Source organism: Cyphomyrmex costatus, unplaced genomic scaffold (genome assembly GCF_001594065.2).
Source record: "Cyphomyrmex costatus isolate MS0001 unplaced genomic scaffold, Ccosl1.0 scaffold119, whole genome shotgun sequence".
Taxonomy (NCBI): domain Eukaryota; kingdom Metazoa; phylum Arthropoda; class Insecta; order Hymenoptera; family Formicidae; genus Cyphomyrmex; species Cyphomyrmex costatus.
The window spans coordinates 224,215-296,303 of NW_017275163.1; the positions used below are offsets into that span (position 1 = coordinate 224,215).

Consider the following 72,089-nt stretch of genomic DNA (forward strand, 5'->3'; position numbering starts at 1 on the left):
TTCTCTTCTGAAATAAATACAAGCCTTCATATTAAGTTCTTTTACTCGAATGTCAATGTTATTTATATCCGTTAATTAATATTCACAGAAATTATGAGATTGCGATAGATTCATAAAAATAAGTTTTTCACTGAAGATGTCTGATTTAACAGCCACATAGTCCAGTGATCATATTAAATGAGAAAAACAAATGTTGAGAAATGATGGGCAAAAAAAGAATAGAATTTCCTGAAATCATATTGCCTGCGATTTGAGCATCCGGTGCTTTTCAAGCAGAAAGAATAACCGTCGGCATCGATGTCGAGCACGTGGCGGTAATCTTCGAGGATAACCCGCGTGTCAATGTTACAATCGATCCGAAACGTAAACGTCCTTCTCCGCTCATCGAAAACCGCTTGTCACTCTCCTACTGTCATGAAATACGCGTTATGGAGAACAACTAGGCACATCACGAGCGGATTTTATTGACGTCCTCCTGAATTCTTCTCCGGCTTTTCCGTCGGCTTTATAATGCAAAACGTCGGATTCTCGGCGCACTCATATCGCGGTCTTCCTCGTCGTAGCTTCCGACAGCCGCTATACCGAAGCAGCCTCATAATGTTCACATGACGGGAACTAGAGGAAAACGCCGCAGGTGTTTATGCACATCGCAGTGCCTGCCTTTCCGGATAACGTGAATTAATAAAAGATGCGTCAATCCGAGGACGCTTAACATTGCGAGAAATACAATATTTTTAGCAGCCTATTGGCATGTACTATATAGTACCTATGATTGCATATATCGTAGTAATGGATACTATTTCACTGTCAGGGTTAGATCTGTTATATTTATATATATATATATATAAGGAAATAAAAATTCTTTCAAGCGACTGTTTTACAAGATACATTATTAATTATAAGCTTAATTATCTTAACAAGATACACATAAATAAGTTTCCTTAACAGATTTAATAGTATCAACTTGCTTACCAATTCACAAAATAATATAAGCTTAATATATTTCATCAAACTAACATTATTTATCATCATTTTGACAACAAAGGACGTCAAATAACGTCAGCTTGTTTAATAAGATATTAAATATATAACTTATTAATGAAAATATTACTTATTATAACTTATTAAACAATTATCGTATTTTATTGAAATGTGATTTAAACAAAATTTGAAATTAAATTTTAAGAGAAATTATACTATCCAGAGAATTATTATGTAAAAAATGTAATCTCTATGCTCTATTACCACATAAAAATGCGTAATATGCGTAGCAGCACGTCTATTAAAAATTAATATCGACTTTCCGTCGTCGGTAAACTTTTTCAAACAAATATGAAACTGATATTTGGATTTTGGACATGTAAAAATCTGGTATCTCATTTCCGGCAGGTACGATAAGCAAACAACGCTGGTACAATCTAGCAGACGGAAGTTCAATTTTCTCTTGCGATACGTCTACATAAATAATGTGTAAAATCGTGAAACTTTTCAAATTATGAGATCGGTGTGTACGGTGTGGATAGTGTCGAGGAGTTGGCAGTTAATGCGTAATTTATTAAGATACACGACCCGTTTAGTCGATACAGAAACAAGAGATGGAGAAACGAGCGATCTGAGAAAACTTATCGCCGCCTGTTATCGGAGACAGCACGCTTTTAAATATATCTCAACAAGACGATTTATGGTACCGACAGATTTATGAGAATGTCCACATGTCCGTTTTAACGATTTTATATCCAGCCCGACGGTACTTACGTCGTAAAGAGCCAACGATCGCATTAATCACTACAGCATTGTTGGGTTATTCGATCGCATAAATTCATCAAGAATCAAAAATAGATTAACCAATAATCAGAGTCGGAAATGTCATTTTATAAAAATATAGCGTTAATATTACCGTTTTTATTAACTTTTGTAAAAAGTAACTTGTTACTTTTATTATTACTATAATTTTAAAAAATGACGGATTATCGTTATTAAAAGCTGAATTCCAATATTCGCTAGTACATCTACCGAAATAGCCCAAGATACAATGTACAGAATATTCTTCAATACTTAAATTTCTGATCAAATAAAATTTTTCTATTCAAAATAATGCGAAATGTTTCTATCAAAATTAGTGTAATCTATCGAATAAATATAAAGATAATAAAGAATTATATGAAATAATGATAGAATAAATAATTGAATTGATCACTGTTACTGTAAAAATGTAATGACATTATTGTTATAATTTTCAATAACCTGTTATTTTTCAATCAATAAATAAATATATAAATGTATACGTTAATATATATAGATATATATATATATATATATATATATATACCATATATAATATATACACGATATATAGTTTTCTATAAGATCGTTATGTGACTATACAACGATTAAGAAATAAGGACCTTAAACAGTCAAACTAGTGTTAAAATAATTCTGTATGAATTTATATATTGCACATGAAGAGCAGACTTTCAAAATGCGTTTTATCCTAAATTTGTAATTTTTAGAAAATGAGAAAAAAACATACGCACACAAGAAAACTGCACACATTTTACAGAAAATAATATGTTTCAATTAATAGGATGTGAGGTATTAAACAAAATTGCTAAACAATTGCTAAAAATGTTAAATAAATGTGTTTTGTTTGTCTCTAATTAAAAAACATAACTCATTTCAAAATGTTTTTTCAGCATATAAATTAACGATGAAAAAATGCTTTCTGAATACCTCAAAATAACTTATAACATGAGTTTTTCAACACTGAACATTACATCATCTCTAACTAAAAAAATGAAATTTTGGACAAAATGCATTTTGAAAGTCTGCTTCTCATACATGTTGTCCATTTTAAACTGCGCATAAAAATTATTTTTGTCTTGAATAATCAATCTTGAAACGCAAGCCGATTGAACTACTATAGTATTGTAATATCACAAATTAAATTGACAAACAATTTAATAATTCGATGCTCTATTGGCATCCTATTAAAGAAACCTCACAATGTATTGAAATTCTATAAATAAATTGCAAAAAATATCACTTAGGCCGGGAGTCGAGTCCACATCTCTGGCATTTCCATACAAGCGTCTTAACTAAGACTTTAGACTGGATATATATATATATATATATACACACACATATAAATATATATAATATGCAATCAATATCCTGAGTATCCTAACATATGCAATTGAACTTGCAACTAAGAAATTCTATTATTGTTAAATCAGACGAACAAGACATAAAAGCTATAGTATAACATATATAATGGAAAAGTATTAATTGCACGCAATGTTCATTGAGGTTTTAAAAATATACCTAATTTCTTTAGAATTAAAAACTAAAGAAATAAAGAAAAATTATTTGCCGAATACTATTTGTCGTGCATACCATTTGACTAATCATTCGATCAATAATGAATAACTATAGATACTCGTACTTAATAGTTTTATTTAAAAATGCATGTTATGCGCATTTCAAATAGTTCATATTGTACTATTTTATCGTGAATAATTTACAGCTTTTTGCATAGATAATATAAGCGCGTTTTACATCGCATTGACAGTACTATTTGCTGACATCGTTGAAAGAATGTGGATTAAAGTGTATACATTCTTAATAATTGCAATTTTGTATGTAATAGTACAGAATAATGTGACATATGCTAAAAGGATACTGGTTATATCAAATATACCGTCATACAGTCATCAAATATGTTATCGTGGTCTATGGTTAGAATTGCATAGACAGGGTCACGAGATTGTGTCGATCACTACAGACCCTATAAAAAATTCTTCTTTAACTAATTATACAGAAATTGATATAAACTATTTTCATAAAGGCTTTCCTGAATATAAATCGCTACCATATTCCAGTCTCACCACGGCGTATCTTAATTTACCGTTTCTAGAAGCAGAACGAAATGTTATATGGTTTGTGGGACATATTCTAAATCAGGCGGTTTTTAAAAATTCAGAAATGAAAAAGTTATACGCAGTTGACAGCAATGAACACTTTGACGCGGTTATTGTAGCGCAGGGTCCCACAATTTCGCTGAATGCTTTCGCGTACAGATTTAACGCTCCTCTTATAGGTAACCAAAAAAACAACACAATACTATTATTAATAAATAAATTACAAAACATTAAATTCATTTAATTTGAATCAATTATTCGTAATGAGATGATGATAAAAGATAACATGATAAATAGGTATTTCAAGCTTGGATGCATTCAATCATTTGCGCTATACGTTTGGATCCCTGATTCTCCCATCGCATATTTCAAATTGGCAAATCAATAAGCCAAATGAAAGAAATATGTCATTTTGGAGAAGACTTGTCAACTTTTATGAAGTGTGGAAGCAGATGTATTCCTGGATGAACGAACATGTTGCTATAGAAGATGCGATCGCAAAAAAGTACTTAGGAGAAGATCTACCACATATCAATGACATAACGAGAAACATGAGTATATACCTTGTAAACAGACATCCAGCGTTTTTGCATGGCAAACCCGAACAACCGAATGTCATATATTACTATGGTTCTCACATTGCAAAAGTACCGGATGCTCTGCCAAAAGTATATATATGTACATACCTACAGCATGCATGCTTATATAAATACATATATACACATATTGCATTATATTTTCCGATTTTCTCAAATGAGATTTAATAACGCTGTGTGTTTGTGCATTTACATAACCATTAGTCTCGTTATGTTCGCTAGAATGTAAAACAGTTCCTCGACGATTCGAAGGAAGGATTTATTTACGTCAGTCTTGGAAGCAATGTTAAATGGGAGGAGCTACCAAACAATACGCTTGAAGCTTTCGTTGACGGATTCTCCGCTTTACCATACAAAATTGTTTGGAAATTAAATCCCGATCTATTACCCAGGAAATATAAAAATATACTAACGTTGCAATGGTTTCCCCAGCAAAGTATTCTCGGTAATATCATAGGTGTAAATATCTTATACGTTTAATCATTTTTGTGTTTCTATCTTAAAATTAATAATCCATGCAATTTGCGTTCGTTTCACTTGTAGCTCATCCAAATATCAAGTTATTTATTTATCAAGGCGGCCTTCAAAGTACTGAAGAAGCTCTTTATTACGGGATTCCACTTATAGGATTTCCCATTATATGGGATCAAATGTATCAAGTGCGAAATGTAGTAAGACTAGGTATTGGAGTTCATCTTAAAATTAATACTCTGTCAAAAGAAACCGTTGAAGCTACTATACGTGAAGTTATAAGCAACACAAGGTACTATATTACCGCGTAAATTATAATATTTAATAAACTCATCCTTCATATTCTAAATGATAATTAATGTATGTAATATAAACATAAGTTTTATATGTCTCTCTTAAAATGTAACAATATTATTCTTTATTTTTAGTTACAAAGATCGGATGCAACATTGGAGTAAAATTTTTAGAGATGCACCGTATGATAGTATTCAAAATGCAGTACGATGGATTGAGTACGTGATACGTCAAAATGGAACGCCTTTCTTACAAAATAATCTTTGCGATGACCCATGGTATCAACGATACGATTGGGATATCATCGGATTTCTCGCCATAGTACTATTCATTGTATTTCTTATTTCTATATGGGCACTATTTCTAATTTTACGATTTCACTTACAAATAATATTGCACTCTCTGTAGTAGTTTTATTATCAGTTTTTATTGTTAGAGAACATATTAATGTTATTAATCCCTGATTTACGCTATATAACAATAATTTTATTAAATTACCTTGAAGATTTTTGTCTTCATACATAGTTTCTAAGATTATCTTATTAAATTATATCAAATAATTTTGTAAATAGAAGTTATAATCAAAACAAAATATTTTGTAAAATATTTAATAACAATAAAGCATCATTCAATATACAGATTACATCATAATTCTTAATATTTGAACAATGATTTAAAGAAATTATTATTACAATATGGCGCACTGTCCGGACAGTTTTGTGACTATATATATAGTGTCTATATAGCATTGCTTTATCTTGAAAAATGATAATATCTTAATTACAAGTTTTACAGATAACATGTAAATAACAAACAGAATATAATATATATAACTGTGCCCATATCCATCCACAGATCTAAAAGTACAATTAAACATCAAATTGAAAACGTTTTTATGTTATATTTATTATTATCATTTTATATAATACGTTCTAGATATACATATAGGATAGATTAAATGATATACATAATGTATATTATCCACCCAAACGATTTCTTCATAATTCTTTCATTATGCCATTCTTATGGATGTCATTAATATAAATAAGCTGTGATAACTAACTTGATAATATTTTAAACTTTATACAAGTAACTTCTAATTTCTATAAATCAGTCTACTTCAGAAAAGCATTCGCGAATTAGTGGCAAAATGTTAAAGATTATTTGTAAAATGCTTATTGTTCTATTTTTGTGGTCTTTATTGGCAAATAATATAACAAATGCTGGAAAAATACTCGTGATTGCGCCTACACCTTTGTACAGTCATCAAATAGTTTTCCAGTCGTTGTGTTTAGCCTTAAATAGACGCGGACATGAACTGACCGTAATAACTCCAAATCCGATAGAAGATTCAACATTAAAAAATTATACAAAAATAGAATTTCCGGATTTATATTCTTTACTTCAACAATATAAACAACAAATAACACGGCTATCGCTAATCGACTTAATGAAATTTGGATGGGAAATAACACATCAAATAAGCAAACTGATATTTAATAACCCAAAATTTATAGAACTTTATAATAGCAATGAGAAGTTCGACGCGGTTATTCTAGAATCAATAAGTTATCAGTCATTATCTATTATGTCATATAGATTTAACGCTCCTCTTATAGGTAAGATGATCTCTGCAAGTAACATGTACAAGGTATCCTACAAATAATATATATATTATATTGTACAAAAAAAAACGATCATATTTTCTTAAACTTCAATATAATAAGGAACGTATTGCTTACTCTAAGCGTATAAAAGTATAGATCTTTTTTTTTTTAAAGATACTCAAAATGTAGTGGAAAAAAGGGATTGATATCGATTAATCGATTATCTAGGAATTATAACCATGGGCATACACAATTATCATCGATATGTTTCTGGCAGTCCTATACATCCATCACATTTGTCAAACTGGGAAATAAATACTCTAACTGAGGAAAATCCGTCGATTTGGCAAAGATTGTGGAACTTTATCGAAACGTGGCATATTGTTCATTATTTTATTAATGATTTTATAAAGAAAGAACAGGAATTGGTTAAAAAACATTTTGGAAATGACGTACCATACATCATCGATATAATGAGGAATATGAGTTTGCTGTTAGTCAACGAGAATCCAATACTCGCATACCCTAGACCCGAACAGTTAAATGCAGTATTTTTTCATAGTATTCACATACAAGAACCGCCACCTTCTTTACCAAAAGTATATATAAATTTAAAAAATAATTATTTTTCTTAAACGAATTATATCGAGATAAAATGTTTACCTATTACTAACTTCTATTATTTCGTAATAAACATGCGTAATGAATTTAAATCCGGACAAGGACTTAGGACAATTCCTAGATAACGCAATGGAAGGATTTATTTACGTGAGTCTTGGAACTGTTACCACCTGTCACACTTTACCGAAAGAAACGTTGAGGAACTTCGTTGAAGTGTTTTCGAAGTTATCTTATAAAATAGTTTGGAAATTCGAGTGCGATGAGTTACCGGGAAAGCTCGATAATGCATTTATCTCAAAATGGTTTTTACAGCAAAGCGTACTCGGTAAAATTAAAAGTGTGAAGTCATTATTTTACGATCAATAGTCCATTTATACGATGCGCGGCGCTAATTATCTCATTTGTGCAGCTCATCCGAACATCAAGCTATTTATTTCTCAAGGAGGAGCCCAAAGTACCGACGAAGCTGTCTATTATGCAGTTCCAATTTTAGGAATTCCGAATATGTCCGAACAAGAAAACCGAGTTCGACGATTGGTCTCGTTGGGCGCCGCAATAAGTATTAAAATACACGAATTATCCCAAAAACGTCTTAATAATGCTATTCATCAAATCCTTAACGATAAAAGGTATTATGTATATATAGTATATTAATATTTTTAATTAGTTGTCACGTCAAATATTTGACATGCAAATTTTCATTTAATCATGTATAATTGACAAACTAGTTTGTAAACTTTAATATTATTTTTAAATATACATTTGTAATGTAAATAAATTCTTCATAAAATGTATATAACATACATGGTATATCAAAAGTTTAGAAACAGTCGAATATCTCGAAAATGAAGCATTTTTGAAAAAAATGTTTTGGACAAAAATTGTAGGGTTTAAAAAGATCTATTCACTGATCACATCTGTTCAATCTTAAGTGGCATCGCCAATGTCAGATCAAGGTCAAACGGATACAATCAGTAAATAGATCTTTAAAACCTTACAATTTTTGTCTAAAACATCTTTCTCAAAAATGCTTTACTTTTGAGACATTTGACCATTTCCAGACTTTTGATACACCCTGTATATGTTATATATATATATAATACAAACATATATACATGTACAGACAAAACAATCTTACTGTATGATCATTCGTTTATATCATAATATCATATTAGAAAATTGTAATTGTAAATATAATAAATTTGATACTTTGTTCAGATATTTATTATTTTATTTATATAAAAGTAAATATTATAATGCCTAGCAATTATACAGAATAAGGTATTTAAAACAGGTTATCTGAATAACTCGCTTGTTTTTAACAATAGAAAAGTATCAAACAAAAGTTACTTGATTTCGAAGGGCGCATAATGTGATGTCAATAATTGTTTTATAGGTGGAAGCATAAAGGATAGGCAAAGGTCGAATCTGTTTTTTTAAATGGAATAATGTTTTTTTATTTATATTCTGATAGACCATTTTAAGACGAATACAGTATTTACATTCTGATAGAGCATTTTAAGACGAATACAACCTATAATTGAAGATTATTCAAGGTTACGCAAGGTCAATAATGAAAAATAATTAAATAAAAAATAAATTGTTTCAAGGCACTCTTCGAATAACTTCGCGTTTTCTTTGCTTGTTGATGTACTGCTAATCGTTCAAGTGTACCACGTAATATCACATATGTAAATAAACATTGGATCGCACATAGTATATTATCCACATTTACTGATCAGTTTGAATTTATTTATCAATTATCGATCGAAATGCATGTCTTGTGAAATGCGTTATACGAAAGCGGAAAAAGTCTTAAAATGCTCTATTAGAATGTAAATAAAAAAACATATCATTCCATTTAAAAAAAACAGATTTGATTTTTGCCTATCCCTTATGCCTCCACCTACAAAACAATTATTTACATCACATTATGTGCCTCTCGAAACCAAGCAACTTTTGTTTGACACTTTTCTTTCTATTGTTTAAAACAAGCGAGTTATTCAGATGACCTGTTTTCAATGCTTCAACCTGTATATTTGTCAAAACTCCTTTGACAGTCAATATGATATAGAAGTACATTAAAATAAGTTATATTTTACGATCAGTTTTTTGTTTTAATATATTAATATTGAATTAATATAAAATTTTTACATGATATATATTATAAATACATAAATACAGTAAAACTAATACTAATAATTTGTTAATGTATTTTGCAGTTACAAAGAAGAAATGATGCGTTTAAGTTCTCTCTCCAAGGATCAACCATATAATAGCACTGAGAATATAATATGGTGGATAGAATTTGTGATGCGTCACAAAGGAGCAAATCATCTTCGATTTAGTGATAGCACTAAACCATGGTATCAACGTTACGATATGGATATTATTGCGTTGTGCGCCATAACATTATTTATAATAAAATGTGCAATAACGTTGACTATCATTCAGATTATACGTTTCACCTTAAACAATACCGTACTTTATACCCGTCACTAAATCCTGAAATTTTTCAATGTATGTAATAAAAATATTATTGTAATTCGAATTTATAAACAATATTTTTGTTTACTGTAAATTAGAAATAAAAATTTATTTTTAATTAAAAATAATATTAAATAGCTTATACATCATTTAGTTATTATTCCAATTTTTATTTCTTTTTCATTAGATTCAAGATTGGATTAAATTAGCAATACTATCATAATGAGAAAATGGTAAACTTTATGATTATTTTAAAATGATATTAATAAATCAATAATTGTTCTATAATACAACGCAATATTATTACAGCGTATTTAAAATACTATAATAATAATATAAACTATGTATATAATATTGTATATCCATGCATCTAACAATCTTTCTAATAATAAAAATTTTAGTTATAAAATTAGCTTGAGTGCATTTTTTAAATTATCAGATTTATTGTAATACACATATTGTAATAATTAAACCAAATAGTGAAACGTATTTCATACAATTTGATCACATTTATAAAAGCTGTCAAGATATTAAAAAACCTATTTGTCTGAATACAATGCAATAATTTATGCGATGGAATTTATACATATAATGGAACTCAGTTTAATAAACATTTAAAGATTTTCAATATGTTTATTTTTATGAGTTTTTAAATAATTTAGAATAGAAGAAGTACACATTTAAATCAAATAAAAATTATGTATATATACTGAGGATAGTAGTGTATATATATAATCTATTGTTCGATATAATTTAACCGGTCGCGACGGTACAAATATATTTTGGGACACTAATTTAATATTCTTGTAAATGAAATTGGAAATAGATCCGTGATTGCTATATAATAGCAATATGCGATACAACACATTATATAAGGCATTATATTTTTGTCGACTAAAAATCTTTCTGGAAATTAAAATTTCGTTATAATATGTTGATACAAAAATATGCACAGATTTAGGATAATGTACGAGCAAGTTAAAGTTTCATTGTGCAAGATATCCATTATTGTATGACCACTAAAAGTTCATTATGTAGTACCAAAACACGCATTCACGAAGTACATACTCTCCTTAGTTCTAAGTTAACTGATGGTATGACACAAAGTTATATGATTATCGCACTTCGTAACACATATATTGTAAAATGTAGAACATCAGACTACGTGGAGTTAGCTAATTCAACTATATATTAATAATACCTACATATGTAGAACTAGACATAGATCTATTTATAGCAAATTGTACAGTCAAAAGCTCAAAATATAATTAATGCTTTCTAAATCAAATTCTTAATCTTAATTCTGTAATAATTAATAATTTATTGTCAGTCAAAATGTACGTATATATTTCTAAAATCTTAAAGTTCAAGAAACTATTGTATTATTTCATTTTCAACAAAATTATTATTAACTTTACATTTAATATGAATTTATGTAATGTCACAAAATAGATTTCAAAATCTAAGAATGGAAATTTATAAGAAAATTTTATAAGCAAATTTTCATTCCAAATAAACGAAGTACGCCCAGTTTAAAATCAAATTCAATCTTTTGTTAAAATAAATAACAAAATCAGTTTTACATGATAAAAACAAAAGGATATCGACGATAATGTACCATTTTTAGTGGACAGTTAGTAGATAAGACCCAATTCGTTGGACAAAGTGGTACAAAATTGTAAATATTAAGCTTTTAATGATGTGTATAACTTTAAATAAATTTATTGTTTATAAAAATTTAATTACAAATTAATTTAAAATCGTACATACCATCAAAAGCTTTATATTTGAAATGTTTTATCACTTTGTCCAACAATTGGTTCATGTCCAGTACATTTACCTTATGTAATTGGAATTCAGAAAGCCGGTATCAAGAAAGTGGTCGCCGATACGCTGTACCGAAGACGACGGAGTGACTTTCTATCGTGATGCGAAGGAACGTGTCGTCTTTCGGTAACCGTACCCCAAAGTGTCCCGGACTCATCAGCCGTGGTAACACCGGGGGCTTACTCGACACGGCCGACTTAACTCGAGCTTGGCTGAAACTTCGTGTGAAGTAGATTACTATACCACCGTCCGCACGTAGCATCTACGCAACTACGACGTGATACATACGAGATGACGATGGTCGAAGTGCTTCACGGGATTTTGGAATTAACGTACCGCACTGTGCTCCTCTGTGGAACTCGGACATAGGCAAATTCGAAGTGAACGACTGCATCAAAGTCACGCATATATATTCGATCGCGTTAATGCGTAACAATTTGATTTAAACTTCAATCATTTTTGGGTGAAAAATTCGTAGTTTTTATATTCCAGTTGATATGGAGGAAATTTTTACGTATAAACCAACCAATTTGACCATTTTTATTCCTGTCATGGTAGAATAGCTCAAACGCGTTTCTGGCAGTTTATTCACTGTAGATTAACATGTCGCATCGGTCATAATTTCATGTATGTTTGTAAAATCCGTGACAAGTGACGACAGATCGATAAATGTTTCAGCAATTAATAAATAATGAGATTAACATATTGTGAAAGATGGAAACAGTTAAGAGAAAATAAAGCAAGTCGAAACCCAATAAAGGGATTTGCAACGGGCTGCTGAACAATAAGAAAGGATGAGAGGAGTGGAAGAGAGACGTGTGTGTTTCTGGCGTCTCACGTCAGGGAAGTTTCCCCTTTGACTTAGTGGCGTCGCGCGATGCATTATGCAAGGTGGTAAGATCTGGTAGGGAACTGCCTGTCTTTCCGACTGTCTCTACCATTACGCCAGGACGCGTTCTCATCACAATCACTAAACCATCGCCCGCGCCGTGCCACGCAGAGAGACAGAGAGAGAACAAAGATGAGAAACTCGTGCAACTCTGTTGAGTCGAATTAGCACCAGTGGATATTAACGATTCAAGTAAGCAGCCGAGCCGAGTAGGATGTAAATTAAACATCATTCGATATTCGTGGGTTATTTCAGTATTCGCGGTTTTAATTCTTTATATGCCATAGACGCAATGGCTATCCTATAGCACAATTTCTTAAAAGAGTTCTCTCCAACTGAACATAAATATAAGATGCTATAGATTAAAAATATTTTCGTAAATTTGCTAAGTGGGACAAATATGCCAAAATAAATTTATATTAACCATTCTGCGTCCTTCTTTCATTTTCTTCTTGTTACAAAAATATCCAACAAAGGCTTTCATTTGTTTAATGCAATCATTCATCGTTTCTATACATTTGTCTTTTTTTTTGGAATAATAATAAGAGTTCCCCCCGATAAAATCGCAACATCAATTTACAAAAGGATTAATTTTATTGATGTATCTAAAAATTTAGCTAAATACAGATCTAAAAATAACTTTGTTATACTATCAAAATAATTGTAGAACGTTCAAGCATGTATTATACAAAGCTTTTACATTTTGGCAACCAGCTTGAACATATATCTTACATTACATAATTATTTTAACTTACAAGAAAAGAATAATAAATAATACCAATGTAAGCCGACACAAGTTGTTTATGTATATGTATAGTAAATATTAAATATAATAAATACAGACATTTCAACCCTTAGTATTTGATCCTCTTTAGTATAAGATTTCATTGTTAGAAATCCGTGATATTATACAATACAGGAAGGAAAGTTCAACAATTAAATCTTACATACTGAAGAGGACCTAATACCAAGGGTTGAAACGTCTGTATCTATTACATTAATATTTGCATTACTATAAACATGAATAACCTGTGTTGACTCACATTGTTTATTATTCTTTTCCTGTAAGTTTAATTTTGGAGATGAAATTATAAATTTTACATTTATATAATTATTGTGACGTTCTAATAAAATTATTTTCAGTTCTGTATCTAACTAGATTTTTAGACAATAAATAAAAAAGAGTATACAAGTCATATACAAAGCATAATACATAGATCAAATTAATTTTTATTGTAATTATAAATAATTAATATTAAATGTTTAGACCTTCATTAGGTCGTCATCAGTATGCTATTACAAAATTAATTTCGGAATAAAAAGTTGATCTAACACAATATGTCTGTTTAATCAAAAAATTAAATTAACATACGTATATCCTAAAAAAAAACGCTTGCACTTTACGTACTTCGTATTATAGTTAAATATAGATTCTTTTGTTACATTGTCAAACGTCTACTGTCCGTCATCTCTCTCAAGTTCTTCAAATAATATATGGATGTAAAAATGTGATCACGAATACATCACAGGAATCCTAATTTCTATTAAGGATATGATCCAAAATTACATCTTTTTAAATGGAAAAGATAAAAGAATAACTGAATTCTTTATACTTTTCTGATGGTGCTATGATCAATCATTACTATTGCAGACCGTAATAAAAATTCTCAGAGAATTAAATGATAAGAAAATGTCGATATTTGTTCAAATGAGCGACACACATACAAATGCTACAAAAGTCGGACAGGGCGACAGATGAAATGGCGAGGGATAACTCTTAGGTAGGAGATGTTTTAGCCAATAATGGTAAATACTAAATATCCGGTAAACGCTCAGTGTCACTTTATATTATATATTTCAACCAGAGTCCCGTCTATTAATATATATTACTTCAAATACCATCTTTTGTAAAATAATGGCTTTATATCTAGCTATATTTTGCTAATCAAATTCGTGGTTATTTTCCAATCTGTGTAAGAGATCACTAATAAGAAACCTAATATCTTGTTGAATTAAAAGCTTTAATATATAATATAAAAATATTCTTTTCATGTATATTTGGATAGATTAATATTGAGTTGCATCAAATATATATTGCATGTAGATTTTGATAATTTACATTGCTGACATTGTTCTAAGATATGGCGAGAATGTGTCGCCTCGTGACGCACGCTGGACTCAGTTGCCCATCTCGCCTTAGAGTCCTATCGGCTGGCTTAACGTGTAATCTATGTGGCGTATGTGTGGCGTGTGATGCGTTACACGTGAGGTGTACGTACTGCATGATTCGCGGATACCCGATACATAGTATTGCATTGTAACGGCTGCGGCATGATCGGCGCTCAGCCGATGTGTCAACATGCTTTTTCGGATTTACGAACTCGTTTCTCTTGCGGCTTACTGACTGCTTCGTCAAGTCTCCCGTGAGAAAATACGTAACGCTGCGCTGCTTTTATAGTACATACGTATCGGGCAGTATAAGCGCAGGATAAAAGCTTTAATCGAAATCAAGAAGATTTAAACGAGATGAAATCATGGATAATTCTGTCTGACACTAAACTATGCGTTTAAAATGGTTTCTCGTGTATCGATAAAGATGTCTTTATCGAGAAATATTCAGTATGAATAACCGTTATTTTGTTGATACGTAAATTACAATAATTTTCTTATCTTTTAATTAAAAAATTGTATTATTTTAACCAACATTTGTGATTAGAATAATGCAATTGTTAAATTAAAAAGTAAGAAAATTTTTATAATTTACGTATAACAAAATAATGGTTATTCCAAACATCTCACTCAGTGATTTATCACACAAACTTAAATAACAATAATTTAATTTATGGTGTTTAATAAAGATTCTCATTGCGATATTAAAAATTGGAGATTTTTATAAAAGAAATCATTAGTTATAAACAAAATATTGCATTAAGTATTTAATTACACATTAAGTACCTATTTTCACGCAGTGTTCCATTAAATTGAATTAAATGTAATCCTAAAAATTAATATTGATGCATGGCATACAAATGTTATGTTAATACTAAAACACATTACAATATTTAAATATTAAATTTTGTTAAATATTAAGACCGTGTGAAAAACGCAACCAATAAGAAAATAACCAATAATGAAAACATATTAATTTTGTAAATAAAATTCGTTCTTTCTGTATCGTTAAATATAACAAATGAAAACATGTATTGATAATGAAATTCACGAAAAAAATCGCAGCGGCAGATCCTTTTAGTCTCTTTTTGATGATTCATTAACATTCACGGCTATAACGTATCGACAACTTACGCGGCGCGTCGAAACCAGCTAAATGCATCCCGCACAAATTGGATCACCGGGTTTGTTTATGAGGAAGCAAATATTTCGTCGCGACCACGGTAAATTGTTTGCCCGCGGCGAGCCCACGCTGCGCGCTTTTAATTTGCACGGCTGGCCTGTCATCGAAATGGAAAGCCGAAAAATGCGAACCGGGTGAAAATTTAAGAGCACTGGTGAACAACGAAAATATATCTTGTAACGTTGTTCACTTTAATATAAAATAATTATAGATTCAAGTGATAATAAATGATTTACATCGAGTGCCTTCATTACATATCGTAGTATACATTACATTTAAAACTTACAATTTTCCATAACGAAAATGTTGTATAAAAAAATTATTACTATATTTTAATGTTTCAAATTAATGAGGGAGAGAGAGAGAGAGAGAATACTCAGAACGCATTACGCATTTCACAAAGTTGCTTTTGCAAGCGACAAAGGCGAGGAGCAACAAATGCCGAACGAAGGCGGCGCGGCCTGTCACGTAGGTTAGCCGTACGTGTTGCAACGGCCGAACGTATGCACATTTCAACATGTGGCACACGTTGAAGACGATACACGAGCATGGCGCTGACTCCGGCGGCGAGTGATATAAAACCACACGAAATTGTTGCTCCCCTGGCGGAAATAGTGTTCGCCCCGCATCCGGAATTTGGGACGTTTTGGAACGTTCATTATCCAGTAGCAGCCTCGCTTAAACGTGAGCACGTATTCCGTGCGATAAATATATTGCGATACATACGAAAGAAGAAATGTTGCGAGCGCTCGCCGCGCTTCGTAATAGTAACATTTTCCAACGCTTTCATTCCTCGTTTCATAATCTATTACATCTAATGCGTGGATTCATGTATATTTGAAAATGTACACTCATAATAAATTGTTGAGTGTACTTAGTTATTCACGACATCGAATTTCCTTCTTTGATAAACAGCGATATGATAAACATTTTCAATAAATAGTAACAAGAAGAGACTTTTGTTAGCGTTACGATAAATTTTATTTACAGAGAAAAAGATTCTGAATACACAAGTTATTCCATGAATCTTTGAAACGCCTCGGAAGGTCTGTTTCTTCGTAGTTTTCGATTTTACCCATTTTGATTCTCCTATTTTCAACGTTATTCAATCTCGAATTCTGGACATATACAGCGGTACATACGGGCGAATTTATGATAGGAGAAATATACAAACCGTGATTGAATTTAGCTTCGCTAAAAATCGCATCTCCATGGAATAATAATGGACAGGAAGATATGTAAAATAATAATCGAAGGTACCGGAGAACTAACGATTGTTACGAAAATCATTCGTTCACCATTACTCGCGTTTTCATATCCCTCTCTCCACTGTTTCCATCAGAACGGTATTTGGTATTGGAAATTGGGTTGATGATTCCAATCCATATGCAACATCTTTCCGCCTTTATAATAACCGTATTCGAATGACGAAGGTATTTGCATGTACAATCACAGCCACGATTTTCATCGCGTTTAACCCTTTTGCCGTTGGACCCTCCACGAAGCAATTTTCATGCAAATCCGACTATATTTTTGCATTTTTGTCTGCCATATTGGATCCATCATCTCGTATTTCTTCGAACAAACGCAACAAAATACTGAAAGAGCATAATTTATAGATGCGTTACGGACTTAACGTGGCGGGTAACGATAGAAGAGGTAGCATTAAATTGGTGTTAAGAACGAGACCCTTGTGCCAACGGGTAGGGATTACCGTAAATTTCGCGTACAGTTAGCAATAACCAACTGAAATCCAGCGGATTATCCTCTTTGTAGAAATAAATGCTCAGAGTATGAGTAAAGTTGAAAGAGACTCTTACTTTAAACCCTTTGAACGCGCGCAAAGGTCCGGTTCGCACGTGCGATACGTGCCCTAGCAACATCAAAGCCGGTTGATCTTTTAAATAATGTGTTAGAGTCATTCTTGCGATTACATCAAATTTATCTACATTTCTCGTTTTACAGCACAGAATCGATTTACGATAGTAGTTTATATACCTTTACATCTTACTAGGGATTAGCTAATGAACACCAATGAATGCAATTCTCGTCAACTACATTACACGGATTTCATCGAAAGGAAATCTGGCGAATCCTCTAAACGGTGGCATTCTGTTCGCCATCACCGCCATTGCACCGAAACAAATATCCTTGTGACGAGGACGCTTAATACGACTCGTGAAACCCAATTCTGGCCGAGTTTAATTAGCCCTGACCTCAACCGTCCATCGCATCGGTCGAACGGGGAACAAACGGAGAGAGAACGCGGGACTTAACACGTTCGAATACTAACAGATCTCTATGGGGAAGTTATATATGTTAAGATCTGGACCGCAAGCCGCGATATCTCACGTGCAGATGGAATTGCTCCGTGGTGAGAAGAGCGGGAGAGGAGACGAGGTTGAATTTTCGTGCGCGCTAATGCAAGATCGCGGGTCCGCTTCGCGTTTACCCGCTCGATAACGTTACATGCCGTTTAGCGTTTCTAACACCGTCGACGCGCGCCGAAACGCGGATGTTAATTATTTTGGCGGTTTCCCTCTCAGAGTTTCCTAATCACTTACGGAGCTCGATTAAGCATTGTGCTTAACAGGTGACCCGACCGCAGGACGCGTTCCATCGCGGCACGTTAGGGAAGTTATGCATCCGGCGAGCTCGTCGAGAGTTACCGCTTAAAGTTACCAACTAAAGCATTGTTCAATGAAACATTTCATTGCACGGATATTACGTGTGCAGTTGACAACCGCAAGTAGGCCGCGAGTATGAGCCTTAATCAGATTAAATTTTAAATATCGTTCATGCCTATTATAATATATAGGTAAATGTCGGTTCTTGAAATTAACGTTTAAATTTTTTAAAATCGTGCATGTTATGTCAAATATTATATGTAAACAATAAACAAAATAATTCTTCAAAGGCGAATGAGAGTACAAGCGATGTTATTGGGTCGCAAACAAAAAGTAATGGGATCCTTAAAAAATCTATTTATTCAAATAAAATCTTCAAAACGTTTCGACTTATTTTAAGTCATCTTCAGTCAAAGATATTCCATAAATGATCATTACATCTAGCAAGTGAGTCCCATCCAATTAACAGATCAGACGAACTATGTCTTGCAAGATCCAAAACTGTTTTGAATTCAAAACTGTTTTGAATTGTATGCGAAGTAGGAAGGTTCATAATTGATATCATGGTATATGTGTTAATTTTGAAAGTCTTTAATATCCGACATAAGCATAGTTAAGATGATTGATCTAAATATCTTTAAATGATTCTCAATTTTTATACTTATGACAATCTTTGGATCTCATTCGCCTTTGAAGAATTATTTTGTTTATTGTTTGAATTTGGAGAGTCCGTGAGAATTCACATTAATTATATTATTATATGTAAATTCTATTGCTTTTTAAATTTAGGCGTATTCAGTATAATAGTCATAGTTCTCGTTCTTCTTTCAATTTCTCTAATATCTTCAATTAAATAACATTCTCAGTATACACATTTAGAAATTACAACTCTTATTCTATAATACTTTTGAGGTTCCCAGGGATATTTTCTTCAAGGAAGTTACACGGTTATCTTCGTGTCTTTATACATGGTTAAATTCCAACGTTTCGTGAACGTTGCAGTTTACTTCATCAGGGCGAGAAGCAACCTGATACTTCTCACCCTGATGAAGTGAAATGCAACGTTCACGAAACGCTGGCATTTAACAATGTATCAAGACACGGAGATAAACCGCGCCACTTCCTTGTTCTTATTCTTTTTCTTGTTAACTTAAGTTACCCTTTGCTCCTACTTTTCTTCAATTTTCATTATCATTTACGGAAATACATATGAGTTACGTGCGTGCGTGTACATTGCCTCTACGTCTGTGTGCGTGTGTTGCGTGTCGCGTAAATGTATATGGGTGTCCGCAATGCGATGAGCTCGGGTCCGTGGATTCGCTAAGCCCAAATGACTATACGCGGATCAGTCATCCCTGCGGGATCCTAGCTCTCGTATGGCACGACCCCGAAATAGGTCACTAGTGGTAGCGCAGTTGTACGATTGCGTCATCGCCAAATTGCTTTGCACCCAATATTTTTATACAGCCCGACCTGCCGTTTCATCACCGACATGCAGGCCGCGCCACACGGATTGATATATCGTGCTCGCCGGAACCAAGAGCCACCGCGGACCCGAAATTTTACTGGCAAAGTTTGAAAAATACGACAGGTCCGCTCGACGGCGCGACGGCCGCGGTCGCTCGTTTACATTTGTCGCGATGTTGATCGCCGATGGTGTCGACGTGTCCAATTCCGCGAGCGATGCGACACGACGCGACGTCCGCCGCGAACAGAGAAACGAGCGTCGCGTGGCACTCGCTGCACCAACTGTAATTTAGTGGGTCGTATTATGCAGAAGTCACGAGTGCTAATGGCCACCGCAGTTCTGTGTGCGGTTAATTAAATTTTATTACAAATAATATTACGTGATATTACACAGAGCGACACGGAGCGTACATTTCGGCTTCATGCGGAGGTTTTGCGAGAAATTCGCACCCCGCGGCTCCGAGTGAAATATTAAATCGAGCTCGCGAATTTCTCTCGCACGATTCTATCTCAGAGTGCGAACGACTAACCCACGTAATTAATTCATTGCTCGGCCGTAACGCTTTACGTGCCTCTGAATGTACACACATACATAGTACACTCCATTAAGATTTAAAATGTTACATGAGAAGTAAAACGCCATGGAATAATACGTCTATCATTTCCATAAACTTTTTGACACGTTTTATTATATGTCCTCATTACACGTATCATCGTATAATTATGAATGTATGATGTTAATATTATGCTAACAAAATTGCAAACATTTTTACATCAAAATATTAGTATATACATGTATTTTATTCTAGTATAATTTACGTAAAATATTTTCAATTTTGCAATTTAAAATTTATTAGATTTTTGAGGTTTTTGCTTCAAATGATAATAATTTAAGCTATCAATAAATGTAAATAAAAGCAGTATGAAATATTGAGATGAAATTGATAAACATACTGTATTTTATTTTTTATGTCGCTGTTAATATTTCACTAATCTTTCAGTTTTACACTTAATGCACTTTACTGTTTGCTATAACATGTATAGTTGTATCAACTTGCTATTATCACAATAATTTACAATTAAACTTGTCATCATTTTTGTTTCAATTCGTTTCTTTTTTAATTTTATTTTACTATTTTTATCATCACTTTTCTAAACTTTCCAATATCTTTGTTAAATACCATTTTATTGACAAGTAGCAGTTTTTTTTATAACAACACACATTGTTTTGTTGAGAAAAAAAGGTATAAATAATAATATAATATATCTTTATTCAACTGGCACTATTCAAATAAAAATTTATTAAAATTTAGTACATTTTTCTCTCAGGACTTTTCTATGGGGCTTTACTTTTCAAGGCATCTATTATATACGCTTGAAAGAAACGATTGTGTTATCGTCGCATTCAATAGACAATAATTAGTCCAATAATTGGACTAGAAAAAGGAAACTCCTTGCCAAGTCAACGTCGTTATAATAATTCGTCGTAGCTATTTCAAAGCAATGGATATATAAAACGTTATATTTAACCGTACTATTCGCAGTCTCATTTCTTCATCTTATTGTTAGATTAGGTTAATGGAAAAAGGTACTCACCAATATGACGTCTTGCCGACGAAGCTTCTAGACTGCGTTTTCGTCTCAAGTTCCATCTAGAGATCGTCGTATACTCACGAGGCAACACTCGCGAAAACACGATCGAAAACGAACTAAACTGTCATAATACGACAATCCCAATACTTTATTCCACTCTGAGATAAAACGCTCGATGTGTTATAGCTTCTGCAGTCCTACTTGAATTCAGCTATTCCCCGAGAAACTTGAACGTCGACAACTTCACACTGATACACACCATGCGGATACAACGCGAGGCAGCCAATCGAAGCGCGAGAGAGCCGAAAATATATACTCGAGACAAACGTTCACGCGCGCGCGAGATATAATTTAGGGGTATAAATTTTGTGAAAATTACAAATAATTAAATGACACAACACTACTAAAATCATATTCACGATTCTTTCAAATGTCAAATTACACGATTATACTATGACCTCTTTATGTGATAATAATAATCAAATTATTTTCAATTTGAGAAGTAAGATAAGTACAGAATGCGTTAAATTATAAGTGCGTTCAGAAAGACGCTATTAGCACTATTTGTGTCATTCTACCTTCATCGTTCGTTAGACAAGAATGAAACAAGAATAGAATAGTACAAATAGCTCTAAAAGCATCTCTCCGAACGCATTTATAGACGTAATAAACTGCATATTCTTTGATCTTAACGTCTATGTTCCATTAGAAAGAAAGGAGCTATTAGTATAAGTATCTCTTTTCAAATTCATACTTGAGTGAGAGAGAAAGAAAAAGAGAAAGAGCGATATGATTCAAGCTATCTCTCTTTCTAAACCGATGACTTTATAGAAATATGCAATGTATTACTTAGTACGCTCTTTCGAAAATAATTGTCCTGTAAGTAAATATGTACCATACATCGCAATGAAACGTTTTAATATTTCAATTCTTGCTACATACAAATAAATCCCACGAGAAATTTGCTTTGCAACGAAGCACCAAAATCACGACGTATTCACGAGTCATGTCCATGTGAACCTCGATAACTTTGTTGTGTAGGTGAATAATTCAATGGTTTGTATCAAAATAAAATTACTTTATACTATCCGCACAGCATTCTTATTATTGCGTCGCGTTTCGAGATATAATAATTATAGTTGTATATAAGGTAGAAAAGAGCTAGTTGAATATAGAATCAAGCTGGGCAAATACAAATATTTAAATAACTATTTAAATAACTATAACATTTAAATAATTATATATAATAGATATGTCTATAATGTACATATAGAGCTTAATACAATAATATATGTCTGACTGTCATACCTAAATACGTGCAGTTTTCCGTTTTCATTAAAAATAAAATTACACTGTGACACAGATTTTTTATCGCTGAAAACGAATCCGTAAATAAAATTGCTCTATCACGTCCGGTTTTTGAGAAAATTGAACTTAATTAAGGTATAAAAAATGACATTTTTTGATACTTTTAAGCTGAAATATCTCAAAAACGTGACCTATTAGAGCAATTTCATTTATGGATTCGTTTTTAGCGACAAAAAATCTATAAGGATCACTTATGGTTCCGTTCGTAGTCTAGAAAAAACGATTAAATTTGTCAGACAGTGTTATTAGGTGAATATTCTTTTTTATCTATGTGATAATTGAAACATTTAATAAACATCAAATTTGTTTTTTAAATATGAGTTATTATTGTACCATTTATCTATCCACCATATTTATCATTAATCTATCATAACTGTGTGAAGATTTATAAGAATTTAAAGAAAAAGTATCACAACTAGCTCCGCTCTGCCCCCCCCCCCCCCCATGCATACAAGACCGCTCATTCGGATATCTATCCTATTCGATTGTCAGGACATGAATAATAGCGCCACCATCTTCTTAATTGTAAACATATGATGCAGTGTATGACGTATACCAAGTGCATAATGAAAATTTGCCGAACCTTACATGCCACCTGTCTTGCCACCGGTTATTCAATGTATTATTTAAATAGTATTATAGAATTAATTTATGTCGAATATTTTGTTCTTTACATTTTGATAAACTGATTATCATTATATATTTTACGTTTTGTTTATAGATTCATTAGCGTTCACCAAAAATGATTAAATTCAATTAAGAGTCTTAGATTGAAAATGTTATTATTATTGATTTCCTAATTCGAGCAATATAAAGCTTCGTTAATATGTACAAAAACGGATAATAAATTTTATAATGAGCTTAAATAAATTTAATATTTAAATTCGATTAAGTTCACGATTATTTAGTTTATGTTCTTATATTAATGTAGCGAGTTTTGAATATATTATTATTGAGATGATATCTCTCGTTTGACTCTCATTTGCCTTTACATTGTTTGTTTTATTTGTTATATGGAGAGTCCTGTATTTTATACTATTTTTTTAATGAAACGTTGAATTAATTAATTACACGATTTAAATGAAATAATGTAATTCAATGAGTATTTAAAATAATAAACAATTATAATTCAAAATTAGATCGGTTAGAGTACATATTAATTAATTAAGAATAATAATGCTATTTTTAGTCAAAACAGATCTTAAGTGCTTTAATAATATTAATATGCAAATTTTGCAACGTTGTTACAGTTTTATAAATAACGCCTTAATTAGGTTGATCAAATTTAAAATACAATCGCAAATGGAAGTTGAATATTAATCTTTATAAAATAGTAAAATTTATATTTTTATATTGGTGATAAGGTATTAAAATATGAGCTAATTTACTCATGAGATTTTATTATTTTACTTTTAAGAAAAAATGTGATACTCTTAATTTATAATTAATTAATTTTCAGTAATATTTATTTAAATAATTATTTAATTTTAATTTTTTAATAATAAAATGGAGATAAAAATTTTATCTTTTATATTTAACGTTTCAAAAGAGTAAAATAATTAACTTTAACAATTCGTACGAACACAAAAAGTTAAATAACGTTTATTTATATTTAAAGTTAGCCATTTCAGTATCAGCACATCATGTGATATATGCATGTAATATATGCATGTAAAAAATCAAAAAACCAAATCTTCCTAAATAATAAAAACAGGCTTGAATTATAAAAATCAATAGCGGGTAATATATCAGTGCATTTTTAATTTTATTTACCATTTTTTACTACTTTCTTAAATTCCTGATATTTTTGCTAAATACTAGAGAATTTATTCATCATTGACATTCTTTATATTATAACACAACTTCTTATAAAAAAGATAAATATTTTTTTCATTTCTTACATATTTAAAAAGTTCTTAATATTTCTCTGTAAATTAATTATTTAAATTTCAACAGAATACATATTTTCATAGAATAGAATTTATATATAATTAGTTATTTGTTACTTAATAGTTTTAAAATATAAAAATAACACACGCACACACATACCACCTACATTCTTATATTTTATAATCCAACATTTTTCTCACTACATACATAAATGTCATTAGAAAAACGCATATATTCAACTTAATCATCTACAGAATGCAAAACATGTAAAAGATCAATTTTTGTTGCATGTCGATATGTCAATTTTTCGTACAGTTATTATGTTTTGAAATTCCAGCACACGCGCGCTATAGAAAGAAATGCTGCGCGTTTTATTACTTTTTGCATATAATTTGACAGGTGCGCTAAAAAACAGGTATGAAAGCATGTATAGTACAAACGCTTTGAAACACGGTACGCTCTACCATCAAACGCAAATGTACGCATGTTGGTCTATTTCGTTATTAGATCGAATAATGAATTAATATAATCGTCAATATCTCTATATTAAAAATATCGAAGACAGATGATCTTTGTGTTATTTAAAAGATAAAAGTTTGTCACTTCAAATAAATTCAAGATTGTTTAGCTTGTATAATTATAGTTACAAGATATTGTCGATTAAAAAGAAAACAAAATTAATTTTACGCCAAGAATCGATTTTCATTTTTAAAGTAAAAATCACTGTAAATTGTAATATCTTCATCCAGAATAGGTCAATAAAGGTTTAAAACAAATTGCATTGACAAGCGCATATTCTGATAACGTATATTTTCATCACGATATTAAAATCAAATATCGTTTTACTCTTTTATTATAAAAAAATAAAATATTAAAATCGCGTTTGTTAACACGTTTTTATTGCAAACTTGGTTTTAATAATTACTGTAAATTAATCTAGCAATAAATGAATATATGATCACTGTTTATTATACCAAATAAATTTTTTTTAAATAATATATTATAACAAAAATGGGAAACTAGATTAATTTTCTTCTCAATACAGTAGGACCAGTATTTTGCTGAAATGTGACTAACACAAGATTTCTAGTAAGAAAGCTTTTTGACATACAACTTGACGAGATACCATATTTTCTTGCCACATCTTTAATTTTTGGAAGCAATCTTCTCAATTATCTGTTGTTTGTTGCTTATTATTAAACACTTCCTCTTTTGATTTATGTTTACATTTAAAAATAATTAAGCAACTAACAATTATGCAAAATAATTAATATATAAGTGGTAGACTATCCCTAAAGGTTACAATTGAGCGCTAAAAATACGACCCTGAGTGCGCAAGCAGTTGTCATGGAAACGCGTCACGTGGGTTACAAACGTGTGCTTATACGGAGGTCGACTGTGAACTATTGGGAGATCGTGACTATAAAGAGGTGGACTATATAAAGAGATTCTACTGTACGTGCAGTGCGATTCAAATATTGTTAGTGTGAATAATTGATTAGTGTTAATTAAGATTATTATTATTGTTAAATAAGATTATTATTATGCGTAATAATTTGTTTTCTCTACATACATAGATATACATATGTAATAATTATATAGTTATATAAAAGTCTTTTTCTTAAGTTTTCCAAATTGTAGCAAAATTAAAACTTTAAATAGAATATAACGTTTATGCATCATATCGATTATTTTTATTGTTTATTTGAAATGACAGTGTAGTTATATGAATATATAATTTAATTTTTTTAATACATATTTTATTCGATATTTCTTTGTACCATTTTTCCCTTGAAAAAACATTTTTAAATATATACAATTGTAAAATATAAGATAAAATATATTTTTACACTTATGTGATTAGTGTAATTTAATTAAATAATATAGAATAACTTATATCTTTTACTCTAATTCTTATTTAAAATAATTAACAATTAATTGAATAAATAATTAAAATAAATAAAAATAAATAACTATTGTAAGAAATAAACAATAAGCGCACATAAATATTGAATCACCTATCTCTCAACATTGCTTCGTCGAAATTCGAGGTTTCCTGTGCTGCTTTTCTTCTCCATCGTTCTCTTCATTTTTCACTTCTTAATTTCTTTATGTAGTTAACACAGCACCCGGTAAAACACGATTAATTACGATCGCACGCGAACTAATTAATAGAGTACAACGATGCACAGTATTTTGCATGGCGCTCTCGATATTAATCGTACACGACTCGCAATCTCCTAAAATGCACGAAATCATGACTTTTGTGTTACTTGAAATATGTGATCCAGCAATTCATGTATTGTATCGCTCTCCAGATCCAATGGCAATAAACAATTTTAACAAAATCACGTGAGAAAAAGGAACATACATTTACTACCTTTTTCTTTTTTCCATTCTAGTCTATCATCTTTTTATCTATTTCTGTCTATCTCTTTTTCTCTTTCAGGAATTGTTAAAACATAGGGCCAATCAAATGTGGGGCTTTCTCATGTCCAGACACTTATTAGAGAATCTCTAATATAAATAACAGGCCGTCCTACGCCGCGTGCGCTGCAATAACAATTAAATATCAAGACCGCGTGCCAACCGTCGCCGTTGGTTCAAATGAAACTCGCTGGCATTGAACATGTTTTGCTACATTTTCATATTAATTTTGGTGAAATATGTAGACTATTATCGTGTTTCTGCTACCTAAATTTAAAAAAGTGCCGATAATATTTATATAACAAATTGAACATTGAATTTATATCAAAATTATAGTTAAAAGAGAAAAGAGTAAGAAAATTTTCTCTATATTTAATATTTATGACCGATCGGAGTCGAACCATCTGTTGAACATTGTAGCTTCATATATTATTATTGACATCATTTGTTTATTTTTATATAACGAGTCATTATTTCTTTTTGTATTAATTTCTTATATAATATTATTATTTGAATTAAAGTTTTTTGGTTTTGTTACATTGTCGGCTCTTTACCCCTTTTTATTTTATATTATTTAATGTTTATGTAATAATTCACGATATTCTGCTACAAACATACTACACGGGGGAATTATCGTGAAGCATTATATCTAAAAATTTGGATATAGCTACAGATTTGAAAACAATTTTGTTGAATCATCAAAATAATTACATAGAAATCTCAAGCACGATAAGCAATGCTGCAAAAAGTTTTGACATTCCAGTCTGAGTGTCTTACATAATTATTTTGATAATCCAACGAAATTATTTTCGGATCTGCATTTAGCTTTCATAAATACTTTAAAGCCATCCTTTCTGTATATCACAGTCTGAATATCAAGTAGAGTCGAAAATTTTACATTAAGATGAAAATTATTTCTGATTTAATCGTTATAGTTCAGAAATTATATGATCTCGACATCTTATACTAACAATATAAGTTCTTTGCTACTTATACTTAACTTTAATTAATCTTTATGAAATACGCTATTGTGAGCATAACTGCAAGATTTTATATTAAATTACAGCTAATTTCAAATAGCCGTCGGTATCAAAACTTAACTTTATTGACATATTGTAGACACCATAAAATAATTACGAACGAGAAAGAGAGAGAAAATAATTATATATGATATAATTCATAAAATAATTTACATCTACAAATTTTCCTTAAATATATTCGACTTATGATGTCTTGCATACTTTGCTGCAAGATATACGAAGTATATGTATATATGTATGTAGCATATGTTGTAAGTTTGAATTTTTCAGAAAATCTTTTTCTTTTTCTTTCCTTTGTCACTTTTTATATCTTTCCAGTGTATTTTAAGCCCTCATAAACGGTTTATAATGTTCTTTAAAAAAAAAGAGAAGCAGAAACTTTCTCTGTAAATTAATTATTTTGCAAAATACAAGTTATAAGAAACGTTGCGAAGAATTTCGATACTTGGGAAAATGTCGGAGCCGCTTATTATCTGCATTTGCGCGCTTACCGATGCTGAAATTATCCCCCTGGTTGGAGAACATCGTCGGTGGTGCAAAACGACGCCAGTGGGTATGATTTACGTTGGATAGCAGGACCATTCTTTCAGGAGGATAATCCGGCGGGTTCGTCCGGCAGTTCATTCATAATGCACAGCCATTTATAATGTACGTAGAAACGATGCATGCAGGTGTAATTACAACTCCATACTCTGCACCGCGCGTCCCGCGCGACGTCCTACCTATTTCACCCTCATTTGAGTAAACCGACGCTCTTTCCTAGTCGTCTGGCCATGTTGGAAGGTCATCTTTTTCTACTCCTTGTTAACCATTCGCCAGACAGTCCTCCTAACTACGACTCCGTGCAGCTCGCGCTAACGAGCGTCCACTTGATTCGCTTTATCGATTAATAGATTACAACAATACTTGAATTTTAATAAATTCTCCGATGACACATTACGAAGCTCACGTTTCATATTATTTTATTTTGTCGGTTAAAAAATTTCTCCTGTAAAGGTAATAAAATGCCGCTGCGAATAATAAATTCAAACGTAAAGTGGAGTGTCATTTGAATAATATCGATTTACTTTTATTTATATTAGATAATGTTATAATTATAAAGTTATAAATATAAAATCTATATTTTTTTTATTGATTGTATTCAATTTTTTACATCTTGAAAAATATATACGATTTCAAATTCGAGGTGAGATATAAAATTTATCTCATTTCACAGTCTACAATATGGTAAGGTTTATTAAATGGTTTATTAAATGTTACCAAATGATGTCAAATTGTATAAGAATTGTTGACTTCCATTAAGTGCTCGTTTTATTGATGTGAGCTAAAGAGGGACCATAAACTCGGCGTATCCTATCAAGAAAAACGTTTTAGTTTGCCGACTTTCCGCTCTTTCGAATGCTTTTCTATCTACTCGTAGGGTAAGACGCACAAGCTCCGTGGAAGCGATGGGAATGGCAAAGACGAAAGCGACGGGCGAGGAACGACGGAAAATCCAAATTGCCACACAAAGCTCTCGCGCAATCCTCGCGCCTTCAAGTACTTCGGCACGATCGCGAAAGCCAATTATGTGGCTGACGTACGTACAGGTGCGGCTTTAAAGCAACTAGGCAACGGGGCGAATACGAGGGTACATAGGCATGGAAAGTGCATTCCGGCGGAGCGCGGAATTACTCGATTAGAGCTAATTCGAATTATGCTACAGCTCGTTATCAAAATCGCTAATTGTTAATTGGTACGCGCCAGCATCGCACGCGATGGATATACCGTCGGTGCGTAGCGAAACAAGGCACCGTTGCGTTGCCGCAATGTATCCCGCTTTACGGATAAAAATTGCAACAACCTCGAGTATAAGTCGAAGTTGCGAGATTGTTCACATTGAGCAACGATCAAAGATTGTTCATCACTGTTTTATACACTGAAGAGGACGCGTATATTAGAGTTCAAATGTCTGTATCTATATTTTTTAATACATGTATTTATACCACACACGAACAACAAGTGTCGGGACCACATTTTTTATTCTATCATTTTGTATTGTGGGTTTATCTGTGGAACCTTATATTGTATCTCAATTTTATATTTGAACAATCGAAGACTTGTTTCTGAAGCGTTTATCACATTTTGCCAATCACGCCTTCTTTCAAATATCTCGCAATATTTTCTCCATCGGACTGCACTCACGATTACCGTCGAAACGCAATGGCTGCATCTCACGGAAAAGCCAATTCTCCCTCTCTCTTTGTTACTTTGACGTGAAGAAACAGCAAGACGCATGTCCTCGGTGGGATACATCCTCGTTTCTCGATCTTCCACCTTCTAGCGCGTTTCCAGTGTTTCCACGGTCGACTCTCGCCGCTGATAAATTACGAGCGGCAAGAGTGTGGAAATTGCATATGCCATTGCAACGCGCGTCCCGGGTGTGCAGTAATCGTCTTGGATGTGTGCGCGACGCTTGGTACGTAAAAGAAAGCGGAAAGAATAGGAGAACAGGCAAAGGAGAAAGTACACTACGGTACGGGTGTCCAGACAGGGAATCCTCCCAGGATGGGTCTCGTTAGTCCTGCGTGACAGACTTACGGCACCCAGGACTCGTCCCACCTCGGCTACTCATCACGGCTTCGGAACGAGATATACTGGAGAGACAAGAGAATGTTAAGTTTCTTCCTTCCAAATTACGCCCGTAGGCTTCTTGCCAAGTGGAACTAGTCTTCGAAAACACGCCCGGCAGTGGCATATACATATCACACATAAAAACATAAAATCATCAAATTATTATAATCACCACAATGGTCAATTAATCTAAAAAATAATGAATACTGATGAGAATATGCTGTAACGGTCAAGCTAGATTTTATCGGTATTCATTTGGTTTAAATTCTCACGGTCCAATAAGATTTGATATTAATCTAAAAAAAAGCTGTGTATTATGTAAATAGAAATGTTATACATCTTGTATTACTTTTGATTTCTCTTAACCCTTCGATGTTAATGTCAAATTCTGTAACTGATATTGATGATAGGTCTGCGAGATCTACTTAATTCACGTTGATTAAAAAGCACTAATTAATTTCAAGGAACCAAAATAATATACATAACTCTATAAAAAACAATGAATATTAAATTTATTTTAATAAAAATGGATACAAACATAATGGTTGAATAAGCGCTCAGTAATTATTGCCTGTGATTGGAGTAGACCTTCAGATCCGTGATAAATCTAGAAAAATATATTAATTGCAATGAACGCTCATTCAACCGCTGTGTTTGTTGAACGCACCTAATAATTTGCAGATATAAAGAATTGATTGAATAAATTCAATAGACTTAGCATCAGCTCTAGAGGGGTAAAATTTAATTACACGCGCGCGTGTGGCCAAAGACAAGTATTTGTCTACAAATTATATCTCTGCGCAAATATTCAACGTATACATTTGAAATTTGAAATTACTGAAATGTAATTTTGTGTTTGACATGAAAGTTTCTTTCTATATTTACGTACTGAAAATTTGTATATGCCTAGTTCATAAGATGATCGTTTTGAAAAAATAATCCGACACTAGCACTAATGTGGATATCATCTTGAGCTACCATCGGCGTCGACGTTGGTTATTCGGCTGAACAGAGAAAATACATCCTCAATAATTCTCAGTTTTCAACATTTGCACTCAGTGCGCATTTCAGTGCGTCTTCGGAAAAGAGAAGGGGAGAGAGAACAGTATACAAGATGGCTGGCGGCGCATACGCATCCAGAGTAGATAACAGGAGAATCTGGGAGTAAATTTGAGCATGAGAAGGAGCTAGCCTGCCGTCAGAAGTTTGATTTATATGTTAATCGTCAGACAGCAGTCGCTGACGATGTCGACAAGCGCGGCTCGCTGCATCACTCTTCATCCCTCATATTATAACAGTTCTCAAAATATCGCGTATAAGTAGACATCGATTACACTCAGAGGTAATATTGAAAAATTGGATAGGAAATTTGAGTTTTAATCATCAATCAATTTGCGGAGAGGCTATCGGGAGGATTAACACTCAAAGCTAACATCATCATATATAATAATTTATTTTAAAAAGAGAAAATATAACCAAGTGAGATGGAGAGATAGAGAAAGAGAAAGAATATTAATGAAACATATGTATATTAAGAATACATATTCTTTTTTATTTTACAAAATGTGTAACTTTAAAAAAAATTAATTCTCAAATCTTTTTCGAATAAAATTCCATGGAAATTTTTGATAATTAAAAATCTATAAAGGCTAAATTTTATTAGTTTTCGACTTTTCGTATATATTTGCTTCGAGAAACAAAGTTGATAATATTTATATCACATTTGAATATTAAAATTTGTACTATGTTATTACACAATCGTTTTATAAATAGGCGATTAATTAACGAACGATAGGTCAAAATTTCTGCCGAGAACTAAAAATAGATAAGTATGAAAATGATATATTTCTGGCTCAATGAACCTATGGAATTATTAGAATTTCATAACCGATATATTGAAAACCGCTACAGTCCATATTCAAATTCCAAATGCTTAATTGAAATAGATATGATATGGAAGATACATACAGAAGGGTAAGCTTTAATTGAAATCGTGAATTTTCAATTAATTAGCCGTCAATCAATAATATGTTAAAATTTCAGTAACGAGAAATATCAAACTAAATCAATCTTTTTGAATGGAAATTTCTTAGTTGGTTTTTGATCGTTGCAAAATGTTTGCATAAACATTAACGATAAAATTTAGCATAAAAAATATATATATATATATAATTATAAAACGTTAAATTTAATAATGAATTAAAATTTGTTATATACAGTACATAATTTATAATATTATTCTAAAAATATATGTATATATGTTGGGACATTTTACTAAAAACTGATGGACAAAACAAATGTGTTATCAAAGTAAGTACTTTTTATCTACTTGTATTATGGCCTACATTTTGTTTTAACAAGAAGTAATAAAACTTTATTCGTGTATTGCACGATTTTTGCAAGATAAATTTATCTTTATCACCTCGATTAAGCACTTGTGCAAACATTTCTATACTTAATCTACGCGCATACTTATTTTAATATTGTCTTGATTATGTTACTCGGATTTCTAAAAATTATATTTATTTATCACGTACAAAATAAAATAAAATAGTATAAAGGAAATAAAAAATAAAATAAAAGATACAAAAGCGTGTACATATGGTATATAAAGAATGCGTAATAAAAACCGTATTATCTTTCATAGACTGGTAAAGTTAAATTAAATAGAAAAGAGTTCTTTACCGTTTTACAATTTCTTCTCTCACTAATTAATAAGAAATTTATTAATAAATATCTATTAATAAATAAAAATTAAAGTAAAATCCGCGTAGCGAAATTCAACAACAAATATAATATATGCACTCGGCAAAGTATACTGGAAAAAGCGCTTCTATATAGGAACTGCAAATAATGTGTAACATTGACTGTTTTTTCTCGATAAATCGTACAGATTCAAATTTATATACACACACATACACAGGGAATCTGGTAATAATTATATTAGCTGTTGAGAAAATAAATCGGACGAAAAGAGTTCTCAAAAATTTTATTACCATAATTACGAGAAATTAATTAGTCTGCAAATAAGCATCTGCACAAACTGTAAAAGACTTTTCTATTCAACCAATTCTATCAATCACAAGAAATAATACAGTCTTATTGTTTTGTTTATCTCTATACGTATTATATGTATATGTGTACACACAAAGATATCTTATCGCCTATATTATTATTATAGCGAATACGGATTTTTCTTGTATTGCAATAATATAGGCATTTTATGAAAAAAAAATATTTCGTTATCTGTGTCTCTCTGCGTGACCTTCTTTAACAATTATGTTATTCTACGTAACGCTCGAATAAAATGCGTCGACATGTGATAAGAAGTTTTCGCCAGATGTGAGAAACATGACTGCAATATAAAAGTCAATGAGTATACGTAACTTACTAGTGCGCATACCTGTATGCTAGTAAGATGTTACGAAGTTTTATTTCCTACTTCTCATTTGTCGGAGGCATGGGTAAGTGAAACAAAAAATAATTCTCTTTAATCTTATCTTAATATATTTTAAAATAATTTTACAAATCGTATCTCTGTTCTTTACTGTAAAAGTGACATAAAAAGTGACTTAAAAAATGTAATTTTTAAGTTATTATCGTGAAATATGTGACCTTTATCTTTTTAACGCTTTTACTTACATTACTAAAAAAAAAACGTGACCAAAATACATCCCCTTCGAAACAGTTCCATTTTCATCTAAAACTTTTTTTTGTATCATCAATCATTTAGAAGAAATTTGACTATATTAATTAAATAAGAAAGAGGAGGAACAACCTTGATATATGCATATTTCAAACTTACACTGAGAAAAATAATCAGGTTGGAGATTAAATAATCATTCTGGTGGAAAGTGAACACGAATCAGAATTTTCTAGTTAAATCTACTAGAATTCTAGTTGAGATAACTATAATAAATTTAACGAGAAAATTTTGATTCGTCTATTTTCAACCAGAAATTTTCTTTAGTGATAGAATATTAGAAATTATTATTATTATTATTGTTAATTTCTCTGTTTAATTATTTCAGCTTCTCTCTATCTCGTTCTTCGACATCCTTCTCGCGCACAGCGAACCATTCCAAGTGGTTTCACTTGTATATGTATATGTTTATTGAATTTTATATTTATATTTATATTAGAAAGAGTTTTAAATTTCATATACGACGTAAACAACATAACTTATCTGACATTTAGAACTCTAGGATGAATAATAGAGCATGATAAAGTCAAATCAGTACAAGTTATAGCGGAACTTCTTTAACCGTATTCTTTATTATCCAACGCGTTCCAGAGAGAAAAGTTTAAGAGGTTATACAGTCGCGTGTAATAAAGTCAACCAAATCTTCGCGTGATTTATGTATTCAGCGTATTGTAGGGCCAACTTTTTTGCTGAGGCGTGACCCAAGACAAATTCTACCATCAGATTTAATATTACAGCATCCTTTCTAGTGCGACCAGCTATCCCTCTTGACCCTCGGATCACAAGAGGTACGGTAACTGACATAAAGCAGCATCCTTATCAATTGAGCCTCCAGCGAGGTTCACGGCACGTTTGTGGAGCCGTCATCGTCAACTATAAATGGGTTGTCACGGCGGCTCATTGCGTCTGGTATATATGTACATATTTCTTTCCCTCTTAGGTATCACATTATCTCATTACAAGGCAACACCTGAATCTTCATAAGACGTTTAAACTAATTACATTTATTCTTATCTTTGAAACGTCTTCCAACTAATTTAATACTCCTCATTAAGTGCCAAATATAATCGCAGCATCGTTATCGCGAGATGTATTTACTTTCTTCTTGCATATTTCAGCAGTATACAAATTTGGATAGAGAAAGATAAAATTGTAAACTTTATCATAAATTTTCATAATAATGCAACTTTTCAAGCGTGTCTGTTTTTGAGTGTCCAATTCGCGAATGTCTAATTAGGAAGAAGGTAAATACGGCTCTGATAATGAGCCAGTGCGATTAGAAAACATAGAAACAGAGAAATATTTTCTGGGAAATCCATTTTACGCATAAACTGAATATAACTCTTATCTGTAGCAGAATAATTATTTAAAGTATTAGTTCACGTCCTGAACATCCATAGTGTTAAAATTACACTAGTTGAAAATTTTGTATAATAAGGATAAATTTAGATTCTAAAAAATATAAATCAAAAGAATAAAGCGTACCTGTATCGATATAAATGCAAAGAATATAAAGTTCCTATAAATAACCAACGTATAATATAAAGTACCTACAACAAAAAACACAAAAAGTTGGATCATATATTCTCATATAAAAATATACGTAAACGTTTCGACTCTCGTTTTAAGCCGTCTTCATTGCATAAAATTTATTGCTAACAATAAGATTCATACAACTTATAAAACATAATGATATATACAATAATGATGGAAACCGTTATACAAAAGATAAAATGAAGTACATAATCAATTAATTATCATAAAAGAGTCATAAATTGAAGAAATCGGTCATATAGGATAATTTCGTCGAATGCCTGACTTGTTCACAAGTGATCAGCATTGAGTTTAAGTTAAAAGAAATAAATAATAAAGTCTCTGTCTCTCTCTCAAAGATTTAACGTATCAAAAATAAATAAAATGTTAAAGATTTAAGGTATATAGATAGCAGAGAAGAGATTGTGAAAAATTGTAGACACGTTTGTGCGATCACCTATATCTGGTAAAGCATCTTCTCAAATGGTCTGTCAATTTTATCATAGCGCAGCTGTACGTATAGCGTGCACTTATTATCATGATATTTTCAATATCAGCATATACATTTTCTGTTCCAGTCTGTCGGCGAGCGTTTACAGACTTCACGCAGGGAGTAACGACAAATATGAGGGGGGCACATTTTATTTAGTTAAAAAGATCGTTCAACATCCCGCCTACAATTTCCTGACGATCGATTACGATATCGCCCTTCTTGAGGTAATATCGGCCACTCTATCTCATTCTTCTTCCCTTTTGCTTTCTCGCCCTGATCTCTGTTTTTGCTCGTTAACGACTTTGCGCCAGCTGACAATAACAACATCTGTAGTTCTCACACACTCTGGAAATTTCATTTCAGATCGACGGCGAAATCGTATTTAACGATAGAGTGCAGCCAGTGAAGCTTCCGAAAACGGAGCTCGCGAATGGTGTTATGGTGAACGTTTCCGGATGGGGCGCGATGCAGGTAAGTGCACGAGGAATAGACTCATTATTTGAACGTTGCGGAAAACAAATGGGGCTAAATAATAGCGAATTTCGCCCAGTAGAGCAAGCACGACTCGAAGATTTCGCAGGAGCGCTATTCCGTATCGGAAATCGTACCACGCAGTATTCAATATACGACCAAAAAGAAATCAATATCCCCTGCGTCCTATTTGTAATGATACTAAATTACGTTGCGGCTGTATTAAAGGTATAGATTACGGCGCCATTGTTAAATTACTTCATCCATGGACTTTCCTTTCCGATCTGGCGCAAAACTACAACTTTCATAGCATATCCTCCTCTAATTCCTCGATGCTGATATCTGATAACCAATATCGACTCCGCTCTGTATATAGTCTCTATAGGTGTCGGTATCCGTATTTGCGAGGAAGATTGGAGTGGGTAATCATTATGCATTATATACTACAATTATATGGCCATGTCGATAATTCTAACACGCTCTATTAAGACGCGTTAGAGTAGTCAAAATTATAGTTGACGTATTAATTTTAATCAATTCAATTTAGAAAATTGTAAAATATAAATTGCTATTTTAGGTTGGTGGAAAATTATCATCAATGTTAATGACAGTATCGCTTCCGATCGTAAGCAAAAAAACGTGCCAAGGTATATATAAATACATCCGCAGCATCACCGATCGAATGATCTGTGCGGGTTACATGCACGGCGGCCAGGATGCGTGTGAAGGCGATTCAGGCGGACCTCTTACGGTGGATGGTATCCTCTACGGAATTGTATCCTGGGGATACAAATGCGCTGAGCCGCTTTATCCCGGTGTTTATACAAATGTTGCGGATCTTCTGTGGTGGATCAGATGGATCAGTGGTGTTTAAGCTTTGACAATTACACGCTCTTTGCTATGCATCTCAATTTGTGATGGAACATCGGGTGTAACTACTCGATAAAGGATCTGGATGAGACATTTATATGAGACTGATGCTAGGTTTTAAGAAATAAAAATTTTATAGAGATTTTATATAATATTGTTCATAAAAATTAATGCAAACAAGATTGCGAGTTTTGATTTGCGACATTAAATCGTTATAATTATGCTTTCATCAATATTAAAAAGTATTAAAAAGTACTAATTAAAAGGAACAGTGTAATGAGGAAAATAAACTAACGACATTAGTATTGACGTTAGTTCATTTTCCTCATTACGTTATAAGTACCCAATAAGTTCAAATGTTTTAATTAAACGACGTAAAAATAAAGATATCGTTGAAAAGTATAAAGTATATTTTATGTAGTTCACTCTTCTTTCTCTCCCCCTTCTCTCTCTCCTCTTTACTACTCTGCTCTTCCCCCTCCCTCCCTCTCTCCCTCCCTCTCTCTCTCTCTCTCTCTCTCTCTCTATCTATTTACACACTAGAAGTTTAATTAGCTATCATAATCTAACATGGTTATATCATTATTGATCGATCGATAAGGTATCACTCATGCACATGTTACGTAGTTGTGTATACCAATTAGTTTGACACACAAACATTATCCTAGAATTGAATTACGCTTCTAATGTTACAATTCCAAATTAATCGCGCCGCGTTCTTTTATATTTACTGATAACGATTTGTTATAATTTTGAATATAGATAATGCGATACTTAAGATTTATCATTTTATCATATCATCGATAGAAAATAAGTTTCGCAAATCATTCTGTGACACAATCTTTTCATTCAAGAATCATCACTCGTGGCTAATTAGTTTGAAAAAATGTCGAAAAAAGTCATCTTATTATTCTACATACTTTTAGTAGTTGAAGTATACAGTGAGTCAAATTTTTTTATACATATTTCCGCAATTTTTACACTCAATTGTTTTACATAAACTGTGATTACAGCTGTTAATACCGAAAAACATGAATATGTGGACATCATGTGGTATCCGTATCATGTGAGAGAAATTCATTTCTTTTTTTTCCATTTGCGATAGCTTGCAGTACCTACCGTGCATTCCGACGACAAATAAAACTATATGCCATTCACATGTGGCTTTAATCGGTAGTCAGTACAGCACGGTGACTGTAAGCCGCTATTATTTTCAAATAAATCGGATTTCAGATAGAATTCGTTATTCCAATACAGGTATCGATCCAGATAGCCGGACGACACGTTTGCAGCGGCGCATTCATACATGAATCGTGGATTATGACTGCGGCATCCTGTGTTTTTAGGTACGTGCTGCTGCAAAAGTAACAATGTACAAGACGTTCCTCTTGGAAACTATGACTTTAACTTTAAAAGAATCCTTCATGAATTTAAAGCTGACTTCATCTTAAGATTTAAAAATATTAATATTTTTGATTTTTTGTTTTAATGCAATTTGAACTGACAATACGTTTTATATTTAACTTTTAGATATATATATATAATTTTATACGTAGTAGATACGTTTTATATAAATTGATTAGATACAGAAGAAAATCTGAAAATAATTTTGTCCTTGAAAATAATTATGCAGGAAACTAAAGCGTAATGAGCAATGCAATGCTGCAAAAAAATGTTATATTCACCCTTGAACGTTATTTTCAAGTTAAAATTATTTGCAAATCTGTATCTAGCTAAATTTTTAAGTAACTTTAGCAAAACTGTTCTTTTTGTGTGTTTGTGTATATATAATTAATATGTCGCTTTTATTATAATAATATTAATATATCCTAGTGCAAAATCATCGACAGTATCTGTACACGTGCGTTCCTCTTCTACCTCCACGGATGGCGATGTATTAGAAATAGATAATATTGTGGTGCACGAATATTTTGATAAATATGTATACTACAACGATATAGCATTGATGAAGGTACGTATCTCCATTCAAACATCTCACGCGTCTGTGTTTTATTGGTTTATCGCGTGCGCGCCTATGCAAAGTTGTCACATTTATCAAACTTGTAGCTAAAGAGTCCTGCAGAGTTTGGAGAAAAGTTGCTTCCTATCGGACTGCCAGAAAATGAAGAACTCCAAGATGGAGCCCATTGTGTCGTGACTGGCTGGAAACGAAGTCGGGTAAATATACTCGTGTGAGACGCGTAGCTTTAGTCTATTTTGGAATTTTCACAATCGTTTTCTCGAGAATACCGTTTCTTATCGTTTGACGAAGTGTCCAGGTGCCACGACACTTGGAGGAACGCGTAACTCATTCTTCCGCGGTGAAAAACGCTCCTCCTGGAGTTAGCAACTGCCCGGAACGAGATTTTTGCAACGAACGTAGGCATTTTTACAGGAACTTGGATATGTAAACTTTCCGTAACTTTCCGCCAACCGGTTGGCACCCGCACGCGACGTTATTCAAAGTCACGTCGGTATACCAAAAAGTAAATCGTTACGAAACACTGTCGCAAAACATTCGCGCGCGTTCGTAACGTTTTGCTGCTCGACGAGGTCACAATAACGAGAAACGTGTCGTAAAAACGTGCGAGCCGTGCCAAATTTCCAGGGGACTAGCCCAAGTGGAGCTCAGCTTGAGGCGGCCGCTGTGACGATCGTAAATCAACGTACGTGCGAGGCGATGATGCCGAGCTACAAGCCGCTATCTAAGGATATGTTGTGCGCCACTAACGCGACTCGCCGGTCGGAAAGGTGTCAGGTAAGATAAACATATAAGACGAAAGAGACGCGACACAACTCGGTTGGAGAAACCGACGCGGTGATCCATGAAGGGCTCGCGTGTATGAAACCCGCGACAAACTGCGGACGACACTCGAGAGAGCGTCGACGACACCGACAAGAGCCGCCTCGACCTCGTCGTCGCATGTCACGACACTTGGCACGCGTGCACAGGGTGTATGCATCATCTACGTGCTATCGAGCCACTTGCGCGCTCTCGAGTGTCAAACGCAGTAAATCTAACAAAAAGTACTGCGTGAAATGCCAAAATTATTGCGAAATGTTCTTTTAATCGAAAATATAGATAATAATAACAATATTATAAGGTTTTAGATCATTTCATCCAAAAATTATGATCTTTTTTTATCTATACGATCACCTGGAGAATTTTTTTTTAAAGAAAAGTTAATTTGAATTAAATTGTATTGAATGCAATTTAAATCGCGTTTTTGAATTTGAGAAATTCGAAACCGAATAAAAAATAGATAGTTTCAAATTTCATATCATCGGTTTTATATTAAATTTACTTTTCCTTTATTTTAATAAAAATTTATAAAAATTTAATTCAAATATTTTTCAATATTCGATTCGTTTTCAAATAAAAAAGTTTCATTCGATTCAATTTGATTCGATTCGACCTCACAAATGCTTGATTCGCACATCTTTAGTTTTTATATCTTAATTAAAATCACTATTATTACAACATATTGTATATTAAATGTTTCCCGATTTATTAGTGCTTGAGAATATTATAAAATTAATAACAATTTTCTGATAAAAGCGAGTAGAGAAACCAAACAAATACTAAATGAAAGGAATACGTTAAGCAGCTTACAGTAGTATTTCTAGAAAAATTAAGGTTTTAATTAATATGACATTTTTTTATTGTGGGTTTTCGACGAAATTAGATATTTAAAATAATATTGAAGAAAAAATATATTAAACAATATTTGATTAAAACATCTTATAACAAATTTTTGCCATTAACATATAAAAATATTTCAGTGATTATTTCTGGCTTAATGAGCAAGATGTAAGTTTCTTTATACATATAAACAATTCTTAATATATTTATCAATTAATAAATATGATCCTTAATCATATTTATCAATTAAATAAATGAGGAAAAAACGAATATGGTCGAGGTTAGATCTTACAATTAGTGTTTAATATTTTTGTATATAAATTTTAATTACTTATCTTTCATGAACACTTTATAAGACACTTATCGAACTTAAAACGCAATCATAAACTGAAGGTAAAATAATATTACAATTAAATTGGTCATTGATTTGATAATAATATGATTAAATTTTAAAAACCTATTGAGAGAATTTATTGCAAAAAATATTATGTCGTCAGGATTCAAATTTGGAATCCCTCGACTATCCAGAATGGGGGTGTCATATTTATTAATTAACAAATTGTGAGAAACTTTCGGTGCATTGTGAAAACTGGGTATTAGTTTTAAAGAGGAGTTATTTATTTCCGAAAATGAGACGACCAAAAACATACTTGCAAAAAATATTTCTCTTGACTAACATCCGAAAAATTGTTGTCACCTATAAATTTTGCAGGGAATGGAAGTAACTCGTTACTTGTAACGAAGTTACAGTTACAAGTTACTTTTTTGGTAACTTTACTGGTAACTGCGTTACTTTCTTTTTTTGGTAACTGTAACGGTAACGAGTTACATTTTTTGGGTAACGGTAACGAAATTTACAGTTACTTTTGTCGTTACTTTGCACACGATTGAACACGGTTCAATTGGAAACATGCTATTTATAGCGCTTATCAATAAGACTTTTGAAACCCCTTAGACATTCGGCCGTCATGATTCAGTAATTATTTTACCCTTCTATCTTCTATGTAATACATAGGACAAACAAATATTTCAGTTTGCTGCATATTTTACAGGTTTTAGAATTACAAAATTGTGTTTAAAGAAAATTTAAAAATAAATTAAATAATAGTAAAATGCGAAGGGCTATGAACCCAAAAGCGAAACAGTTTAAAAGACGATGACAATAAGTGTCGAAACGTCGTTTGTTTTTATCTTGTTTTATCTATATATTGTTCTAATATATATTTATACATTTAATTACATTCATCGTCGTTGTTATCGGAAATAAACTGTTTCATTATTGGCTCGTAACCCTTCTCATTTTACTTTTATTTAATTTATTATTTGAGTCATTCTCCATTGTTTTTTTTTTTTTTTTTTTAAAAAAAACTATATATTTGTCAGTATTACATATAAAAAAAATGCAAAAGTACATTTTTAAATTGATTTAAAAAAAGTAACGGAAAAGTAACGAAAAGTTATTTTTTAAGTAACGGTAACTGTAACGAGTTACTTTTAAAAAGCGATAACTGTAACTGTAACTAGTTACATTTTTTACTCGGTAACGAGTAACTGTAACTAGTTACTTTTAAAAAGTAACTTTCCATTCCCTGCAAAAAATATCGTCGATGTTACATTCGTATTATATTAAGAACGAAGTATTCAATAGTTGTCAAAGACGGTTCTTTCGAAAAATCTATGTCTTGCAAAATATATTTAAAATTGTTTAAAGAAACTAACACACCGTGTTAATTCATCTAATACTTTATTATAGAAAATATTTAATGTAAAATATTATAGAAAATAAATAATGAGAAATGATTAACAATTACGTTAATAGTACAAGTTCATCTAGTATTATTACGAATGTTATCAGGTGAAACCGATAGAGATTATTGAGATTTTCAAGTAATTTCAAACACCAATATCGATATATGAATCTAAGCGCAATCTCGTAATGATCTCGCGAGCGGAGCAGCGATATGTGGAAAATGCGAGGCGCGTAAATTAAGAGCAGTCGATGGTAGTCGAATTCCAATTGTGCCATGGCCACGAGTGTACAATTACATCAATGGAGTCAATAGTCTTTCCGCAAGTACACGCGCGGCTGGTTCAGGTGTCGGATGCACCAGATCGGTGAACAATGCAGCACTTGACTCGAGAACGCAATTTCCACGAGACGCCGAAGCACCGCAAGCGAAATGCGAAGAGACTCGCGCCGGGCGCTAGAAAAATTCCCGTTATTTCGCGACGTGACTGTATGCGATCATATTCGAAGACCGCGGAGCACGAGAGTATCTCGTATACGAACGCAATGTTTTTGTAAAACGTACCATGTTATATTTAAAGTAAATTTATATAGCGAAGGTTCAGATTCGGTAATGATTTTGTAAAGATTTATATGCAATTCTTGAGGCTTTTTGTTGTATAATAATTGTTAAAAATTATAAAACAAAAGTCTAATACACACACGCGCACATATGTGAAGTATTGTTTTGAAAAAGAGAAAGAGAGAAAGGATTATATTTTAAAAAGACATCAAGATTTTGTGTTCTACGCTGATACTATAATCCGTCGTATAGCGTTTCGATTCCTAACACGAATAGAGCATTCAGCGCGCGATTATAACCATCATGATATTACTGTCTACAGGCTGATGTAGGTGCGCCTCTAGTGTCGGAGCAGATGCTGATTGGCATACTATCCTACGGATTAGGTTGCGAAACCGGGATACATCCAGATGTCTATACTCGTGTCAGCAGCTATTTATCTTGGATCTTTACGAATACTGGCATGTCTTATGAATAAGGCACGATTGTTATATTCACTTTCAATTAATTATATACAAATTATAACATATCGTATTTTTCTTATTAATAAATTCTATAAGTTTGCCATAAATATATACTAACTAACCAGCGAGATCTCCGATGCTTAATTTCTGGTAACTGGACATCCTTGATTAAATTTTCCATCCTATCGTAGCAGTTATGAATTAAACTGAAACACGATATTTCGTTTTACACATTTATGATATTACAAGTCGTATGATATGCATCTCTCTCTCTCTCTCTCTGAGGACGAGAAAGTAACCGTTCGAGTGCAAATAGACGACTGTTGGAACTCAAACATACGCGATTTCGTCAATACTTGATGCATATTCATAAAGGTTTAATATAGCAACGGGCTATAGCAATCAATTATTTCGACCTGCCGCGTGCGTACCCGCTCATTGATAAAGTCTATGAATACAGTATCTCGAGCATGCCATTTAATTTAAGCGTCAGTGACGAATATCCCGTACGTCCCGTACTTCCGATTTCAAGTGCCACGTTTAAGCTTAATTATCATGTTTCGAAACCGAAACTTCCGATGTACGATACAGCCGCGCCGCTGCAGCTGTTAATTTACCATCGATATTGCATCGAGTGCCAATTAATGGAAAGGATTAAAAGTTTATACAAATTCATACCAGCAGTTCATTTCCGTCCCACTGAGAGTTCGATTGTGTGGAATTAAGCAGCGACCATTAAAAATCCTTTTAACGACCATTAAAGAATTAACGACACATATTTTGAATCTACCTCCACGGGATTTATTTAGATAAAAAAATATTATAAAATTTACTACCCGATAATATAATTATATTACCAAAATAAAAAAATTGTATTATTGCATTGCTTCTTTATCAAATATGACTAGAAATAATTTATGATAATTTGTATAAAAGTAATATATGACACTGAACCAAGTAAAATAAATAAATATCTAGGTAGATATATCATTCGAGAAAGTACTCGTAATAGCTTTTGTTTTTTGTAACTGAAAAAGTCTGAACTCACTTAATCCGATTTTCTCATGTGTTATACAATATCCAATTGTGCAATATCTAGATAAATACGTATCTTAACATTCATAATGCAATTGAAAACCGACTTTTTACATTTTAAGAACATTATTCCTGTTGAATATTTGTCCTAATAAATTGTCATCCTAAAAATAAACACAAGTGTTTATATGTTATTAAAATAAAATTCAAAACACACAATCCTTTATATATTTATATGTAATAATAATTCTAACCGATTTTGTATCATTAAGTATAAATTTTTTATTATTAAATAAGTGTGTATTCCATGGAAATATACTGTAATTGTATAGTCCCGAGTCTGCATTATACTATAATATTCGCTATATGTAAACGTAAAAATCGATAGGAGTCGTAGCGATATATTACTGTTTCTTCTGTTAACCCGTGCAGAGAAAAATATCGCCGTCAGAAAGCTCGCCAATTTTCGATAGCGACTGCTCGATATTTAAAACTGTCTGCGTAACGGCATAAGAATAAAAGTACCACGACAAGCGATACTTTTCATCTGTGTGCAAAGATTAATATTTTTTCATGAACGGATTTCTGTGCAACATTTCTATCTTTCTTTTTCTTTCATTTTTTTTCTTCCACCATCCGCTTCATCGTCTCGAAGCCAGCTCGCTAACAAAAACTATACAACGAAGAGAAAAAAAACGAAACCTTCTCGCTCTTGTAGATATGCTTCGTACACTTGCTTGTCTTTTATTCCATCCCCACTATTCAGTATTTATTATTTTTATCTTGATAAACAAAAAATTATCTTCAAATCATCTTCTTCGATAAACTTTATACATATATCATGTTTAGGATGATTTCACAAAGTGTCATAACTCTCTCTAAATAAAAAAAAAAACATTGTTTTGAATGAGATATTACTTGTATCTTTCATAATTGACATAATTACAAGTGCTTGAATTTTTCTATATACAATATCTAATAATTGTTATTGTGAAACGATTATTATAAATTATATCACAACGGAACTGATTATATTTGCGGACAAAAAATGATTTTCTTCTCTAATTGCAAGAATTATCAAAATATGTGCAGAAATGAAGTGCAGTAAAAACAAAGTATAACAAGAGATTTTTCTAAAGAGAAATCAAATTTGACTATAAAATGTTTAAAGCTTAACAAATTTGTTTCTTATTTAGAGTAACTGACAATTTCAATTATCTAAAATATTATAAAAGCTATTAAAAATGTCGTCTGTTCTGTTTACGTTTGTATATGTCTATTAGGAAATGTGTTTCATATATAATTATATAAAATTATATAAAATTTGATGCAATTATATATAAAAAAAAGTCCATATATATAAAACTTTTTCCCGGTATATTAGGTATTCATTTTTAAGTTTAGCTTAAAACAAAGAAATAATAATATAACTAAATATTATTTTAAAAAGTTTATTTATAAAACTTAATAATTATTAAAATTTGCGTGACTTTAAGTATAACGATTTTAATCGCATAAAAATTTAACGAATGGATTATTGAAATGGAAACGGTTCCGATTTTTTAAAACGTTGAATATTGTATTCATACAGTATTTATAAATACTGTTGTGAGACGAAAACGCGAATGCAGCGTTAACAAAAATTATTTTTTATTTAACCATTTGTCATACGATATAATCATATTACACGAATTATCTTAATATAGCAATTATTGATTTTATAATATAATAAAATTTTTTTCACATAATCAAAGTTATCAATAATGTGTATCCAATTCTTTGTATCTAATAATAATTTATTTTATATTATAATAATCCGAAACGAAGGATCGAAACGTTCGACATGGTATCTATGTTATAGATTTTAAGATTGTGTTTTTGCGCACTGCTAACAGCGTTGACTCTTAATAGCCTTTGTATTTGCTTAAATTTTTTGTATTGTTTTTGAAACATATAAGAGTCTATAATTCAATTATATTATTAAATTATTAATTTTTTATATTATAATAACTTTTAGATTTATATAAAAATTAATATAATTTTACAAGCAAAACGAGCCGAAATAAAAATATTACAGTTGAGAAGAACACAAAGAAGATATATTTAAATTAATGAAAAATAAACAAATGACATAACAAACGTTTCGACACCGATCGGGTCGTTCTCAATGTTAACAAATAATTAAATTCTTAACGGAAATTTAACAAAAATTAGAATATTTAATTTTTATAATTAATGTGATTTTGAATTTATATTTATTGAAGTGTTTTTGTCGGTTACAATTATTAATAAAAAATAGAAATACTTTCTTAATAAGTGATTTCTCTTTCTCGATCATTCTGTGCCACTGCAGAAACTTATAACATAAGTTACTTTTGTTATCGAGTTTTTGTAAAATGGCGTATTTTATATGCACCTACATACTATCTGCAGTGAAATTCTGTGCAAATTGCAGTCCAATTTGTGACAGTTATGCTAGTCTAACTGAATTTCTCTATACTGCTATTGTCGCAATTGCCATTGCGACATAGTTTAGAAATCCCTTTGTTGGGACTTGGATTCATCAACAATCGCCCGTTCGATATACTTACATGATACAGATACTGGACAATGCTTTTTACTTTCTCTCTAGCAACGCGGATCTTTGATTGATCGATCTCTAACAGGCCAATATTCAGATTAATGTTTCAATGCAATTGTATCGTAAACTACTAACTAGCAAACGCAAATTTAACTTTAACATGAAACAAGAGCTGAAAAGGATCTTTCATGTCTGAAAGGATCGTTAGAATATTCTGTGTGAATGCTCATAAATAAAAATGTGCTTTATTACGTTCTGTTGTTATTTTAAAATGTATAGTTACACAAAGCTGTATTGTTATAATACAATTATTATTTTCATTACAAGTATGAATATAAAACAATTAATATTATATAACATTGTTGGAAAAATAAAGCAATATAATAATTTATTAATAATAAAATAAATAATTGTTTCGCGTTATAAACAATGAATATTTAAGCAATAATAACAAATAATATAAAATTTCAAATAATTATCTATCTATTATATTTGATATTATACGCGCATTCACATATATCCTTATTCATTTCTTTGAATGAATTTTTGAAAATATTGAGCGACTGTTTGTTATGAATTTTGGTAGAAATACTCTAAATGATATAAAATGAATGTCCTCAAATTGATTATTATCAACAAAGAAGTTTAATGCCAGAAAAAAAAAATGTTTAAATGAAATTATAGAATTTAGGAACGCGCGACTTTCACTCGAAGCGATTTGCACCCCATCTCCTCTCGCTAAAGGGCGCATGACGTCCACGTGAAGCAACTTCCAGCCTCCTTCCTCCCTGCCTAGAGGCGCACTACTTCCACATGAAGCAACTTCCACTCCCACCTCCTCCTGCTAAGGGCACACGACTTCCATCCCACCTCCTCCCCTGCTTAGAGACATATGACTTTCCACGCAAAGCAACTTCCACCCCATCTCCTCCCCTCTTCGCCCAGGGGCACACGACTCTCACGCAAAGCAACTTTCACCCCACCTCCCCCTGCTTAGGGCCGCACGACTTCCACCCCACCTCCCCTCCTGTCTAGAGGCGTATGACCTTCCACGCGAAGCGACCTCCACTTTACCTCCCCCTTGCCTAGAGGCGCTCGAATTTCTACACGTTATAACTTATTCTAAAGAAGTTTAATATCAAATATGTTTGAAAACAAATGAATTGAAGATTTGAAGGACTCTTTTATATAATAATAATTAACACGTTAAATAGGGCGAATAAGAGTCAAATTACAATTTGAAATCTAAATCTGATAATTTATTCTAATATTATATGGAAACCGGGTAGTGGAAACCGGGACGAAACGCCAACTTGTGATATTTTTCGTAATATAAAGAATAAAAATTATTAAGTTCCAATTTATTTACGGAATTTTAAAATTATCATCTTTAGATTCAATTTGAATTAATCAAATATTATTCGGTGATATTATAATACTACTGTAGTATTTATGCGTTATATGTCTGATGTATCAGCGCGCATTTAAAAGGGGGGTTATATACTACATACATATGTAGTATATAAAAATTCACACATTCTTATCTCGATCCAGCTTAGACCGTTATTGGCGTGTAAACTTTCCTTGTTGTTGACAATTTACGGTCGATACAAAAATTAGTTTACTAATATTATATATTGCGAAGAATATCACGTAATTTTTGGCGTTTCGTCCCGGCTTCCACTACTGGACTCATCAGTAAGGCATTGTAGTGGAAGCCTACCTTATACGCCTTAGTAAGTTATTAAATCGAGATTCTATATAAAGAGATATACGCGTGTCTTAGCACTTGCGAGAATTTGCGAATATCGATAGACCTCTGATGGCGAGTCGACGTAGTAATATTCTTCGCAATATTTCTCCAAAGTAAGAAATAACGTTCTATTAATATATATAGTCCCCCCAAATTGCGCGCCGAACAATTGTCGGACTTGCAACGCAACTCTAATAATCTGATTTATAAATGTCCCCTCTCCCTAATTTTTGCGCGCCGAAAGGATTTCGGTCTTGCAACGCAACTCTAATCATCTGAAATATCATACAATGTATTATCCGCATTATTACAGCCTGCGGTTTGAAAACAAATGAATTGAAGATTTGAAGGACTCTTTTATTTAATAATAATTAACACGTTAAATAGGGCGAATAGGGAAGCCGGGACGAAACGCCAAAAATTACGTGATATTCTTCGCAATATATAATATTAAAATAAATTATCAGATTTAGATTTCAAATTGTAATTTGACTCTTATTCGCCCTACTTAACGTGTTAATTATTATTAAATATGCTTGAATAAAGTACACAACTTTATTCAAACATTTTTGGCATTCTTTGTCGGTGAAAATCCATTTAAAGATATTCATTTGACGTCATTTAGAGGGTTTCTGCCAAAATTCATGAAAATCGGACGCTCGACATTTTCGGAACTTTATCCATTTCTTTTAAAATTTTTTAATAATTTTATTTACATTAATTTTAGTTAATATTAATCTTAATTGTCTAGAGTGACAGCATTAATTTACACACGAATTTTTCTTTTCAAATTTTTACTTTAATATATTTTAAAATTTAAATATTCACGTATTATTACATATTTTCCTGCAGTAGATGTGATCCGATCGTTATGGATGAACGAAAATAAAAGCATGAGCCGCACTAGTACCGTGAAAATATCCGTCGCTGAACTTTTTGTTGGATCTGCGCTTCTTTATTCTGACATCCGGATTAATTGATACCACTATTAATTTTTCCAAGCGCGAGAGAAATTTCCGATCATCCAGCTTCCGAGAATTCGACCTAGATTCCACTTGTTTGTCATCACAATCGTCCGTTAGGACCAATCGTTCCAGAACAAAATACCGAAGACGAACGTTGAAACTGAAGCGTACCAGGCTTTATTGTATAATACGTTCATCCGAGATGATCCGGAAAGAGAGTCGGTCGGAAAATAATTAAACGGCTTCACCAAGCAAGTAATTAAACATAATCATTGTGAGAGTCGCTCAAGCCGAAGAACAGTATTCTTTTTGAAAAGTCAATTCTTTTCGAACTAGAAACTCAAGAAGCAATATAAATGCACACTTCGCCACGACGAAGGAACCATCGTGATTCTCGCGAGTTTATTCAAGCCAGTAAACTTCGCAGACTTGGATATGGCGTTCCAGGGTTAGACACGTTTCGCGGCACGTATAATTCATCGTTATCAGAAATTTCGGATATATTCGCGCGCTCGAAACAACATATAGGCAGAACGAGACGTGTACCGCCGGAGCCAGACAACAGGATTTGATATCCGCTCGAGAATATCGATCGTTTATGCCGGTTATAATATCGTGCCGCATTAGTATGCCACGTCTGCCACGATTCTTAACGGCCAGACCCGGATAGCGCGAACATGCTGCACCGATTTCGGCATGACGCTCTTTATGGGACGAGAAGCGACGATCATCCGATGTCACGTACAACAGCAATGTCGCTCTTTACGGCGACACCCGGTACGTACGTAGGTAAAACGGACGTGGGCATCGACTGTTTGTGCTACCCTTTACGAGTCAGCCACCTGTGCTGGAGCTGCAAAACCGTTTATTCAATGCCACTGCGGCGGTGGTGGCGGCGAAACCTACAGCACCGTTCCGAGTCGACGGTGAAATTAATAATCCTGCGTGACGAACGATTACGTCGAGGCGAGTGTAAAGGGCAGCAAGATAATATTTATTGCATTGCACAAAATTACATGTCACCACCTTAGAACTGATTATACCTGCTTTAGTGCAGAGACGACACAATCCTCGAAAATGCCTGATGATAAGACCCACGCAATTGTAAACAACTATGCCAAGTCTACATAAATCTCGATTAATCGCAATCCAAATTGTTGTTGATCGATCCTGGTTTTCAATAGTACTTTAAACTTCAGGTAAGATTCGGGCAAGGTCAGTGTTTGTACATTTCGTGTTTATTTGTTTCCCTGAAAGCTGTGGTCCGTTAAGATACCCTAATATCTGCTGTCGATGTAGGTAACAAAAAGGACTTCGTTGCCACAGCCACTCCATCGTTGTTATATGCACATTAAAATAGTGAAAGCAATCAAACTTTGTTGCGATAAACAATTATTTAATGTTACAACATAACTTGGTTTTACTGAAAAATTCTACTGGATAAATTTGTTCATCGAAATACTTATAAAATTTGTTACTAAGGCAAATTCGATTTGTTATTAACATAAAATAAAGTATCAATAAATACATCACATACAAAATTGCAGCAAAATAATTTATATATAAAATATCATAGCAAAATTAGATTCAATAAAATAATTTTTAATAAACAGTATTTAACAATAACAAACAATATCAAATCTCATTGGACCGTGAGAATTTAAACAAATAAATACCGATGAGAACATACCGTAATGATCAAGCTAGATCTCGGATACTTCTATATAATTGCGTATGAATTAATATATGCTATGTTTGTAGATTTTTTATTTTGTGCCAAATTTCTTTTCAGACTTGAAACGTGACATTACTGAACTACTGCAGTAATATTACGAGTTAAATTGATTAACAATTTTTGAATGCTCTTGGCGCATTTTCAGATTGATCCTAATAATGTTGAATGACATATTAAAATATGTAAATCATTAATTTTTCATTGCGAAAAATATTATCTCGGCCGGGAGACGAACCCGGTATTCCGTGCGAGCATCCTAAGCCTATAGACTACCGAGGTTTTACCGTTTTTAGTAATAGGCCTCAAAACTTTTGCGAAGAATGTTACTAAGGCCTCGGTAGTCTAAAGGCTTAGGGCGCTAGTAATATTTTTCCGAGGTAATATTTTTCGCAATGAAAAATTAATGATTTACAGATTTTCATATGTCGTTCAATGTTATTAGAATCGATCTAAAAATGCGCAAAGAGTATCAAAAATTGTTAAATTGTTAATCAATTTAATTTATAATATTACTGCGGTAGTTTAGTAGCGTTGCGTTTCAAGTCCAAAAAAAATTCGGCGCGCAATTAAAATATCTACAAGTATAGTATATAAATTCACACGCAATTATATAAAAGCACTCGAGATCTAGTTACAGCATGTTCTCATCGGTATTCATTTGTTTAACGATAACAAGTTATTTATAATAATTCATTCATTGAAACATAAGATATATCTTAACAATGAATTTTTTCTCTTTATATATATGCTTCGATAAAATAAAATTCATAACGTAATGAAAACATTGTAACTGTTGCACCTTAAAAAAATATACAATATACATGTAATAAAAGTAAGAAAAAGGAGCACACACATATACCACACGCTGGTTCAAAGTAGCAAAAATATAGTGTATTTAATAATACTAAATTACATAATTATAAACATAATTATAAAGTTTAGGTCCTTAAAGTGACCATCTTCAGTATATAACACAAAAATTTTTTTTCTAATATATTCTAAATGATAATGTGTACTGAGGAATAATTTCTCGCATGTTTGTCAATTATTATAAAAATATCTGTAGTTCATTGGTTCTATCAATGTCAATTCAAAAGTCAATTCGCATACAAAAATGATGTCAATTAAAAAGTAATTCGCATACAAAAATCTTAACAATGTACAATTTTAATTTTCTTCGTAGTCCTTACAATTATGCTAATGAATTTGTTTAAGCAATGGATTCGTCCATGGTTTGAGAAATATACAATATACATATAATATATTCACAAAATATAAATCCGCTTGTAATAGATTATTAAAAAATATACTAATTGAGCTTAAAATATATAGATTTAGATAAATATGGAAAAAAATGTTATTAAAATATCTTAGATATTAGTATTTAACTAAATACTGACCTAAAAATAATTTTGTTTGAATTATCAAAATAATTATGTAGAAACGTTCAAACTAGTTGGTAAAATGTTAAAATATTTTACTGTATTGTAATCAATGTTTAAGCTTTCTACATAAATTTTTGATAATGTAACAAATTTATTTTCAAATTTGTATTTAGATAAATGTTTAGACACTTCAGAAAAACCGTTCTTTCAGTGTAGAGATTAAAAACTCTATATAGCTTACACAAGTTTAAGTTTGATGCGAGTAAACATACGAAAATAATATCTACGTATATTCATGGAAAGGAAAAATATAAAACAATTAAGATTTATTGAAATTTCACTTTCAATTTCCGTTTTATAATTGTTATTAAAAAATTCCTTTTTTCTTCATTTAGCTGACTCTTTATTGTACAATTTGTAAGATAGTATTTTTTCGTAGTGCTGTCTAGTTTTGATATGGTTAAACAGAAGTAAATATTTTTTCAACGATACGCTGCATCTCTTTCCTATCTTGAAAAACATTCCGAGAGAGGGGAAAAATTAATTCTACTACACGTTCGCCTGCTCGGTTACCCACTGCCGTATGGCGGGTACTCGCGTATACACTCCTGGAAATCCAACACTCGCACACTTCTGACCGCCCCAGGACACGATCCCAATTTGGAGCCCGTTGTAGCCAACGAGCGCACCTCCGGAATCTCCCTGCGTCATGAACAAATAAACTTTTTTTTTCACTTCCGACAGAAATCAATTTCTAAAAAGTCGCGTGGATCAAAAATGGAATGAGATTATTTTGATGTATTCCGAAGACATTAGTTGTATTTTTCTGAAATATTAAATTCTAATTTCTAATGTTATTAAAAAATAGATTATAAAGTTATAAACAGAAATTATATATGTAAATTTTTGTATTCTAATACAACAATATAATATAATATATAATAAATAATAAAATATATCGTTGATGACAGTAATGTGCACAACATGTGGTCCTCGGACCGAATATAGCCCACCTGTGAACTTTTTATGGCCCTCCAGCTCATAAGGGAAAATATAAAATCGTTTGTATACAATTTTCTATTTTATGCATATAAAATAAACATTCTAATGTCCAAAATATTTTACCTATTTCTAAAAATGAACCTCTGAAAATGATTCATAATAAAGGCTGCGCATCACTGATTTATATGTACAATATACATATAGAGCAATCTTACTTCCTTTTTCAAAAAAAGCGCAAAAAGATTTGTATATATTTCGTTTCACGACACATAATAAAAAAATGCGAAAAGATTGTGTAATCAGAGGATTACGAATATCCGTCATGGAATTGCCAACATTAAAAATAGGCATTGAAAACGTACCTGACAGGTGACTTTTTCACCATTGACATCGCCAGCGCAGATCATGTTGGAAGTCACTAGCCGATGATATCTATCATAGACCTTCCGACACGTCTCTTGATCAGTGATCGATATTGTGGTAGTTCGTAGTACTTCTGAACTAGCACCATTTGCCTGAAATTTGCAACACGCCTATATACTGTAGGCTGCCAAACGTTTACGAACATCCACGTCTGTCCACCGAAGATCCCGTCAACATTTGTCGCGGCGATCAAGCGAAACTACGTTAAGCGCTCGACAAACGAATCTTAACGTTTACACACAGCTAAACATCTCGTTGAACATCACCGTCGACTAAGCATCTTAGTGGCAATAAATCTTGACACTGATACAAGTGTAGACGCAAGACTCAAGAGAGAATGGATGACTAGAAAAGGACTTACCGATGTTTTTCCCCAGCCTGTAACGACTGTCTGGGTACCAGTTTTAATGTTCATCGATGGAAGCGCAAGAAGAATAGGTTTTATATTTTCTCCAAATGTTAAAGGTGTAGACAACTGAAAACACCATTTTTACTTAATCTATCTAATAGGGGAAATGTACGAAATAAAGCATAATTATAGCTACGTACTTTAATTAAAGCCACGTCGTAATCGTAAGTTAGCGGATGATACTTTTTATGACAAATGATCGACGCAATATCTTTGATTAGAATACCTCCTTTGTCATGATAAGTACTTCCAACGCGCACTTTGAAGACCGACAGCGTTTTCTCGCTAAAATAATACATTTAATCAAGCACTAATAATTTTCAAGACTTACATAAATTATATCATTATCTTATCTTAACTAATTTTAAGAGACAGTGGAGGAATCAAGAATGAGAAATTCACGCATACCCATAAACGCAATGTGCCGCTGTTAAAATCCATCGCTCGCTAATTATGGAACCTGCGCATGTAAGTTCATCCTTATAATGAATGGAGACCTATTGGAAATAATATTTTAAAGAAAATTTTTGTGTAAGGATACTTTCAATTATAATAATTTCACGCAATTACTCGGGTACTCAATCATATGACAATTGTGAGAAGACATTTCAACCGTAAACTGACCTGATATGGATGCTTAGTGATGGTTGTAGGTGTACCATCGATTATTGTAAACTCGAAGCACGAGGCGGAAGCTATCAACGCCAGACAGAATATAATCAGCATGACTGCGGTCGTAGACAACTTGGTTACTGACATTGTTGCTCGCGAGAATAAGCTCGAATTAACGGTGAATCCCGATAAGACAAACGATGATATCAAGATATGATTGTTGATATTCTTCCTAAGAATTATTCATTACATGCATTTTCAAGAACAATTAGTTATTATTGCTATTATTGTATAGTATATCTTATATATAAAAACAGATAAACCATTTTTACATATAAAACTGAACGTACAATACGAAAGTTGCAAATCAATTTCAGATTCGAGAGATTTAAAATTAACAGAATTATTCTTACTTTAAAAATATCTTTTCAATATGAACAATTACTAGATAAATCAAATTGCTCTAAATTAGATTGACATTTTAAAGTTTTTAACGTTGCATCAATATTCCTAGCAACCTTTTTTTCTATTTTTAGATACTATACGATTTTATAGCGGAAAATAGTCTAACTGTTCCTATTTTTTTATATTCACGCAATATATATTTTTATATAAAATAAAAATATACGTTCATAGAGCAATCTATTGATTGTGAAAAATAAAATTCGATTTTTAAAATTAAATTTGCGTAAAATTAATGCTCGCCAGAGTTATTTCCATAAATTCGAAGCGTTTTTTAATCTTTTTAATATTAAACTTATTTTTAGTAGTCCGCGTATTTAGCACAATCATATTATATTGAATATTTTAAAATGATAACATTATTTATTATATAAAATTACAGATTATTCTAAATTGCATTTAAAAGTAATACATCAAATTTTTTGAAAAGTTACAGTTTACTAGAACTAGATCATAAGATATTTTAATAAAGTAGTATTTAGTAGCACTTTTTAAATTTTTGTTCTAATAAAAATATATGAAAATGTTATTATAAAATAAATAGCAAAATTATATAATTATAACTTATTTTAACGAAATGTATCATATGCAGATTTAACTTGACTAATTGTGTGTTAATTTATTATATTTTAAATAGCTTCCTTTACTTTCGATCTGTCAGTCGCTATGTGAACAATGTACGGAGATGGAGAATCTAGATTAATCTAATAATTAGTACCTTCAAGAGTTATGATGTTGCTTCCAAAGAGGGCTCAATACAGGAGCCGAAACGTTAAGTAGTTTCTTAAGTTTAGAATTTTGTATTATTTAGAGATGTATATGTAAGGATTTTGTAAGATGAAGTTTTTATTATATATGACTGTTACGTGTTATTTAACTTTTTAAAATTTATTTTACTGACTCTTACAATATCCCTTTTATCTTTCGTTTATGTTTATATCAAGAGTCCTTTACCAACTTTTATATTATTATAAATAGCAAAAATCTCAAAAACATTAATTATACGACCAATACGAGCATAAAATGTTGAAATTTAGTAATTTTAAGTAAACTATATAATCAAAATGCTTTTGTTCTAATTTAATATAAAATTGCATATAATACATTGATAAGGTCATAAACGTGTTTCAGCTACACAGAGCCTTCTTCAGTGTAGAAATAATAATTTTCAATCGTCATTTGCATTCAAACAAACAATTCAGTATAAAATTTTAATATAAGATCTTTAAATTAACAACCTTCTCTTGAAGTTTATTCTTCTTTCCAATTCAGATATTAACCACATCAATCTAGTTCGTCTTATTGTAATCCAATGGAATTTGATCGTTTTAATATGCGAGAAATTCAATTAAGTCAAAAACAATCTATATATACAATTAAGTATTCAGTATAGTCACTTGTTTAATTAATTTACTATTGTTAAGCAGTTATAACTTACATTTTGTCAAAACGGTTGAAATAATCTTTCCAAATTAAAAAGAAGAAGAACCAAAATATATGTTAGTATATCAATGTATGTCACAATAATGACTGTGTACAGAAAACATATAAAAGTCAGCGACAGTTTTCAAAGGACAATCTTTAATATAATTGGTTGTCAGTGACGGAAGGAACTTAAGCTTATTGGATAATAACAAAGCTTTTTGTTACCATATCAATGTATTATATGCAATAGATTAAATTAGAATAAAAGCATTGATTATATAGTTTACTTAAAATTACTAAATTTCAACATTTTATGCTCGCATTAGTCGTATAACCAATAGTGTTCTAGGTGAGAGAGAGAGAGAGAGAGAGAGAGAGAGAGAGAGAGAGAGAGAGAGAGAGAAAAAAATAAAAAATTTTATATTTCAAAAATGAATCACAAAAGATCAGTATTAATTTCAAAATAATTCTTATGTACTCCAAAATCTTGAATCAAATATAGTGTTCTAGGTGAGAAAACAAAATAACAGTTTTTTATATTTTAAAAATGAATCACAAAAGATCAATATTAATTTCAAAAGAAATGATCAGTATTAATTTTAAAATAATTCTTATTAAATTGTCTTACCACATTGTCTACTTTAACGTAATATATTTTATTATTGGAAGATAATGAAATGGTAAAAAACCTTGGCATACATAATGAGGTATTCAAGTAGTCTTTATTATTGGAAGATAATGAAATGGTAAAAAACCTTGGCACACATAATGAGGTATTCAAGTCAGACGTAAAGTTGGGAACTGTTGGTGTATGTTTACTTTGATGAACTGGCACCTTCAACAATATATGAGTCATTTTTCATTATCTTTCAATAATAAAATGTATTACGTTAAAATAGACAATTTGGCATAAGAATTCTTTTAAAATTAATACTGATCTTTTGTGATTTATTTTTTAAATATAAAAAACTGTTATAGTTTAATCTCTCATCTAGTTCAAGATTTTAGAGTGTAAGTTAACCAGTTTTCAATCACGTATATCTTCATAAGCACATACGTTTATAAATTATTATTTTAATTAATAATTAATATCGTGGGAAAAGATTATCCTGATAATCAATTTCGTAATAACGTTATACCAAAAAAATTTATTACGTTTATTAGCATATTTGATTATACGTATGTAATATTTTGACATTGGAATAAATACATATTCACTTTCATTGTATTATCTTTTAATAATGAAATGTATTATGTTAAAATATTTTAGAGAGCATCAATGTAGACATACTGGAAAAATACTGTTCGAATACCATTACCAAGAAAGAGAAATCATAATACAAATGAATTGAAGATTTGAAGGACTCTTTTATATAATAATAATTAACATGTTAAATAGGGCGAATAAGAGTCTAATTACAATTTAAAATCTAAATCTGATAATTTATTCTAATATTATATATTGCGAAGAATATCACGTAATGTTTGGCGTTTCGTCCCGGCTTCCACTACTGAACTCATCAGTAAGGCATTGTAGTGGAAGCCTACCTTATCCGCCTTGGTAAGTTATTAAATCGAGATTCTATATAAAGAGATATACGCGTGTCTTAGCACTTGCGAGAATTTGCGAATATCGATAGACCTCTGATGGCAAGTCGACGTAGTGATATTCTTCGCAATATTTCTCCAAAGTAGGAAATAACGTTCTATTAATATATATAGTCCCCCCAAATTGCGCGCCGAACAATTGTCGAACTTGCAACGCAACTCTAATAATCTGATTTATAAATGTCCCCTTTCCCTAATTTTTGCGCGCCGAAAGGATTTCGGTCTTGAAACGCAACTATAAATGCTAAATCTAGAAACTGTTAATTTAACTTAATGAAAAGACTTACAATGTATTATCCGCATTGTTACAGCCTGCGGATTAAAAACAAATGAATTGAAGATTTGAAGGACTCTTTTATATGTTAGAAATTATAATAATTTCTTAATACTAACATTAGAAAGAAGCATAAATGATGTAAAAGAAGAATAACTGTTCATTTTTATGTACGTACTTTATTGTAAAGTTAATTATACGTAGTGTGTTATACTTATATACCTGTGATATGACTTCAAGTTTGTTATTGTATGTTTCTTTCTAATGTTCAGTGTATTAAGAACTTTATTATGATTTCTCTTTCTTGGTAATGGTATCACAAAAAAAAGATCAGAATTAATTTTAAATAAATTCTTATCCCAAATTGTCTATTTTAACGTAATTTATACATATTACCATGGAAAATAACTCATATATTATTGAAGGTGCCAGTTCAAAATAAACATACATAAAGTGTATACTCTTTTGTTGCATGTATACGTAATAATGATTTAACATTAGTATTATAAACAACTAGTGTGCATGTGTTGTTAAATCAATAATATATCAGTTACTTTCCATGATAATATATTTCATTATTAGATAATTATTTACAGTTTTAAAGATTTCAATACTAAAACCAAGTAATTTTGTATTTTGAGTAACTGTATCAAATAAGTTTTATCTTTATTATTATAAAAGAATTGATTCTTTGTGTTGTATTTTATTTTCAGATTTATTGAAGAGAAAGTCCTGAAAAGAAAAGGCAAGGTTCTTTTAAATCTATATTTTTTTTCTTTTCAGACTTTTCCTATCAACAAAGCACAAAGAATCAACTCTTTTATAATTATATAAAGAATAGAGAATTAATATTGTAAATCTTATCTGATTGATTGAAATAAACTACCAGATCTGGAGATACGGTAGTGTCTCGGTAAATAAGTAACCTAACCAAATGCTACAAAATAATTATATAGAAAATAATTTGTATTCTTATAGCGGAATGTGTTTTATAGCAGAGAATTTGTGTAATAAAGCAGAAAATATTTATTTATTCTAACCTCACTTACGTGTTCGTCTATGCCATCGATATGACAGATTTCTTAATCTCAATCCTTTGTTATTGCTGAGACTCTTAATCCGACTTTAATGATCGTATAGATCGCAGCGATCGATATTATAGATTTATAGATACCCATCGCGACCACATTTATCTCTTGCGCGAAAAATTTCAGAATGTAATTCCTTACTTCGTAGCTGGCAACAATGACGACGACGACGACGACGACGACGACGATGACGATGACGATGACGTTTCTTACAAACAAACAAACACCTAGACACCCACTTCCTCGACGGCAAACACCTAGACACTCACTTCCTCGAAGGCGAACACTTAGACACTCACTTCCTCGACGTCGAACACGTGGACACCTACTTCCTTGAAGGCGAACACCTAGACACTCACTTCCTCGAAGGCGAACACCTAGACACCTATTTCCTCGACAGCGAACACCTAGACACTCACTTCCTTGAAGGCAAACACCTAGACACTCACTTTCTCGAAATCAAACACGTAGACACTTACTTCCTCGACGACGACATATAGACAACGTCTAGACACTTAATTCCTCGATAGTGAATACCTGGACACATAGTTTCTCTGGTATATTTCGATATTTCAATTTTAATATTTATATAAATATAATAACATTAATAACATTATATATATATTATTAATAAATATTTTATATTATATTGAATAATATTTTATTTTTAATTATAAGATTTAAACCGCGCGCTCGTCATATGTGATACACCATGCAACACTGGTCTGCTGGTTAGATATAGATAGATAGAGTAAGATGATAGATAGAGTGAGATAACACATAAAGTCAAAGGCCCTCTATTATCGAAAAAACGAGACGTACATTTCTTTGGTCGGCGACGATGACGACGTATCTTAAAAATAAAACGTGAAAGTTCACAGATCCGGACTTTGCGTCGCGATATCTCCGCTCGTAGGGCACGTAGAAAAAAATGAAAGTTTTATCATACAATTTAACTATAATACTTTTATCATACAATTTAAGTATTTGCTATCGATTGAGCGTATGTAGAACTTGATCGGTTCAGCCGTTACTGAGATATGATCATCTCAATCCCCCGAATTTGTCAGATTCGCGTAAAGGAGACACGGCAGTGTCGCGCGCTTGGCTTAGCGCCGAGACACTACCGTGTCTCCAGATGTTTAAGGACAAATTAATTCGGTGTCTTTACATTCAATGCCTTATAACTCTATTTTAAAATATTTTCTCGCTCTTTTGCAGTTCGATATATAAATCTTTACGTTTTTAAAACACCATCTGCTCTTACAAAGCACACGATATAATTTTACAAAAGAGTAGCAAACAAAAAGCAATATTTTTGAAGCACTACACATTTTTTGCATTTAAATTAAAAAAGAATGTAGTTACAGCCATGAAAATTGCTCTGTTCCGAATGAAGTCGTGACTCATAAAACATGCAAAAAGTGATATCAGAGGTTTTGAAATGGAGGAAATCCTTTTACAACACAACGTTCGATTACATGCTGCACAGAATACGAAAGATGTCAATGCTTTGTGCTAGGAAATTCCTACTTATGCAAATTATTTACCAGTTCTAGTCTTGACAGATTACTACTTATGTCATTTGAACATTACATCATCTCACTAAAGGTTGTAGTGAAAGAGATCCGAAAAAATCTTCAAAATTTTATCGACTCAAAACTAATAAGTTCTTTTTGCGAGAGTATTCGTCAATTGTTCGATAAATAAAATCTAAAATAGAAAATAATAATATTATTTTAGATATTAAATTTCTATTTGATTTTTTGTAAATAAACTTTAAGTTATATAAAAAAAAAGCATTAATTAGTATCTATAATAACTATTTTAAAATGCACATAATTGTACTGAAACGTATAGATATTTGAATTAGAATTCAATATCTATATACATATAATATTATGTCAGTACAATTACATCTTAAGATAGTTATTAAATGTGCAAATTTATTTGTTCTAAATCTTTTTAACTAATCAGTGAATTGGAATGAAACTTTGCATACGTTGTTTTAATACAGTACTTATAAAAAAATTTATATCTCTGTCGCTATTTCTTACAATTAGTTATGATTAGATGAATATTTCTAATAAAGAATAACGATTTAAATCGAGTGGATTTAATCGTTATCTTAGAACTCATAATTTAAAATAAAAAGAATAATATTTGCTATATATTTTTAGTTTATGTCACATACCAGATACTTTGTGTTGTCGACAAGCCGATTGACAAGCGGTCTTAACATAATATTTGTTGTTACGGCAAACATTATGACATTTTGTACACAGAAGGTTGTTGCGCTATCATTCATGGCACACGCAAAAAGACATAGTGGCGTGATCCGTTCCGCGCATCGCGTTATTGTATTACTTTCTCTGAAGTACGCATACTAAGAAAAAAAGTATGATTATCTTTAAACAATTAGCAATAAACAATTCTATTCTTACGCGATTTTTAATTAATAATTGATAGTGATTATTTAACTCTTACAATTCATAATTTGTAAACGTAAAGAGGCATCGTTTATTTATTGAAACAGATGTGGACGCTGTATAAAAAGCAAAACTTAGCATAAAATGAGAAATAATGTAAGTTATTAACTTCTATTATTATAAATTTATATTACTATTATTTAACATATATTACTGCAAACAAATTATAGGAACATATTATTATTATTTACGATATATATTTGTAATAATCACTATTTTAATAAAAAGGCGTCTTGTATTCGAATGTATTTTGTAGTCCACTTTAAATTTTTCAAATTAATAATACTGTAATCTTCTTACAAACTCTCTTAATTCCAAAACAAAGGAATGGATCCAAAAGAGGAGCAAATAAGAGTCAGCGTGATAATTATAAATACTATTATAATTACCACGCTGACTCTTATTTGCTCGTCTATTGGATCCATTTTTTAGGTTTTGAATTTTTCGCTACTTCAAATACAATTCCTATACATATATTGCAAATCCAAATGTATAATATTTGTGTATGTGTGTGTGATTTAACTTTCCGTGTAACAATAATACTATACACATTTAAATGTCTAAATCCATTTTTGCATGCAAAAAATGTAAATGCAATTATTTTTGCATACAAAATTAAATCATACATATACATAGAGACAATTATTACACACTTCAATTTGCAGTGTAGCATTTAATTCTTTTGGTAACTAAAAATCTTATATTTTGGTTTATATTTTCTCTGAACCAAATATAATTTATTTAAAACTTTCAAATTGAGTAAAGTAATAAACATTCCTGAATAAAATGTTTCTAATAGTGACAGTAATGAAAAGCTGTTATAATATTGATAGATTATTAATGATATAAATAACATCACTGAAATTTTTTCTGCAAATATATGTCGCGTACGATTAATGTCCAAAGTGTTGCATAAAAGCACCACACATTCATAAACTTTAGTGATTAGCTCGCACGCGATCGTAATTAACCACGTTTTTGTGAGTGTTGTGTTATATGTGTGCACGACAAAAGGAAGAAGAAAATCCAGAAGACAACAGCGAAATAACTGTAAGATAAGCACCCTATATTTATGTTATTTATTATTTTCAGATTAAATCTTATTTCCACTTATTTGACTCTGGATGATAAAACAATTATTGGGAGAAAAAAAATTTTATTTAAAACATTTTATAGCAATTTACATGTATTTAAAAAAAGAAAAAACTTTTTTGTGTGTATATGTGAAAATCATTTTTTTAATAATTTTATCAAATATCAATTTTCAAAGACGATAAAGTAAATATACCAGCTAGTGAACATAAACGAATTATTGGACAAAGTGATAAAACATTTCAAATACAAAACTTTTAATGATATGTAGAATTCTAAAATTGATTTATTATTAAACTTTTATAAACAACAAATTTTTATTTAAAGTCATCATTAAAAGATTAATATTTAAAATTTTGTACCACATTGTCCAATAAATCGGGTCACGTCGACTAACTGTCCACTAATTGATACATTATAAATAAAAAATTCAATGCAGACAATAATTACAATATTTTTCAAAGGAATATTAATTACTTTCTACGCCGCTATTTGAATATGTCTATATATTTTGTAGATCAACGTAGTTATGTTATAATTCCATTGTTGCGCATAATAATGATGAAAATTATCTTTGTTTTAACTTGAAATGATGGATCAATAAAACAAAGTATTATACATATATATATTTATTTAATTGTAAGATGTATGCGATATAATTAATAATTCGATCTAAGAATAGATATTAATTAAAGATAAAAGAACATACTGTAGATCTATTGTTTTCTAAAATAAATAATTTAAAATAGTCTAACAGATTAATAGAGAATAATCTTATTTAGAAAAGTCTAATTTAGAATAATCTAATCTAAAAGCGCAGGTATGTGCAATCATTTACCAGGATATTTTGCACAGAAAGGATATACATGTTATACACGGAACTCATAAAATATACTTGATATAGTAAGACACTGTGTAACTGCGCACAAATAGAGAAAAGCTAATTATTTGCTATCGCGACCAATCACGTTTATTGCGAAACAACAATCTCACTTACCGGAATGTTGCTCGACGAATCTGAGTGGGTGCTGGCCTCGTATACGCAAACTTCCTCCTGGGTTAACTCGTTGTAATCTGTTCGAAATTTCCAACTCCTAATACTTACTTAGTTTCCACCACGTACAACGGTTTAACACGTACGTGATGCTGCATGCTGACGCACGAACAATATGAAATATTCCACTGTCATGCTCCTTGAAGTTATATTTGCATCCTTTAGCGTAAGTCTGGTCTAGATCTATTTTCCAAACATCACAATTTCGCTAATGCAAACAGACAACAAAATCTAGCTCTTTACTCGTTTAAACAAGAATTGAATGAATTTTGTTTTAATCGCATTTTAATTTTTGCCGAGTTTATTAGACAAAGATATATTCATAATATATTTACATAAATAATATAAATATTTAAGAAAGATCTATGTTATAATTATTACATTCACCGTTTCTCCGCAATTGCAATATTATGAAGAGATAACAACGTATCTTTTTTATAATTTGTTAAAAAGTCATCATTGTAATTAGTCTCAGCATTCCTCTTTTTATATTAAATTAACAACATAATTTGAGAATCTCATAAACAAATAGCTAATATATATTGTCGTCAAAATAGTTTCTATTAGGCAACACGTATAACATGACTTACCATGATCATTCACGGGTATATAATCTTAATATCGATAAGGTGTGACTCCGAGTTTAATTGCCGAGACATCGTAATTATGGTAAACGGAAAACAACGTTTATCTAAATTTATAGCAGATTTGCCATTATGCAAAATTACATTTGATGTACATTTCACTAATGTTTCAACAATGCGCGCTTTTTCATAATATTTTCCTGCAGTTTCCAAACTATAGGGAACGTGGAAAATTAAAAGTTAAAACGCTCTTCTACTAGACCGCTCAATTTAACCAGAATTCTCTGTGTTTTTACGTTAATTAATTTTACAAGTAAAATGTAATATCACGTCCAACAGCAGATAGTGTGAAGATTTATACGCAGAATAGAGTTTATTCTCAATTTTGTCAAAATTATATTACAGATTATAGTATTCATTACGATCTCGATATTTTATTCTTCTAAAAGAATGCTAAAATAATTTTTTACTCAAATAGACCGAAAATATGAAAAATATATAAAAATTAAATTTTTCACGATATTTTCTACAATGTAATGTTATCCGTGCATTCGAGGCGTGTGTAGTTACGTGTGTAATTATGATTGTCATATATTTTTATCTTTCAACCTTTATTTCGCGACGAAACGTAGCGTTAAGCCGCGTAACGTGATATTATGTTTTTACTTTGATCTCATATTCTCGACACTGACTCATTAGTAGCTCGTACTATATTCGCGGTAAATGCTTCCTAAATAAAGACTTTTGTCGATAAAGATGACATCATTTTCCTCTTTGTGTTCCAGCAAATAATAATGCTAAAATATACAATAATTAAACACCTATATAGAGAGAGAGGGAGTTAAAAAGTTAACTAAACACGTACAAAAAGGGAAAAATGTCACAAATATATATATATATACATATATATTATATTCATTATATATACCCCTTCAGTCGGTGTGCGATAAATGCTTAATCGTATTTTATAACGAAGCGCAAGAACATCGTCAGCTGTGTCTGAAATTCGCGCTTGAGAAGGAATATCGTATTCAATACTTCGATATTGAATTGCTAATTACGAATTAACGCACGCTCAACAGCTACAAACTAAATATTATTCTTTTATTGGTCGATTTCGTAATCTATAGTGTATTTACTTCAATTTATAATTCGTGATATATTAAAAGATTGCAGTTTAATTGATATGTACAATAATAATAGTAAGTTATTAAAGAGACGTATAAAAAAAGAGGAAAGAAAAAGAGATGGAGAGAGATATTCCGCGAAAAAAATCTCGTAAAATAAATATTGTATCCTTAAATCTTATCTTAATTCATTTCACTTTATTTATATATTTGATAAATATCTCCAGTAAATTTCTTAAAAATACGAGTGTTTAAAAATAGATACATTTCAAGTGCACATCGACAATGCTGTTTCATTCAAATGTTACACAAACGATTATCGAGAAAGAATCGTTTTGCAGTCAAAGTGAGCACCGGATTCGCCAGAATCTAAGTTTATTGGAGCAAGAAACGTAAGTATTGAGGAATATCCATTTCAGGTTAGTATTACGAACGACCGATCTTTACGCACGATTTGGCCTTTAAAAAATCGTTGCATTCTTATTTCCTTTCTCCCTTTCTTTCTCTTTGTTGCTATTCATTCTCATTTCACCAATCTCGCAGAACAGCGTTACGATGTTTCGACCATAAAGTCAGGCGTTTCTGTGTAAGTAATAGTATCATCACGACTAACGAATAACAAATAATAACATCGGCGCTATGCGCATTCGGGGACGATTTAATCAATTTTAACCAATTTTAACCTGCCACTCGGTAAAAGTAATTTTTTTAGATTTCGCGATCACCTGCATTTGTATGCATTTCGATCTTTTGCAGAAATAAACGCGAGAGAGATTGAAGCGAGAACAAAAATATTACGAAAATAATACCGTAACGCAAAAGTCACGGTAAAAATGTCAACGCTCGTAATATGTCTATGACGAAAAGGAAATCGACTTGACACCCGGATAAAACTCGGTAGATACTGCCAGACCCATCATCCTGTATGTGGCATTACGTCGGATGAAAATGTTTTAATTCCGCGTTTCCTCAACATTTCGGTCGGCGCGACGAACTGGTTACGCAGCGAACGACCGTCCCGATGATCCTATAAAGCCGCAGACTACATCCAATAACTTTCCTGACAGTTCGTGGCGACCTGACCATTTCCCCTTCAGCCGTCACGTAGGCTTGAAGAAATAGTACCGTGCGAAATATATACTATATCAGTGTGCATGCGTACGTGTGAAAATTGGAAACATAATATTTACGATCGCAAATAAAGCATCAAAAGGATAAAAAATGATACAAATAACACGGATAAATACCTTTTGGTTTGGGGGATCGAAGTACCTTCTTATTACGTCGTTAAATAGAAATATATGACACAGTCTTTCAAAAAAGGAATCTAGACAATGTGAATTTAATAATAAATTTTTTTATTCACACAAGCTCCTCCGTATTGTTACATATACATTGAAATTGCGAATTGAATTCGAGTTAATGGAAAAACTTTATTGTGCGCATATAGTTGGGAATTCGTGGCCATCTGACATCATTCGCAATGTAAAGAATCATTGAAAATGCGGTAAACGCGGTGAATCGAATAGTGCGACCGTTTTAAAGCCGCAAGCACGTATTTGAACTATCATAAAGTTGCGCTGTTTTATTTTCCACTACGGAGGACTCTACGCGGCCGAAGAGATCGTACCGAGTAATTGTGTAAGCAACATAAATATTTCTCTACCAGTGAAACAAAACAGCTCCTGCGGCGATACACGTTTACGTTTCGTGTGACAATTTCGAAGCATCATCATCGAATCGCCGTGATACGATAGGTATCCTCCGTGTAATCATCGGATGGACGTATCATCGATCCGATACTACCTAGTTCACCGATTCCGATACTTTCGCGCAAGTTCGTGCGAATGTCCATCCCATTTTTTTTCACTTCGTTACATTTTGACTTGAATTTTCTGAACGTCTTTTCGGATCTTCATTTTCAGTCTCCATTTGTTAAAAGAAAAATCTCTCTGGCAATTTACACGGCACAGTCCACAGAAATCTTTTTATACATGTATGAAAACGCGGTACTGTCGTTTTGCAGAAACGTCGATTTCTAATATCGTTAAGAATTCAAGGAGAAATGCATTGCCGAGTAGCCAGCAGCACATTGGGAAAACCAGCAGTCGGAAAGCTGCCGTTCAATATCACGGCATTACGTGCGAGGTGGCAAACTCTGTGAAGCGATACCGTATTAAAGTAATAGCACGAAGCGTTATTACATCATAATGGTACGACGATTATTGCGAGCGGTACCGCAACGACTAGTACTATGAACAAACGTTAAGAAACGGCGTTTCTTAGAAATTTATTCCTTGATACCCGCACTCAAAATAACAGTCACGTTTTCAGAACTATCATAAAGTTGTTTGCAGTACGCCAATTGTGCCAATAAAACTGACAGAAATCGCTATTAATTAAATAACTAAATAAATCATTATTTATTAATTAATTACACGTAACAAATAATTATATTGTTACATCCGGGAATTCGCATGTATATAAACACAGGGGGTGAGATCATGAGACTTTTATATTGAAGAGAAAGAGGAAATTTACTTTGTAAAAGGACAGATACGATCAGAGAAATATGGCAAGCCGAGCCACAAACCATAAGACTGCCTTTGTGTCACGATAGTATTGATACCAATTGAATTCAAACATAATAATTAAATTTACTATTTAGGAGTAAACAATTAACTCGATTTTATTCTGACCAAGGCTATTAATTTGATGAAACGAATGTAAATCCTTGGACAGCTCAATAATTTGTTGTTGTCTTTAAAAAGACAAGGGGATAGAGACAAAGGGAAAGAGGCGAAAAATTGTAGAATTTGTATAAATATTTTTTGATTATTATTTTTCCCTTCCTTATTCAAAATTTATATAGTACAATAGATTTAATGCAAGAAAGTTGACTCTGGGACCTTGCAGGCGACGGGGTCTGTCTACAGGGATTGAACGGGTAGCCCGACGGGTCGGAGCGTAAGTGTTCTCTATATATTGAGTGCTCCGTAACGACGCCGAAGCGCTTATCAGAGAATTAATAGAACCGAAAGTATTAAAAAGTTATAACGGACGGCGCAAGGAAAGCAGAGACAGAACACAAAAGAAGTTTATGTATGCGCCGGACGTAACAATATAATAAATTAACTACGTAATAAACAATTATTTATTAATTATTATTAAAAAATAATTATTAGAAATTATGATTAAAGTTTAATTTTCTAAAAGAACGAAGAAATAATGCTTTAAATAGATTTTTCTCGTCACTCGTTATCTCCTAATTTTAAGCTATTGTTCATTAAATTGCGTCTGAAATTCAAAATTCCAGCGCATAGTATTTAAAGTGTGCTTGCACGTGGATACCCGCACACGTACACACACATGTATACATATTCTATTAAACCACGAACCTCTTTCAACGATTTGACGGTTTATCGTTCTGCGGGAAAATAGCAGCGTGCACGAGCGAATACATCTGTTAGCTCTCGATCGTCATCGTTCACATTACAACGATTCCATTCGCTCACCGCGTTCGTACGGCATAAACGCAACTTTGCATACGCGGCCGATATCAATTTCGCGAGTGCGGAATTTAGAGCCCACTTTAGGTTTAAACGCGATATCTAAAATTACGTTCAAATATGCGCTTTAGGTTCGCTCACGTCGACAAATTGAGCGGCCTGTGCAAACGTAATCGCGCGTTAAAATAAAAATTCCCGCGAGAATGAAACAAACGAATCGTTCGTTTTTTATACAGAATTATAACATGTCCGCGGTAATAACGCATCCGTGAAATTCATGCGAAATCCATGGATTTTACGATGTTTTGCTAATCATAGAACAAAAGGATCCAATAATATAAAGATAGAAATAAACGGAGGTCGTTTTCCAGAACAATTCTTACCTCCCGAGAGGAAACGGGGCGTCCATGCGCGACGAAAGTGGTTGTCTGTTCTGCTCGATAGTCGACAATAGGCAACAAACCGTGACAACAGCGAAACCGGAGAAAGAAATTCTCTCCGCTGCGCGAAAATAAGCAGCCAGAAGTTTCTCGGTGTGTCGAATGAAACCATGGAATGTTTTCTTACACGCATAGTTCGGCGTCCGCGAACCAAGGAGCTCCGATAACCAGCCGCGTCGAGCACACCTCGATTCCGCAAAAGCGTATCGACTTTTTATTCGACGGTGTTTCGCACCTTCGTTGCTGCCGTTTCTAACAAAACTCGACTCCTAAACGGGGGAACTTGACTCCCCGGATGTCTCGTGAACGAAGACGATCGCAGCTATAATCGTCACTAGCTTGTTATCTTGCGCATGAAAGGAGATAATTAAGAGAAAAGAGAGAAAAAAGGATCAGCAGAGGACCGAAATTTCCTTCACATCCATTTAATTTTGTTAATTCGCGGAACGCTGATAATCCGTAGAT

At 31.9% G+C, this 72,089-nt stretch overlaps 5 protein-coding genes across 5 annotated transcripts; 4 read left to right on the forward strand and 1 right to left on the reverse strand.

Moving 5' to 3' along the window:
- Positions 1–3,594: 3,594 nt before the first annotated feature.
- Positions 3,595–5,743, forward strand: LOC108778430 (UDP-glucuronosyltransferase 3A1-like). Its single transcript, XM_018545609.1, has 5 exons — positions 3,595–4,096; positions 4,215–4,585; positions 4,736–4,958; positions 5,057–5,276; positions 5,413–5,743. Exons 1-5 carry the CDS (start codon positions 3,595–3,597, stop codon positions 5,684–5,686), a joined length of 1,590 nt encoding a protein of 529 aa, XP_018401111.1. The 3' UTR covers positions 5,687–5,743.
- A 669-nt stretch (positions 5,744–6,412) lies between these two features.
- Positions 6,413–10,008, forward strand: LOC108778352 (UDP-glucuronosyltransferase 2B7-like). Its single transcript, XM_018545519.1, has 5 exons — positions 6,413–6,897; positions 7,114–7,484; positions 7,609–7,831; positions 7,916–8,135; positions 9,729–10,008. Exons 1-5 carry the CDS (start codon positions 6,429–6,431, stop codon positions 10,006–10,008), a joined length of 1,563 nt encoding a protein of 520 aa, XP_018401021.1. The 5' UTR covers positions 6,413–6,428.
- Positions 10,009–16,609: 6,601 nt separating this feature from the next.
- On the forward strand, positions 16,610–38,160 carry LOC108778363 (trypsin-1). Its single transcript, XM_018545530.1, has 6 exons — positions 16,610–16,753; positions 29,894–30,120; positions 35,513–35,698; positions 36,901–37,039; positions 37,179–37,286; positions 37,864–38,160. The coding sequence occupies exons 1-6, from the start codon at positions 16,610–16,612 to the stop codon at positions 38,158–38,160; spliced, it is 1,101 nt and encodes a 366-aa protein (XP_018401032.1).
- Positions 38,161–39,042: 882 nt separating this feature from the next.
- Positions 39,043–44,591, forward strand: LOC108778371 (trypsin-4). The gene is made up of 7 exons (XM_018545542.1): positions 39,043–39,097; positions 39,170–39,222; positions 39,414–39,502; positions 39,990–40,161; positions 40,224–40,334; positions 40,765–40,914; positions 44,431–44,591. The coding sequence occupies exons 1-7, from the start codon at positions 39,043–39,045 to the stop codon at positions 44,584–44,586; spliced, it is 786 nt and encodes a 261-aa protein (XP_018401044.1). The 3' UTR covers positions 44,587–44,591.
- Positions 44,592–54,575: 9,984 nt separating this feature from the next.
- Positions 54,576–56,586, reverse strand: LOC108778468 (trypsin-7). Its single transcript, XM_018545663.1, has 6 exons — positions 56,485–56,586; positions 56,269–56,357; positions 56,001–56,145; positions 55,813–55,926; positions 55,391–55,543; positions 54,576–54,728 (listed from the first exon to the last, which is right to left on the reverse strand). The coding sequence occupies exons 1-6, from the start codon at positions 56,584–56,586 to the stop codon at positions 54,576–54,578; spliced, it is 756 nt and encodes a 251-aa protein (XP_018401165.1).
- Between the last annotated feature and the right edge of the window lie 15,503 nt (positions 56,587–72,089).

Bases quoted from the DNA above. Each gene is read 5' to 3' on its own strand.
- LOC108778430 (XM_018545609.1), top strand. From the start codon at position 3,595: ATGTGGATTAAAGTGTATACATTCTTAATAATTGCAATTTTGTATGTA. The intron at 4,586-4,735 runs GTATATATATGT...TATGTTCGCTAG, and splicing joins TACCGGATGCTCTGCCAAAA to AATGTAAAACAGTTCCTCGA. The intron at 4,959-5,056 runs GTAATATCATAG...TTTCACTTGTAG, and splicing joins TCCCCAGCAAAGTATTCTCG to CTCATCCAAATATCAAGTTA.
- LOC108778352 (XM_018545519.1), top strand. From the start codon at position 6,429: ATGTTAAAGATTATTTGTAAAATGCTTATTGTTCTATTTTTGTGGTCT. The intron at 7,832-7,915 runs GTAAAATTAAAA...TCATTTGTGCAG, and splicing joins TTTACAGCAAAGCGTACTCG to CTCATCCGAACATCAAGCTA. The intron at 8,136-9,728 runs GTATTATGTATA...TGTATTTTGCAG, and splicing joins CAAATCCTTAACGATAAAAG to TTACAAAGAAGAAATGATGC.
- LOC108778363 (XM_018545530.1), top strand. From the start codon at position 16,610: ATGGCGCTGACTCCGGCGGCGAGTGATATAAAACCACACGAAATTGTT. The intron at 16,754-29,893 runs GTATTCCGTGCG...ATCTACTCGTAG, and splicing joins CCTCGCTTAAACGTGAGCAC to GGTAAGACGCACAAGCTCCG. The intron at 35,699-36,900 runs GTATATATGTAC...TTTCTGTTCCAG, and splicing joins ACGGCGGCTCATTGCGTCTG to TCTGTCGGCGAGCGTTTACA.
- LOC108778371 (XM_018545542.1), top strand. From the start codon at position 39,043: ATGTCGAAAAAAGTCATCTTATTATTCTACATACTTTTAGTAGTTGAA. The intron at 39,503-39,989 runs GTACGTGCTGCT...AATATATCCTAG, and splicing joins GCGGCATCCTGTGTTTTTAG to TGCAAAATCATCGACAGTAT. The intron at 40,162-40,223 runs GTGTTTTATTGG...TCAAACTTGTAG, and splicing joins TTCAAACATCTCACGCGTCT to CTAAAGAGTCCTGCAGAGTT.
- LOC108778468 (XM_018545663.1), bottom strand. From the start codon at position 56,586: ATGCTGATTATATTCTGTCTGGCGTTGATAGCTTCCGCCTCGTGCTTC. The intron at 55,544-55,812 runs GTAAGTCCTTTT...TGCAAATTTCAG, and splicing joins CAGGCTGGGGAAAAACATCG to GCAAATGGTGCTAGTTCAGA. The intron at 54,729-55,390 runs GTACGTTTTCAA...TTCATGACGCAG, and splicing joins GTGAAAAAGTCACCTGTCAG to GGAGATTCCGGAGGTGCGCT.